The 72,089-nt window shown below is 39.0% G+C and overlaps 1 protein-coding gene across 10 annotated transcripts; it reads right to left on the bottom strand.

Annotated features, from left to right (window-relative positions):
• Positions 1-23,062: 23,062 nt before the first annotated feature.
• Positions 23,063-57,329, bottom strand: LOC117217785 (uncharacterized). Of its 10 annotated transcripts, none has more exons than XM_076527488.1 (15): positions 57,072-57,329; positions 36,217-36,414; positions 34,027-36,141; positions 33,090-33,588; positions 32,113-32,267; positions 31,837-32,025; positions 31,525-31,759; positions 30,261-30,703; positions 28,880-29,181; positions 27,110-27,404; positions 26,826-27,025; positions 26,321-26,477; positions 25,230-25,574; positions 24,209-24,509; positions 23,063-23,495 (listed from the first exon to the last, which is right to left on the bottom strand). In XM_076527488.1, the coding sequence occupies exons 3-15, from the start codon at positions 35,850-35,852 to the stop codon at positions 23,364-23,366; spliced, it is 5,079 nt and encodes a 1,692-aa protein (XP_076383603.1). In that variant the 5' UTR covers positions 35,853-36,141; positions 36,217-36,414; positions 57,072-57,329; the 3' UTR covers positions 23,063-23,363. The 10 variants fall into 10 exon arrangements, with proteins under 10 accessions (XP_076383603.1, XP_076383607.1, XP_076383605.1 ...); XM_076527492.1 differs by having other exon boundaries at positions 36,217-36,344; XM_076527490.1 differs by lacking the exon at positions 57,072-57,329 and adding an exon at positions 36,671-36,991 and having other exon boundaries at positions 36,217-36,344.
• Between the last annotated feature and the right edge of the window lie 14,760 nt (positions 57,330-72,089).

Genomic DNA, 72,089 nt, shown 5'->3' with positions numbered 1-72,089 from the left:
GTACAACGAGGGTGGCGCGAGGCGGGGAGACAGAGAGATTGCCGCCGGAGACTTTAAACCGCCCTTACTTACTGACTGGTGTCTGTGATTAGAACCAGAAATATGCTAAGCGGGCTTCCAATTATCGAAGATTCCTGCCCGCGGATTTACGGCGTCGATCGGAGGGGCCGGGGGGTGAGGGTGCTTCTCCGCACGCTCGAATTACTATCATTGCTCTGCCACACGACTTCAGGTAGGCCCCGCGCCGTGTCGTAATCGTCGACACGTCGACTTCGTTCGGAGCAAAGTGGCCGTAAACTGTGCTTCTCGGAAACGACGTCGCGTGCGAACGTACTTTAGAAATTGTCATTATTAAATTGGCAGTTCGCGCCGCGGTGTTCTGAAAATAATAATATGCCCGGCGTTTATTTTTTCTTTTTCTTTTTCTTTTTTAGTGTCGTCTCTCTATACATATACAGGGTGGGGTATTTTAAACAGGTCACCTGAATAACTCGCTTGTTTTTGAAGATAGGAGACCAAACTTACTTGGTATCGGGTGGCTTATATATATATATATATATATGATCTGGCATTACCAATTTTTCTGTAAGTGGAGGCGTCAAGGAGATATGAAGGTGAATTCTGTTTTTCTAAATGGAACAGTAAGTTTTTTTACTTACAATCTGATAGAGTGTTTCGAGGCGAATGCAATGAACTATTATGAAGGTCATTCAAGGTCACCCAAAGTCAACTGCAAGAGAAAATAAATTGTCTCAGAGTACTTTTCGAATACTTGTGTATCACGTGTGTGTATCACGTGACACGGGTCACAAAAGATAAACAAACATTCAATCACATTGTACGATTATCTGTATCCTCAAACATTATTGGTAATTTTAAATTATCTGTTTTAGAAAATAATTTCAAGAAAAATTCAGAGATTTATGTATTTCAGCGAAGGATTAGAAATGTCGTAAATATTTCTGGACTTTTCGTACTAAATGTCATATGGTCATAGTGTTGTGGTCGTTGCATTGGACTTGATCTTAGCTTTTACGTTATGACGATAAAAATTGCACACAAGTAAATAGATGACATTATTTTTTGATTAGATTTATAAACAAATTCGTGCGATTATTTGACATTTTACTGTATTTTAGCTTTGCTTTTCTGTATCACTTTGGGTGCCGTTGAATGACCTTCATAATAGTTTATTGTATTCGCCTCGAAACACTCTATCAGAATGTAAGTAAAAAAACTTACTGCTCTATTTAAAAAAACAGAATTGACCTTCATATCTCCTTGACGCCTCCACCTACAGAAAAATTGGTAATACCAGATAATATGAACCCCCCGATACCAAGTAAGTTTGGTCTAATGCATTTTCTCCTATCTTCAAAAACAAGCGAGTTATTCAGGTGACCTGTTTAAAATGCCCCACCCTGTATACTCGGGCTCGGTTTCGAGCAAGCTTTTTGCGGCGCGCCGTTCGTAAATCATTTGCAAACGTGTTCTCTCGTGGTTGTTCCGTTGAACATGATTTATCAGACACTTTTCGTGCGTGTTTTTAAATGATCGTGTTAGGTTAGAAAAGAGTTCGGAAATATTACAGTACGTGACGATCTTAAGGGATGTTTTTTTTTATGGAAAAAAATGATTATCTTGGATTTTTTAAATCGAATGTGACCTCGTGCTAAAAGTCGAGAAAGACTTTAATAAATTGATTGTTCGTCACGTAATGCAATTGTCATGAAACTGCATCCTCATCTTGCAAATTGCGTTTAAATCTGGTCTGAAAGTTCTTTTTACAAATATATATTCTTAGCAGTAATTATTATATTTTTAGCTAAAATATAATTTATTATATTTATTATATATTATATTGTAATATATTATAGATATTAATCATACTATAATATATTATAATGTATCATATTATAATATAGTAGTTATAATATATTATATTTTTAACTATAATATAATAATTATAATATATTATATTTATATCTACAATACAATAATTATTATATTTTATATTTCTTAACTATAACATTATAATTTCACGAAAAATATTGTTTATTTTGTTCGTAGTTTGCTTAATGCAATAATAAATTCTGAAAAACCATAGTAATACAATTCTTTTTTGAAAAAGTCGAACTCTCTAAAATTTACTTGATTGCTTAAATATTGATGACAAGAGATCAGAATTTTATCCCAATCTCAAAGGACAGGATAACAATCAATCCTCAATTAGTTATCATCAGAAATTTTTACGAGGCGTCGGTCTCGTCAAAAAATACGGCAAAGGATTAACCACGAGCAAGAAAAAAACCCCCCCCGAAAATCTTCAACATTATCACATTTCGTCTCCAGGACGAATCCCGGCGACAAAACGGTCGTCGAAAAATCCGTGCGTCGTCGCGCCGCGTCGTCGACGGTACCGCAAACACGAAGAAATGAAGTGCGCCCGATTCGTCCCGCGACTCGGCTATTCGATTAAAAGTTGCCGGCCAATAGAGTAGCGTCGTAAAATCAGAACGCAGGAAAACTTCGGAATTGCAGCCGACGAGTTCTTCTAATCCGGACGTACGACGACGACGACGACGACGACGGTACAAAAACAGCACGGGAATTGAATCCGCTGCAGCCCGTTGAAGCGTCGAAGGAAGGGGCGGGGAGGGAAGGGAGGGAGGGCGGAAATTAATTCCGCGTCGGCGACAATAATTTCGGACGCGGCTCTTTCGCAGCGGACTGGCCCGCCGGAAGGTCCTCGGGGAGGGAAAGAAAGGATAGCGGAAAAATCGTACGGGAACATTGTCGTTAACTTTTACGAGGCCATTAACGGTGGCCGTCTTCCGCCGTCGCGATCGTCGACTGGACGCGGTGACGTCACCGGCCGAACGAAAACCAAAAAAGGGAGGAAGAAAGAGAGACGCGATTCGAAGAATTAGTGGCGGCCGCGAGAGGAAGCTTCTTTGCGAGATCTTTGACCCTTTCCGCCGGCGTTCCTTTCCAGCGGCGGCGGAGAGAACGCGGGGGCGGAAGGCCGACCTTGACAAATTTAACCTTGACAAAAGGCCCGATTTCCATGAGAAAAGGGAACCGCGGATTGCCGCCGTACAGTGGGCCGGATCGAATATTTTAGTGACTTTTTGACAAGAACCTAATTTTCTCATATCGATGTCCAGTCAATTTTTATCGCTTCTTAAATGTCCATTACCCTCGAAAGTGGAAATATTAATCAAAATGATCATAAGTTGTAACAGATACGACAAATTAAAGTTGAACATTTTAAACGCTACATTTGACGCCAAAAAATATGCTTCTTTTCCTCGCAATGTCCCGACGAACCTAATTAACTTTTTCCTTTGCTTTCTTTTTTAACATTAGGTGGCAATATTTCTCGTTGGGAAACAATAGCTTAAATTAAGATTATCGTAGCCTATATATGAAAAATATAATGTTTAATAAAATACAAGAAGTGTGAAAATTCTCTACATTCGACAAGGAATATCTTTTGACACTCGAGGAATCACGGTTTCGGACAAATGGTATATTTTCAGGATACTTTCCTCTACATAATTCTGTAAAAGTTACAAACAAGAACGAACCAGATTGCAAATTATTACGTTTTAAAGATATCAACGTTGCGTTACTTTGAGGTTAAAGATATCGAAGATAATCTGTCTGTGTTCCAGTCGATATTACAGAACGCTTCTTCGTCTGTAAATCGGCAGATATTTAAAATTTTTAATTATTCCATATAACATGAAAAATATAAGTAAACGAAACAAAGTTTGTAACATTACAATACTAACGTACCTGGAATTACTAGCGGGTCCTCGTAACCAGTGTGGGTGCAATAAAGTACGCGTCCCAGAAAAAGTTCTCTGTATGCATTGTATGTAGTTGGTAAATTTCAACAGTTCGAACTTTTGATAAAACGTAGAGTACGTTAATTAATCCTACCATTTTGTTATTATTTCGATAAATCTGCAGCTTCAGGATTTAGTGCATACAGAGATTCTTTTTTGGGACGCGCATTTTATTGCACCCTCCCTGGTTACGTGGACCCACTAGTAATTCCAGGTACGTTACTATTGCAATGTTAGAAATAGTTCGTAACATTATATTTAAACAATTCTTTTTTTCACAAAAAATGTCAATGAAAATTAATTAAAAATTATTGTTTAACAAATGCAAAAAAAAACTTAATTATCTATAGCTGAAAATAACTATTTTTTAAATATTTTTGGTGAAAATTTCATTGCAATATCTTTGATGGTTCAAAAGTTATAACAGAATATCACTGAATTTCTCGATCCAGCCCCACTGTGCGTCGTCAGCGCGTTTCGAGCTAATTCCGCGGGGGTCTTGATTAAATATTCAATTAAACGCGCCTGGGTCTGTTTTCTTTCTCGCGTTCGAGAGAACAGAAAACAGAAGTTCGAGAAAACAGGAAAAAATAGAAATAAAAAACGCGCGCGAAAGGCAGCTTGTCAAAGCGTGCACGGTGAAATAGGTTTTCGCCTGCGCACGGCAGCTCTGGATTTGCGGTTAGTCGGGAAAATTATTTTTAAAAAAGGGTTGCCGGTGACCAGTCTCTGGAAAGACGAACGGCGGACAAGGAAGAACGTGAGCGGAAAGGGCGGTGAGGGGGGCGGGAGGGGGAACGATCTCGCTTCGGGATTTGACACGCGTATCTAAAACACAGAGAACCGAGAGGCGGGTCACGTGTCGCGGCCAGTCACCCTTCCCCGACCGGTCACGTGACCGTGCGTGAAAGGGTTGAGATTTTTCCAGGACGGACTTTCCGCGGACCGACTTGACAGATCGGCCGACGCTAAGTCTGACTGATACTCGTCCGCCACGGGCTTCGCTTTAATTATGAGATATTATTCGAAGTTCGCGACCCCTTCTCGCGATCGGGTTTAATGCCTTTTTAAAAGGAGATCAGCACCCGGGGTCGCGTGAGCCCGGGATACTGTGTACCTCGAGCAGCGGCCCGACACCGGGGGACAATGCCGGCGCGGATTCAGAACGAAACAATTAGCCGGCTGGATGTACGCGGCGCCCCTAAAGGCGTGAAATGTCGTCGTGAAACTTGTCTCTGTCGAAGCGAGAGAAGATTGTCGTTTGGGTGTTTCGTTCGATCGAACGATTCGGCTGATTGTTTGGGCTCCGCCTTAGAAATATTGAATCTTGCCGTTGAATATCTTTGGTTATAGTGTAGAAATTTATGGTCTGCGGAGATTTTCGTAGTAATTTAAAAATAGTATTATATTATTATTATTATATCATAGTATTATAATAGTATAATATTATTATTATTATATCATAGTATTATAATAGTATAATATTAGTATATTAATATTAGTTATATTATAGTATTATATTATTATTATTATATTATTATTTTTATTATAATATTATAGTAATATAATAATATAATATTATGCTATTATAGTATTATATTATTATATTATACTAATATAGCATATATTAGTATATATAGTTATAGTAATGTAATAGTATAATATTAGTATATTAATATTAATTGTATTATAGTATCATATTATTGTTATATTATATAGTATTATTATTATTATTATTATTATTATTATTATATTATAGTAATAAAATAGTATAGTATTATATTATAGTAATATAATAGTATAATATTAGTATATTAATATTAATAATATTAATATTAGTTATATGATAGTATTATATTATTATTATTATTATTATTATTGTACATAGTATAATATACAGCATATACAGTGTATAGTATAATATTAGTATATTAATATTAATAATGTTAATATTAGTTATATTACATTATTATTATATTATATAGTATTATATTATTACTATTATTATTGCAATATTACAGTAATACTCAATTAATACTTAAATAATTCGCCTTCCGCAACGAAACAATTTCCTCGTTTCCTCGAGCCTTCTTCCTTCACATAAAAAGATGTCGAAACATCTGTTCGAACCTCGTAACAAGACAGAAACAAATCCCGACGAGTTTCCGGAATCGGTCGCCTATCATAGTTGCAAGGCATGAAAGCTCAGATCATGTAGCTAGATAAATCTGTACAGCGCGTTCGACGCGTGTCGCATACGTGACCGGCGCCTGTAATTGTCAGGTCGCGGTGAAACGACGACGACGACGACGACGACGCACGGAGAAAAGACAAAGGCGTCGGCGTCGGCGTCGGCGGATCGTGACGAGGGCCCGGCACCGTTCATAAATAGCAATATCTGTCGGTTATCAAAGAGAAGCTCGGCTCGGTAACGAGCCATCGGCGAGCCGAGGCCACATGGGTCCCGATAATCCGGGAAGGGGTTGGCCCTGGCCCCCGCGGAATGATTTGCGAAAATTTGAATCTCGCTGCTCCGCCTCTCTCTCTCTCTCTCTCTCTCACACACACACATACACACCTGTTCTTTCCCTTCCTCGCCGGTCCTCGTAACCTGGATATTATCCATTCGGGCGGCGCACCCTTGTTTCTACACCCGTCCGTTCACCCTATCCGTTTTCTCGTGACAAGCGAGAGCGGCCGTCGTTTCGTCCCGTCCCGTTCCGTTCCGTTTCGTTTCGTTTTCGGCTTCTCGAACGTCTCTCGCTCCCTTCTAAATGATTTTCCGAAGACGCGTCTCGCGCGCCGTTTGAACGGCACAATTTAAGCCGCGAGAGCGACGCGATGTTAATTAGAACAGCGTCTGGGAGCACCGAGAGCCGCAGCCCCTGACGGAGAGATAGAGAGAGCGATTGAGAGAGCGATCGAGAGAGAGAGAGAGAGAGAGAGCGAGAGAGAGAAAGCGTGCGTGAGGGGGGGAGGGAGAGACTTAGCGACTTGACTTGATTCCGAGGTTTTAGGCCAAATTTGAATTAGGGGCGGTTTCCTGCGGAGCCGCCCGAAGGCATCCACCGGCAAATCCCGCAGGAAGTTAGCATGGATTACAGGGCGCATCCATCACTCGCTTCTTTCCTGTTCTGGCATCCCGGCCAGACCGGAATAGTTTTGTCGCGCGACACCGAGTCTCCCACCCCCCGTGCTGTCTCGATTTTTCTTTGTCCCTCGAGACGCCTAATGAACAGATGTACTTGAGTGTGAACCGAATGCGATCTCCTTGACTCGGGGTTGTGTTTAATCTTTCTTCCGAACCTACCGAACGCCCTAAAAGTATTATAATTAACGCGCGTTGCATCGTTACGTTGAAAAAATATATATATATTATTTGTTATCTGTTGCTATATATATTTATTCTACTATTATTTTATTATCGTGTGTATTTTGAGCGGCGCGCGATATGTTCGGTGTTGACCCTTTGCCGTGTTGTTTTCTTTGCAGATACAATGATTAGAAGAATAATAATAATACTATATAATATAATACTATAATATAATATTATACTGTAACTAATATTAATATTATTAATATTAATATACTAATATTATACTATAACTATATATACTAATATATACTATAATAGTATAATATTATTAATATTAATATGCTAATATTATACTATTATATTACTATAATATAATATTATACTATAACTACATATACTATAATAGTATAATATCACACACACACACATACTAATATCATACTATTATTACAGTTTATAGTATAATATTAGTATAATATTATACTTACTTATTATACTTATAATAATATAATATTAGTATAATATTCTGCTATTACAGTATATGTAGTATAATATTATGCTATTATAGTACATATAGTATAATATTATATTATAGTAATATAAATAAATTTTCTTAACGCAATTGTTATATTCATATAAATTTTCTTAACGAAGATTGTTATATTTATATAAATGTTCTTAACGCAATAGTTACATTTATACGAATCTTCTTAACGCAAAATTGTTACATTGCAACTGGTAGAGCAAGCATTAGGGAACGCGTAGGTACAAGTCCCTGGACAAATGGCAACGTTCTCTGAAGTTACAACCCCTGATTTCTCAAGCAGATTCCGACTGGCGACCCTCTTAATGTCCCCAAATGCCCCGACCTTACTTATGTCCGGCTTAAGTCGATGAAATAGACGCCCGCGGGGGATCGTCGTCGCCGTCAAAGACATTCGTCACCTCATTGTCCGATGCGCAACTATGCGCGCATAGATTGAAGCAATTAGATTCAGAAATATACATACATATATATGTACATATACATATATATACATATAGTATCGAACCGGTACATCGCATGCGGTATTCGAGTTTAGCGAATCTTCGTTAAGGGATGACGCGGGGTGTGTGTGTGTGTACCGCCGTAATTGGAAATATTATTAGTTTAAGAGGATTATCTAGTTAGACGCTTGGCGATCGTTCGAAACGGTTTTCGAACTTGTCTAAGTTTTGGAACTAGCACGACGTTTGGAATGAAAGGGTTGTATAACTGATGATGGAGATATTCAGTGGTTGTTTGGTGTTAATTTTATTAATATTTTTCTTCGGATCGTGCTGGCATCGTTGGCCCATGTTAATGTCGAGGTTATTTCTGAAAATTAATATATATTATTAAGTAATATATATATATATATATATATATATATATATATATATATATATAAATAAATTAATATAATATAATAATATAGTAATATGATAATATAGTAAGATAATAATATGATAATATAGTAATATAATAATATGATAATATAGTAACATAATAATATAATAATATGATAATATAGCAATATAATAATATATAGTAATGCAATAACATAATTATATAGTAATATAATAATGTGAAAATATGCAATATAATTAATATATTCTGGAAATTAAACTCTCTTTAGATCGCATACATCTTTTTACATATTAAATTCATTCATCAGATTCGCCAGCTAGTAAATTAAAAAATGATTTTGCGGATTTTCGAAAATAAAATTAATTCTTTCACATAACGAAATTGTAGATTTGTTATCCAAATTTTAAATGCGATATGACTGTGCAATACTCACTCATGCAACAATACAAATTTCATTAGAAATAATTAACCAGCAATTGTTTATAAAATGTTATTCTATCTCTGCAATTTAAAGTGAATTTTATTACAAATAATTATATATATATAAATATATATACGAGTAAGTAAATCCAATTCGCAGGACAGTGAATTAGACGTGGAAAGGGTTAATTTTATTTTTAAAATACAAAGGGATTACAAAAGGATTAATTTGGGATAGGAGACCGGTATATACGACATCATAATATTTACAAAGTATCAAAACTAATTAGTAACAAGAGAGCAGGATAACGTAAAATATGCGCGGTAAAATAAAACATAAATCCAAAGTGTACACGTAATTAAAGGAGTATGTGGAAATATAGTTTTCCTATAATCAATTATCAAAGTGGCCCGAACTGGAAGTTCAATATGGCCGTTTTATGGCCCAAGCGGCACTCACTGTATTAACTCGTATGTCAGTAACCCGAAGTTTGTTTGGAATTCCGCTCCTAAAACTGTCGAGTTACATTTTTACGTGGTAAATAAATATGTATCTAGAAAGCTGTGAAAGATGTTCTGCGGTTTTCCGAACTTATTCGATCTAAAACAAATTTTAATTCTCAACTGCCGAGATAAAGTCTTCATAAAAACTTCACATAATCTTCCAAATTATTATAGTATCTGCTAATTTGGCCATATCGGTTATAAAGTGCTCATGACGTTACTTATTTGGTACTTATTGATTTCTGATAATCAATTAAAATTTCCACATGTTTCGTTAAAGCCTATAAAAAAAACGCGTGCAGAAGAAGCGTCACATTATATATTCATATATATTCATATATAATATATATAATATAATAATATATAATATAATATAATATAATATAATAATATAATAATATAGTAATGCAATAACATAATAATATAGTAATATAATAATATAAAAATATGCAATATAATTAATATATTCTGAAAATTAATCTCTTTTTAGATAGAATATAATACAATAATATAATATATAGAATATAATATAAATAATATAATAATATAATATATAGAATATTCATATATATATTCATTATATATTCGCGGTTATATGTATTTTAGTCAAAAAGGTCGCCTCCCAGACGCCGGAGTATATTTAAGGAACATTACGCTTCATCCCCGAAGTTGGAAATCACGAATGGTAATATCATTTCGAGCGTGTTATTAATTTGGACCGGCGACGATTGTCTAAGCAGAGTTTCAAAGCTCATTTCTCAACGAGCACTACCGATGTCCGGCTTAAGTCTGCAAAGCTCTCGCCCCGGGGGAGCCCCGGGGACGATGGACTAAGATATTTGTCACCTCATTGTTCACCGGTGCAACCGGGTCCAAGTTCGCGGACGGAGTTTAATGTCACGCAATTCCTGCGGCCCGAGAGCGCCGCAAGGATCATTCCTGTGGGCAGGATGTCCTACGATATATCTTGCGCAACCCGCCGACGAAACGAGCCCATTCGAAGCACAGACCGTTTCTCGGCGCGTTACCGCTTCTCGGTTCAGTCGAGCTGAAACCGAGGCGACGCGAGACGCCGCGAGAAGAGGCGCGGAGAGGCGAGGAGAGGTGAGACAACGCCAGGCGACGCGAGACAACGCGACGCAAGCTGACGCGAGCTGAGGCGAGCTGAGACAACGCGACGTGAGTCGACTCGAGTCGAGACAAGGCGACGCGAGCCGAGACAACGCGATGCGAGCCGACGCGAGCTGAGACAACGCGACGCGAGCCGAGACAACGCGATGCGAGCCGACGCGAGCCGAGACAACGCGACGCGAACCGACGCGAGCCGAGGCAACGCGACGCGAAAGCTAACAAAATATCGCATCACAGCGGAAACGACGTAAGTCTCAATTAGCACAGCTTCCGAACGACGGCCGCAAATAGCGTGGCGTCTACGAGCTCTGTCGAACGCAGCGAAATTGGTTCGCTCGAGTATAATATCGTTAATTAGTCCGCGCGGATCTATAACGCTCGGTTCGAACATTAGCGCTCGCAGCGCGCACGGTATCGTTCGCGGAATTAATATTGTTTGACCCGGTTTTATCACCGCGGCCGCTTAATGGGTTGTTTCGCCGCGAGAGAGAGAGCCATCTTCGTTATTACCGGGCCTTTTACTGCACGATAATAAACATTCGAAACAATGGCGGCGACGAAGACGCTAAAACGGAAACAGCTACGACTTCCTCTGTTTATTCGATTCAAACACCTAAACTGTCTGTGTACGGATTCTAACGCAGGTAGAATCTTCCTGGTTTATGCATTCAATTATTACTCGGACTAAAGTAACGGTAGTTATACAGGGTGTCCCAAAATTATGGTGTTGCCGGCAAATTAGGGGTTCCTGGGGTCATTTCAAGTAACTTTTTCCTTTACGAAAATGTTCTACGAGGCTTCGTTCACGAGTTATTAACGAAAAGATAGTGACCAGTTAGAGGCGAACTCGGCTGGCGCGAGGCGGCCGAGTCAATCAGCGGATCTGGGCGTCGACCGCACGTTGGCTCGGCCGCCTAGCGCCAGCCGAGCTCGCCTCTCTCATTGGTCACTGTCTTTTCGTTGATAACTCGTGAACGAAGCCTCGTAGAATATTTTCGTAAAGGAAAAAGTTGCTTTGAATGATCTCAGGAACCCTTTGTTTCTCGGAAATGTCATAATTTTAGGGCACTCTGTATAATCATTAGCTCTATCTCTCTATCTCTCTAGGAACTCTCTCTCTCTCTCTCTCTTTCTCTCTCTCGCAAATAAGGGTCGATGCAGGGCGTTTTTCTGATTTATTTTGTAGCAAATACTTGCACGAAAATATAAAATGCAATGAATTTAGTAGTACAGTTGACTCCGGTGCAACGCTGAAAATTATATTTATACGAGATCATACGTTATCAGAGCAATTTATGCAACTTCAAGCACACATAGTCTGAATGAACATTATTATTGGGTTGGCGAGAAAGTAATTTCGATTTGCATCAATATCTATTAAGATTTGAATTGATAAGCTCGGTCTTGTTATTCTTATAAAGCTGCAGTTTTTGCTGATAAAAAATTGACACATTATTTTTTAATTATTTAAATTGAAACATTATTGTATACATATTATTTATATTATATTATTATATACTATATATTATTATATATTATATATTATCTATATTATATTATTATATATTACCTATATTATATTATTATATATATTATATATTATCTGTATTATATATTATTATATATTATATATTATGTATATTATATTATCATATATTATGTATTATTTATATTATACATTACATTTATATCATTTATTTATTTATACGATCTAAAAGAACAAAAAGAGCCTGATCTCCGGAATTTTCATTTTACCAACTAAATCACTGTGATTTCTAAAGATTTGTTCAACCGTTGCCTCGGCAGTTAATAATAAAGAAACGCTGGAAAGTAAGAACCGTGATCTGAAAGCGCCGGTAACGGCCATTTAAATGTCCGATCACAACGTATAGCGAGCATAGAAAAAACAGTGAGATTATCTCATCGGAAAGAAGTTTTCCCAGAACGGTCTGATTAATTGATCCTTCGGCTCGCCGGTAGCGCGACCGCGTGGAGCAATAAAGTCGCGGCGCGGCGGAGACTTTATGCCGCGTGAATGCAAAATTACACGACGACGGCATACACCGGTGAATAATAATTCGCGCAACGACCGCGCAACGGGGTCAAGCTTTGTTGATATAATTACGCGACCTTACGTTTTCCATAAAACTAACTGCGCCGCGAGTTACCGAGTCGGTTTACGCACACCGCCGCGCGGCCCTGCAAAAGCCGGGCAGTCCCCCCCCCCCCCCCCCCCCCCACCGCCCTGTCGCCGCAATTCCAGGGGCCGGTAATAATCATGCGATATAATGACACGTTACCGTAACGCTAAAGCGACCGTCTGGAGCGGAGCAAGCGCGCTGCTTTCGTGACCGGATCATCGAGCAGACTTATCCGAAGCATACACGCTCTGGCCTCGTTTACAACCACCACTAACCGTGTCGCGGAATGTTAAACTATCGAAAACGATGTGTTTGTCAACAGAGAAACGAACTGGATCACGTAAAACGCGATCCCATGTAAATTACTCGATCGGATGTTGTAACCGAGTGTATATACTACTGTGTGTACATATGTACTTGTTTATATATTATATTTGTTTAGTTGTGCTCCCGTTAACGAGAGCGTTAAATTAACGATAATTTAATGTGGGCACTTCCGAATTTTTGGTATTATTTATTATTTGGTTGCTGCGTGTGAAACGACGGATTTTTATGTGAATACAGTGGAGTCTCAAAAATGTCTCGCAATTCGAAAGTGGCGGATTCCTCGGGTCATTCGAAGCATCTTTTTCCTTTACAAAATTTTTCTCCGAAGCACCGTTTAACGAGTTATTAACGAAAAACAGTGACCAATGAGAGGCGAGCTCGGCTGGCGCGAGCGACCGAGCCAATGCGCAGAACCGGGCTTCGCGCGCTGGTTGGCTGGGCCGCCTCGCGTCAGCCGTACTCGATTCTTATTGGTCGCTGTTTTTCGTTGATAACTCGTTAACAGTGCCTCGGAGAAAATTTTTGTGAAGGAAGAAGTTGCTTCAAATAATCCGAAAAATCCGCCATTTCCGGATTGCGAGACATTTTTGGGACACCCTGTATGTATCGTACTCGTTTCTCTTATTTTTTAGTTGTGCTCCCGTTAACGGGAGCGTTAAATTAACGTTAATTTAATGTGGGCGCTTCCGAATTTTATATATGTATGAAATTATAAATTAAATATCGTATGAAACGATTGGAATGTACACTGGAAAGTCGAAAAAATAGCAACCTCTAAAGAAAAGTCTAGTCCAAAATAGGGTTAGAATAATAATATAATATTAGAATATTAATATTATAATATTATATTAGAATATTAATATTATAATATTATACCAGAATATTAATATTAGAATATTATATTAGAATATTATATTAGAATATTAATATTAGAAAATTATATTAGAATATTATATTAGAATATTATATTAGAATATTATAGTAGAATATTAATAAAAGAATATTGTATGAGAATATTTATATTAGGATATTATATTATAATATTAATATTACAATATTATATAGAATATTAATATTACAATATTATATTAGAATATTAATATTACAACATTATATTAGAATATTATATTATAATGTTATATTAGAATATTAATATTACAATATATAAATTATAATATTATATATTATAATTATTATATTATAAGAATATTAAATAAAGAGAATCATACCAAATGAAAATACTGCAAGGTTGAAACAAATGTCTTTATTTTCAAATTAAAATAGTCTCGAGTGCAAAGGGTTAATCCTTCTATAATTATAGATTATAGAATTATAATATAAAGATAATATGGACATAATAAAAATATCTAAACGGAGATTATAGATTCTATCTAATACAGAAATTATAGATTCTATCTAACGCAGAGATTATAGATTCTATCTAATACAGAGATTATAAAATCGTTCTATATCTCGTAAGTCCCAGACCCGGACATTGTCGTCGCCGACGTCTTCAGTGCGATCATTACAGCGAACAACCCTCTTCATCGCCGTCCAAGATTTCGTACCATCGACGAACGCATCGTACGAATGTACATCGAGGGGCCGTTAATTTTCCACATTCGCAAGAACAGCGACGTCGGTCTGATTCACGTCGGTCACGGAAACGAATTATCTCTTACCCTATTTGTTTGCAGCCGTCGACGTCGAGGGGCCGGGGGCCGGAGGACGGGGGACGTTCCAGTATACGCGAAACCGTCGAAAAACAGAGGGAAATTGGGGTAGCCGGCCGGGCGGGTTCCCTAGGGGCCATCATCAGGGAAATTGGATTCGGCATTTTTCAAATCCCGTCCCCGAAAGACGCCGTCACGGACGTGTTTTGTCCGGGTCGCCTCGCCGGCAACGCATTTTTATCCGTGAAAGGTTTGCGCTCTCCGATCGAATTAGACCACCGTTTTTCGCGTCGATCGCCGGCCGCAGCAGAGAAATCGAGGGCGGCCGACAATATTATAATATTATATTAGAATGTTAATATTATTATTAATTAGTAAATAATTATAATATTAATATTAGAATATTAATATTAGAGTATTAATATTACAATATTATATTAGAATATTAATATTACAATACTAATATTAGAATACTAATATTAGAATATTTTATTAGAATATTAATATTAGAATATTAATATTACAATATTATATTAGAATATTAATATTAGAATATTGTATTACAATATTATATTACAATATTAATATTACACTATTGTATTAGAATATTATATTAGGATATTAATATTAGTATATTACAGTAGAATATTAATATTAGGATATTATATTAGAATATTAATATTACAATATTATATCAGAATATTACATTAGAATATTGATATTAGAATATTATAGTAGAATATTAATATTACAACATCATATTAGAATATTAATATTACAATATTGTATTAGAATATAATATTAGGATATTAATATTAGAATATTATATTAGAATATTAATATTAGAATATTATATTAGAATATTAATATTTCAATATTAATATTACAATATTAATATTACAATATTATATTAGAATATTAATATTATAATATTAATATTTCAATATTAATATAACAATATTATATTAAAATATTAATATTATTATTAATTATTATTAATTATTAAATAATTATGCTAAATCTTCGGCGAACTTTCAGAGAAGTAAAACCTTCGAATCAGCGGAACGACGAGAGACGAATCGTCGTCGAAGGACGAACGATGATCTTCCCCGGGAACGGAGAGCCTCGTCACCTTCAGATAATTCCTCATTTCGCGGTTCCGCCACGAGATTACGAATCTACCCCTTAAAGTTACATCTTGCAGAGCCGGCTCGGCGCTCTAACTCATCGCGCTCTCTGTCAGATAATGCCGGTGGATGTATTATTTATCCCCGGCTGTCGCCGTCGCAATTATTCACGCCGCTATCGCGCGCCGCGCCGTTTCCGCTGGGAATCGAAACGAATTCGTACTTATTATCGCAGTCAAAGGCGCGGAGCGTCGCATTGACATCTACCATTTTTTTTTCTTTCTCTCGCGGCCGCTCCCTTAACGACGTGCACACGATCTTGTCGGCCATGGGCGTGGCGTAACTCCTGTATCTTCGTTCAGGAGGAAACCGCGAGAAGAGGAAATCGAAAAATGAAATAATAGAGAGAGAGAGAGAGAGAGAGAGAGAGAGAGAGAGAGAGAAGTAACGCGGCGGCCTCGGCGAGAGACTAATAAACGCAGCGAACCGAATAAAAGTTCCTCGCGAGCGTTCGATTCGGCGATGAATGTTGCTGCACGCAGATGTTTGCGAAAGTGCTCTCGCACACACGGATGATAATTCGAGGTTAACCCTTTGCACCCGATGCCATTTTAATTGTAAATTTAAAATAATTTTTCTGACCTACGCTCTCTCTCTCTCTCTCTCTCTCTCTCTCTCTCTCTATTTTATGTGACAGAGCGCATTTTATGCGTATGAAATTGGGTCTTGTGATTTATACAACAGTTTAGACTTTTAACAATTTTTCAAATCTAAATTTTGTTGATATAAGAATTATTTTGGAATGCGATACAAACATTTTTTAGTGGTGCCTCAGAGTCACCACTCGAGCGCAAAGGATTAATTTCAGCAGGGAATTTCAGCAGAATTTCCAGAAATGTTCCAGAAGTTCCAGAATTTCCAGAAATTATTAATGTATAATTTTAATATAATAATATGTAATTATAATCTATTATAATATAATATAATAATCTATAATAATACAATAGATTATATTATTATATTATATTATAATAGATTATTATTACATATTATTATATATATAATATATATAATTATATATAATAATATATACATATTATTATTAATAATATAATAACAACAATATAATCTATTATATTACTTGAACATTGAAGCAAAAGTTGCACGTGCAATAAATATAAATAATCTATCTCGCGTAGCCACGAAAAAAAAAATCGCAGCGTAAACAATTAAACTCCCGTTTCACTCTGAACACATATTGATCTTTTCTTACTTTAAAAAAAAAAAGAAGAAGGAGAAAAAAACGCAATTAGCATAACGTCAGCTGCATTTAAAACAAATTACTGTCGCTCGGATCGGCGAGTTTGTTGTAACGAAAGCCGAAATTGAAGCACGTCCGTTTAAAGCGTATCGGGTCGCGTTGCCGACGCAGCGGCAGAAGGAGAGGTGGGTGGGGGGGGGGAGCCTCGGCCACAAATTTCGTTTTCACTGTTGCAATTTGCCAGGGCTCAAGCCCCGCTCGTTCTTCGAGGACTTTCAATTTAGCATTTTACGATTGTTGATAATAAGGGCGGGGAGGACCCAGGTGGTGGATTTCGCAGACGAACCCGCGGCTCCGTGTCCCGAGCGACGATTTGGTGCGCGACGCGGTATCGAAGCGCCCTTTGTAAACAGCCCTAATGCCTGGTTACGACTTGGCTGGCTCGTCGCGGCGGCCGCCTCTCGCTCGGCCTTCTTTATGATATTGCTGGATTAGACTGAAATATTTCACACTTGGAAATATCTTCTGTGCTTACGTTTTATGACAATGCTCGGGCAAGCCTCTCCTGCCCCGCGTCGCGGCCTCTCGCACCGCCGCCGCTGTTCCTCCCGCGAACTGTCGTAAACGAACTAACTAGATGCGCTCTCGTTTCACGGAATTCTGCCTTTCGAAGTGGCTCGCCGGCCACGCTAATCTCTCTCTCCCTCTCTCTCTCTCTCTCTCTCTCTCTCTCTCTCTCTCTCTCTCTCTCTCTCTCCGCCGGCAATTACATTTCCATCCAACGACCGCCGCGAGTTCGAGGATTCGCGTGCAGCCAACGGTCGCTGAAGAATTCTGTCGCGCGTTTATCGGGCACCTTCGATCTTTTGGCATGCGAATTATGGAATTCTTGTGCACTATGAATTATTGTAGAACGCTGCGGGAAATGGGAGCGCTTTGGTCCTCGATATTTCGCTCGGTAGCAACGGTGTAGTAATGCCTCTCTAATTGTCCTTCTGATTGTCCCCAAAAATGGAGAATTTCGGAAGATACACAGATACGATTATTCGGGCCTTGCGATTCGTTTTTATAATTGTTGAGAATTTGTGACTATAAAAACAAACCGCAAGGCTCGAATAATCGTATCTCCTGTGTTCAAATTGTCTACAGTAATGTCTTCCTAATTGACGCCCAGATTATCCGCAAAAAGGGACAATTTGGGAAGAGGAGATACGATTAATTTGAGTCTTTGCGGCTCATTTTTATAATTATCGATTCTCAACAATTATAAAAGCGAACCGCGAGGCTCGAATAATCGTATCTTCTCTTCCCAAATTGTCCATTTTTGTGAGCGTCTGTTAGGGAGACAATCTGGGCGTCAGTTAGGGAGACATTACTGTAAAGTAAATTAGTAGAAGAAGTTTTTTTAGTTATTGGCAATAAGTAACTATAAAATCGAGCCACAAGCCTCGAATAATCGTATAATAATCTTCCCAAATTGTTCATTTTTGTTTCCAAACTGAGCGTCAATTAGAGAGACATTACTGTACTTGCGAATCGATTTCATTGGTGAAACGAGAATTAACCTTAATTAACGAAGATGGAGAATCGAGGACATTGTCAATATTAAGTAATGAAGATAGTTCGTGCGAATTAATAGAGATAATTTTATACAACATTTATGCTCTTTTATAATATATAAGTTTCGCTGTTTTCGCGCACGGTTATGTCAAAGTTAATGATGTACGTATTATAATGAACGAACTTAATGGCTAAGCTTTTTGAGAGTATATTATATAATACAATAAAATGCAATATATGTATATACATATATGTGTGTGTGTGTGTGTGTGTGTGTGTGTGTGTGTGTGTGTGTGTGTGTGTGTGTGTGTGTGAATTGTATATATTATACAATTATATATTATAATATAATATAATTGAGTATATATATTATATGTTATAATATAATATATAATTGTATAATATATACAATTCACATAATATAAATAATAAAGAGATAATAAAATAAATAAGAAAAAATGAATAAAATACAATTGCACCAGAAATATGACAACAAGTCTCCAAGAAATCTTCAACAAACCCGCAGAAACAGTTTCAACATCCCACCGCAATCCGGATCGAATAATTGTCAAGGAATGACCGCTCGAAATGGGAGCGCATACCGAGATAGGGCGAGTTCACCGAATTCAATCTGTCCAAAGTGACAAGACAAATGTCTCTCGGCGCGCTTCTTCTGTCGTCCTCCGAGAGACTCGATCGAGTCTCTCTTGGAGCCGAGAGGACGACAGGGCAACGGGTCAATTAGCGAAAAAATTGGGCCGTCGGAGCACCGCGAATGCCGAGAAAAAGTAATTCGATTGAAAGGGAGAGCAGCAAGCCATAGAGATAAGTGAGAGAAGATGCCAGTCATCCCCCGGTAATTAGTCAAGGGTCGCTCGAGTGCTGCTCGGAATTCCGAATCTGGCATCATCCCTGCCCGTGAGCGAATCAGCGGGGGAGGGGGGAGGGGGGTTCTTCTTCCAGGTCCCGGGGGCTAAGCCGTAGGATCGGCCGCGCTGATATCGCAGAAAACTTTCGCGTCTCCTGGCCGGATTTGATTGATTAGCCGGCCGCGGAATGGAGTGTCGCGATTGTTAGCGATAGAAGCCACGGGAAATGATCCGGAAGATTGATGAAAAAGCGTCGATAGAAACGTTCCGACTTCTCCGCGGGTATCCGCGGACGGTGAAACAAATTCCGGCCGGCAAAAAATCATCGCGCGACCGATTCATTTAGCCGGACGAACCGCATAATCCCCCCGGGAATCTCTGCTTTTTTTTCTGCCGCCCCCGAAATTTCTGTTAAGCCGGGCTTTGCGTCGCGTCAAAGCGGACGATGATCCGCTCTTCGGACACCGAACGGACAACGGAACGTACAGGGTGTCCCAAAAATGTCTCGCAATACGAAAGCGGCGGATTCCTCGGGTCATTCGAAGCAACTTTTCCCTTTACGAAAATTTTCTCCGAGGCACCATTAACAAGTTATTAACGAGAAACAGTGACCAATGAGAGGCGAGCTCGGCTGGCGCGAGGCGACCGAGCCAATGAGCGGAACTGGGCTTCGCGCGCTGGCTGGCTGGGCCGCCTCGCGTCAGCCGTGCTCGATTCTTATTGGTCGCTGTTTTTCGTTGATAACTCGTTAACGGTGCCTCGGAGAATATTTTTGTAAAGAAAGAAGTTGCGTCAAATGATCCAAGGAACCCGCCGTTTCCGGATTGCGAGGCATTATTGGGACACCCTGTAACTCGATGGTCGTTGTTACCGTCGATTACGCGTCATCGGAAGAAACGTAACATTTTCAGCCCTCCCGGAACGAAGAAGAAGAGGAAGAGGAAGAGAGGATCGGTCGCGAAATGTCAGCCGAACGGCGAGCGACGGGCTCGCTGCTCTCTGCGTCATTGGAAGATAGCTACGTGACATTTCGCGGCGTTATCCGTGACCGGTGGAACCTCGAATTACTATCATGCAGCACGCGCGTACGAGCACGCGGCGTGTATCGAAGGGAGGAGGGTGGGGGGAGGGGGGAATGTTACGTAGGTGCTTCGAGGACACTATGGACTGTCCGCCAGTCCAGTGGGTGTACGTATTGGACTCTGGACAGCGGTCATCTGTCACTGTCAACCATCCCTTCCCACCCTGCTCCTCCTCCTCCTCCTCCGCTTCTGTACGGCCGGGTGGCGTCACCCAGGAGGTGGACGACGAAGGGAGGATCGAACCTGAACCCCCCCGTACCCCCTGGCAGCACGTGCCGATGCCCTATGTCCTTATACGCGCCTATACGTGTCGTGCTACATATGTATCTCCCTGTGTACGCATGACCGTGAACGTATCGCGGGCTACACATAATATATAGGGAGTATAAATAAAGCGCCATACTGCGTTAATTACAATCGACTGTCCCGTTCGACGTGACATTGTCTCGAAATAATTGAAGGGCTTGGTAGGACCGCAGAAGCAGCAGCAGCAACAGCAGCAGCAGCGTAGGTGTGCTGCCGAAACGTAAGTGACCGGTGAAAGTGATACGTCACCGATGGTGTCTGTCGACGGTGACGAACTATGACTGCACAGATCACAGAATTTTACGTTGTGGTTTGTTGGAGACGGTTGTAGGTTGTTGTAGTCGGTTATGGTCGATTGTAGTTGGTTGCAGATGGTTATAGATGGTTATAGATAGTTATAGTCAGTTGTAGTCGGTTAAGGTCAGTTGTAGTTAGATATTGTTGGTTATAGTTAGATGTAGTTAATGATAGTCAATTATTATTAGTTATAGCTAGTTACAGTCGGTTATAGTTAGTTATAGCTAGTTATAGTCAGTTATAGTTAGTTATAGTCGGTTAAGGTCTGTTATAGTTAGGTATCGTTACTTATTGTTAGATATAGTTAATGACAGTTATAATTAGTTATAATTAGATACAATTAGTTATAGCTAGAGTTACAATCAGTTATAGTAAGTGAAATATAGTAAGTTTAAAATAGAGTAAGTAGTAACAGACAGCTATAGTTAGTTACAGTCAGTAATTACAGTTAATTATAGCTAGTTGTAGTCAGTTGTAGTGTGTTATAGTTAGTCATAGACAGTTATAGTTAGTTACAGTCAGTTAAGGTCAGTTATAGTTAGATATCGTTAGTTAGATGTAGTTAATGACAGTCAGTTATAATTAGTTATAGCTAGTTACAGTCAGTTATAGATAGTTATAGCTAGTAATAGACAGTTATAGTTAATTACAGTCAGTTAAGGTCAGTTATAGTTTGATATCGTTAGTTAGATGTAGTTAATTACAGTCGGTTATAATTAACTATAGCTACTTACAGCCAGTTATAGTTAGTTATGGTTAGTAGTAGACAATTATGGTTAGTAATAGACAGTTATAGTTAGTTACAATTAATTAAGGTCGGTTTTAGTTAGATATCGTTAGTTAGATATAGTTAATTACAGTTAGTTACAATTAATTATAGCTAGTTACAATCAGTTATAGTTAGTTATAGTTAGTAATAGACAGTTATAGTTAGCTACAGTCAGTTAAGATCAGTTATAGTTAAATGTAGTCAACTACAGTCAGTTATAATTAGTTATAGCTAGTTACAGTCAGTTATAGTTAGTTATAGTCAGTGATAGACAGTTATTACAGTCAGTTAAAGTCAGTTATAGTTATAGTTAGTTCTAGTTAGTCATAGTTACTTACAGTCGGTTATAGTTACTTATAATTAGTCACAGTCAATTGTAGCTACTTATAATCAGTTATAGTTAGTCACAGATAGTTATAGACATTTATAGTTAAATATAGTCAGTTAAAATCAGTCACGGTTACATTATACTTCCCGAAACTTACCGTACTTTCGTCGTCTCGACACCATTGCGTACAACGTCTCCGCCGAAGATTAATGGTTGTCGTATACTTAATAGCATAGCATCGGACCAACAGTGCACACACAGTTGCCGCTGCGTTGATAATACTGGTTGCCGGACACTTAACGTATCGACGTCATCAGAACGTTGCCAATGTGTCTGCATTGGTTTCTAAAAGGAAGTGAAACGGAACTTCTCTTCTAGAGTAATGTAATCATTAATTACAGCAGAAATAAACATAGAGCACTATAATATATAGAGCAATGTATATGTATATATATATATATATATATAGAGAGAGAGAGAGCAATATATATCGAGCACTATATATATATGTAATATGCATAAAATGCGAAGTTGCAAAATTTTGTAATATTAAACATAGTCTTCTGCAGTATATAAGATATGATGGATCACATCCAATTGCACATGTTCACTCAAGCACACTGTGTTGGTCTTCTCCTCTCTTTAAAACAGCCTTCACTTTTCAACCAGTTCTTCAGGAATTCAGGAAACAAATAATCACAGAAATATATCTCTCTAATGAATCTTTATTTCATTGCTGAGGATTATCACATTTCTCTTATCTTTCCTACACATCTGGGAAAGTCTATCCAGACCACTTGTGATTGTTGAATCGCTTTCAATAACATTTTTCATTTTAATAGAACAAGTCGCGTTCCGTTACATTATACAGACGATTATTACTTCGCGAACAAAACTTTTAATTTACGTACGGAGATGTAACATAGAAAGGAAAGGAAGAACAAAAATGAAAATTGTGCAATGCCCGCGCGGACACGATGGACACAACGTCGTGAAAAAGATCTAGTTCTAGTAACTATACATCGATGATTGTTTGAACAGTAACGCGAACTTATCGCTGATCATTGGATTTTCTGCTTTCTCCTTTTCGTAATCTAGCCAGGCTTGCTTTCTTTCTTGCTCGTTCAATTCTTCCTCGGACTAAAAAAGATACAAAACTGTAAAAAGATAAAAATATAAAAAAAATAAAGAAATAAAAATATACAAAAATAAAAATAAAAATGAAGAGTTTGAATAACTATTGGGTTGGCAACTAAGTAATTGCCGATTTCAGTTATAGATGTTTCTCACTCTCATTTTTATGGTATCCGTAAATATTATATTATAAAATTATTATTATTATTATTATTATGTTATTTTTTATTATCCGTGAATGTTAGCAACTGGACAAATTGAATGCAGCGGTCAAGAAAAAGCGACCAGAATTGGTCAATCGTAAAGGTGTCATTTTCCAGCAGGACAATGCTAGGCCGCACACGTCTTTGTCCACTCGGCAAAAATTGATGGATATTGGTTGGAAATTGATGTTACACCCACCATACAGCCCTAATCTCGCACCATCGGATTACCACTTATTTCGATCCTTGGACAACTCCCTTCGTGGTAAATCTTTTAATGATGATGACGCGCGCTGTAAAATCTCACTTAACTCAGTTTTTGGCCGAAAAGGATCAGACTTTCTACGAGCGTGGAATTTTCAAGTTGTCACGGAGACGGCAAAAGGTCATCGAACAAAATAGAAAATACATTACAGATTAAACTTCGTTCCAAGTAAAAAAGAATTTCTTATTTCATTGAACAAATCGGCAATTACTTAGTTGCCAACCCAATATTTGATTTTGTTTCTGAGTTACCTTATTCTCCAAAAGGGAGTCGTGTTCGTGATAGTTCTCCACGTAATCTTTATACTTCAAAAATATTTCCGCCAGCAATCTATCTTTTGGCAGATTCAACGTTGCCCTTCCCCCACCCTTGTTCGGCCTAAAAGTGTACAACTCGACTAAATCATGATTTCTGTAATGCCGTTCTATTTGTTGTTCGTCGAGGACTCTGCAGGAGAGCGACAATTTCGTCACTTGCCGATTGTAAATTTTCTCCTCCATCGTTCCGGCCGCCAGAAATCGGTAAACGTAACACGGCTTTTTCTGACCAAACCTAAGTTTACATATTACAATAATGTCTCTCTAATTGACGCTCAGATTGTCCACAAGAATGGACAATTTGGGAAGTGGAAATACGATTATTCGAGCCTTGCTGCTCTTTATAATTATTTACAATCGATAACTATACAAACTAACAATTAAAAACGAACCGCAAGGCTCGGAATAATCGTATCTCCTACTCCCGAAATTGTCCACTTTTGTGCGCGATCCGAGCGTCAATTAGGGAGACATCACTGTAGCTGATGCAACATTACCGAAAAACAATTTTAATATTATCATAAATATTTATATTTCGTGTTGTCTGGCTATTGAAAAAATGCGCAATATTCATACATTATCGCTCGCACGAATAATTTATTTAGCATCGATGCATGCTAACGCATGCGCTAATGCATCCCGAATTAATTAGGCGCCGTCGCGCACGCAATGTCTCCCTAACTGACGCTAAGATTGTCCACGAAAATGGACAATTTGGGAAGAGGAGATACGATTATTCGAGTCTTGCGGCACGGTTTTACAGTCGTCGATTGTTAACAATTTGTAATCGTATTCTCCTCTTTCCAAATTGTCCATTTTCGTGGAAAATAATTTCGGTTTGCACCAATTGATAGCGTTATGATAGCGTTGTTATTACTGTAATTGGATCGTCGAAGCGGTTACATTATTATTACTATTATTATTATTGTTATTATAGTATTTTGATTCAATTTACCTATACACACGAAATATACTCTGCACATCGGGCGAGGGATTCCAACTCGCATCGAATAGAATCACCCGATTAGCGGCAGTCAAATTAATACCTAAACCGCCGGCGTGCGTCGATATCAAGAACAGCATCGCCCTTGTATTCGTCGGACTATTAAACGCTTCGCAACATCGAAATCTTTCCTTCGGCGACGTTTTTCCATCAAATCGATAATAATCCAAGCCCAACAACCAACTGCTTCTGTGCCCCGTGCACTCTGAATTCTCACTTTTCTGCGTCTCCTTGTCGATGTTTACCAAAAAATGCTCGATCAAGTTCAACGAATGCAATGACTGCGAGAACACCACTCTAAAATAAGTATATTATTTATAATATACTTTAGTATATTATAGTATATTATTTATACTAATATATACAGGGTGTCCCAAAAATGTCTCGCAATCCGAAAGTGGCGGGTTCCTCGGGTCATTCGAAGCAACTTTTTCCTTTACAAAAATGTTCTCCGAGGCACCGTTAACGAGTTATTAACGAAAAACAGTGACCAGTGAGAGGCGAGCTCAGCTGGCGCGAGGCGACCGAGCCAATGAGCGGAACTGGGCTTCGCGCGCTGGTTGGCTGGGCCGCTTCGCGTCAGCCGTACTCGATTTTTATTGGTCACTGTTTTTCGTTAATAACTCGTTAACAGTGCCTCAGAGAACATTTTTGTAAAGGAAGAAGTTGCTTCAAATGATTCGAGGAACCCGCCGTTTCCGGATTGCGAAGCATTATTGGGACACCCTGTATATTTATATATGTATATCTTTTAAAATATATATGTAAAAATAAATAATATAAAGAAATAATATAAAGAAATAATATAAAGAAATAATGTGAATAATATAAATATAAATAATATAAAGAAATAATGTGGATAATATAAATATAAATAATATAAAGAAATAATGTGAATAATATAAATATAAATAATATAAATAAATAATATAAATAAATAATATAAATAAATAATAAAAATATATATTTAAAATAATGTATATTTTAAAATAAGTATAATTATACGCTGCTACAGAAAAATCGAGAAGCCTCGGAATTCGTACAGTTTGTCGCCGATTAGCTCGCATTTTTTCAAAATGCCGAACAACAGCATTAATTTCGAGGAGATGCTTATATCGTTCAAGTGATCGGACTCGATGAATTGCGTCCACCAATGCGTCCTCTCGATTTCTTCGGGCCTGACAATCTCAGTCTCGACATCTGAACACAATTAGTTTAAGATTGCAAAACGCGACCAAGAACGAACGAAGCAATAACAATTGACATCGACGATCGTGTTAATACCCTTTGCACTCGAGTGGCGACTCTGAGACAACGTTAAAAAATTTACGATGTCACGTTCTAAAATAACGTTTACATTAGCAAAGTTTAGATTTTTAAAAAATTGTTTAGAGCGTAACCGTTGTTGCGAGTCACAAGAGTCAATTTCATGTGCATAAAATGCACTTTGTCACGTAAAATAAAAATACCATGAGTCGGAACAATTATTTTAGATTTACAGTTGAAACAGCTTCGAGTGCAAAGGGTTAAGATCAACAATTCCTGTACTTCTCGATGACTTTGGAGCATCATTCGATCCTTCGCTGTCGGTGCTTTCAGTCTCGTCGCTGATAAAATCGAACTCCGAGCTCTTCTCGTTGGTTCTCCGTATTGTTTCCGACTTCCAACGCATCGTTACAGGATGCGTCCATATCCTCTGCAGCGTCTGATAATCTTGGAAAAGGGAGCCTCTCGTGGAATACTGGCATCTACGGAAAGCGTGCAATAAATTAAAAAAAAAAAACAAAGAAAACGAACCCAAAGAAAATTTTGCTCGTTCATTTTTCCCGTACCGAGCCAGGTTGTTTACATAATATCGGTACATTTTGATCTGCACGTCGGACAGTCTCACGAAAATAACGTATTCCTGCTTGGGCGGCAACAGCGGCGTCAGCACCGAATAATTCAATCTCTGCACGCAGCTCTCCAACATTTTGTGCAGAACGTACGCTCGTTGCTTCATTAATCTCACGTCGTTTTTCGTTGAATTGTCGTATTGGCCGTTGTTTATCGGATTGCCGAATCTGTTCAAAAATTTATTCTTGGTTTCCAGGAGATTCGGCTTCACAAATTGCATCATGCAATGATCTGCGCGCGGCGGGAATTCAATTTTTTTGCAATTTATCATCGATGACATATTTTTAAAAAGCTATAGTTATTAACCTTTTAGGCACGACGCGCCACTATAGTGGCTTCCGCGGATGTCATCTTTCAGAACGACGCGCCACTATAGCGGCTTTCGCGGATGTTATCTCTCTGGACGACGCGCCACTATAGTGGCTTGCTCTAGTAGTTCACTCGCTCATCGTTTGAACCAAATAATCGTCTTCGTATGTATTGTTTCACACTTCTTTTGTCTTCGCATCGATTTACAACAGTCTACAGGGTGTCCCAAAAATGTCTCGCAATCCGGAAATGGCGGGTTCCTCGGATCATTTGAAGCAACTTCTTCCTTTATATAATATATAATACTATATAATACTATAATACTATAATAATATAAAATATATATACATATATAACAATACTATGATACTATAAATACTATAAAATACTATAATATACTATATAATACTATATATAAGTATATATAGTATATTATATAAGTTATATGTAATACTAATATAATACTTAAGTTATATATAATATTAAATATAAGTTATACTATAGTATTATATACCATATAATACTATAAATACTATAAAATACTATAAAATACTATAATATACAGCATATACTATATATATACTATAATATATACACTATAATATAAAATACTATAAAATACTATAATATTATGAATACTATAAATACTATAAAATACTGTAATACTATAAATACTAGAAAATACTATAATATTATAAACACTATAAATACTATAATACTATAAATACTATATTACTATAAAATACTATAATACTATAAATACTGTAATACTATAAACTACTATAATATATATACTATAATATTGTGAATACTATAAATACTATAAAATACTATAATACTATAAATACTATAAAATACTATAATATTATAAGTACTATAAAATACTATAATATTATAAATACTAGAATACTATAAAATACTGTAATATTATAAATACTATAAAATACTATAATATTATAAATACTATAAATACTATGAAATACTATAATACTATGAATTAATCCGAAGGCACCCCGTTAACGAGTTATCAACGAAAAACAGCGACCAAGAAGAATCGAGTACGGCCGACGCGAGGCGGCCCAGCCAACCAGCGCGTGTAGCCCAGTTCCGCACATTGGCTCGATCGCCACACGCCAGCCGAGCTCGCCTCTCATTGGTCACTGTTTTTCGTTAATAACTCGTTAACGGTGCCTCGAAGAACATTTTTGTAAAGGAAAAAGTTGCTTCGAATGGCCTGAGGAACCCGCCACTTTCGGATTGCGAGACATTTTTGGGACACCCTGTATATACAGTATCAGACTCTGTACAGGACACATCAGACTCTGCCGTCCAGAGAAATAGCCTCGCGCAGAATTCAGTCGTACCTAAAAGGTTAATCGTGTGTAATTAATGCTCACATTCGATCAAGTTATTTTGCAGGGGCGTGCCGGTCAGCGCTATTCTGCGCAACGTTTTGATCCGTCTCATCGATCTGCTGAGAGCGGTGTCCTCGTTTTTCAGCAAATGACCCTCGTCGCAGACCACTAAATCGGGCCCAGGATCTATCAGATAGCGTAGCATCTCCTTCTTCCACAACTCCGGCATTTTACTTTTGTCCGCGCAGGTCAATTTTCGGAACATGGCGTAGCTGATCAGAAGAACGCCGCCGCTCCTGTGCCAAGACTCTAATTGCCATTTCTTCTGCTCATTATTCCTTGATCTTTAATCAATGTTTCACGGATTATGTCAGTTCTGTTCGAGACATTTGATTCGATATAATTCGCTGTACAGTAATGTCTCCCTTACTGACGCTCGGATTGTCTCCCTAACTGACGCATGGATCGCCCACAAAAATGGACAATTCGGGAAAAGGAGATACGATTGTTCGAGCCTTGCTGCTCCTTTTTATAGTTATAAATTGTCAACAATTATAAAAGCGATCCGCAAGGCTCGGATAATCGTATCTATTCTTCCCAAATTGTCCATTTTTGTGGACAATCTGAGCGTCAGTAAGGGAGACATTACTGTACATGTACAGATATAACCCTTTGCATTCGAAGCCATTTTAACTGTAAACCTAAAAGAATTTCTGACTTATAGTAGTTCCATTTTATACGACAAAGTGCATTTTATAATAATATTTTTTTAATAATTTCCTTTATCACCTTTTTCTGTAACATAATAATCTTTTAAGTCTAAACTTTGTTATAAAATGCACTTTGTCGTATAAAATGAAAATACTGTAAGTCAGAGAAATTATTTATAATTATTTTATTTAGATTTTTCTATCAACAATCTTTTTCTAATAATTTCTTCTATCACCTTTTTCTATAACATAATAATCTTTTAAATCTAAACTTTGTCGATAGAAAAATGATCCTGAAACGTGATACAGTAATGTCTCCCTAACTGACGCTCAAATTGTGCACAATAATGGACAATTTGGGAAGAGGAGACACGATTAATTAATAATCATTCGAACCTTGCAGCTCGTTTTTATAATTGTTGACAATTCGTAACTATAAAAATGAACCGCAATGATCAAATAAATCCTATCTCTTCCATTTTTGTGGACAATTTGGGAAGAGGTGACACGATTAATTAATAATCATTCGAACCTTGCAGTTCACTTTTATAGTTGTTGACAATTCGTAACTATAAAAATGAACCGCAATGATCAAATAAATCGTATCTCTTCTTCTTAAATTGTCCATTTTTGTGGACAATCTGAGCGTCAATTAGAGAGACATTATAGAGTCTCCACTCGAGTGCAAAGGGTTAATAACCCGGCTGACTTACTTCGTTAATTCGTAAACCTTGACACTGGTGCCTTCGATGTCCCGCAACCACAAGTTAAATTCCTTGTTCCAATTGAGTATCGTATTCATAGGGCAGACGATCGCGATCGCTTTGACGCCAGTTTCTTCGTGATTCAACAATGTGTGCAACAATGCGATTACTTGGAGGCTTTTACCGAGGCCCATGCAATGCGCGATTATGCATCCGGAACCCGATGACGATCTAATCCTTTCGAGAGACTCGAAACAAACGTCCCACATGAATTTGATTCCCTTGACCTGATGAGGTTTCAAGCATTTCACTATGTCCGAGTGAACGGTCACGAGCTCCTCTTTCGTTTCAGTATTAAAATCTAATACCAGTTTTTGCAGCGCCTCTTCGTTAGGCGATTTCCCTTTCAACATTTCGTCGTACTGTTTCGGAAATCCATAATATAAAGTTCTCTGTATATTTATAAGCGAATTATGAGAAAAATATGCATACAGAGTGTCAAGAAAGTACATCTTGGAAGGAGTTATGGTTGTTAAAAAAATGTTCCCATCAAAATTGTTCGCCAGGACGGAATTAATAGTGCATTATGCGGTATTAATTTCTTATTGAATAATTAATAATAATATAACATAATTATTAATTTATAATAATATTATTAATATTAATATATTATAATATTAATTTCTGATATTATATTAATATTATTAATACTATTATAAATTTAATAAATATTATAATAATTATATAATATATATTATATATATATATTTATTTATTTTACATATTATATTATATTATATATATTATTATAATATAGATTATAATAATTAATATTATATTAAAAATATTATATTAATTAAATTCATAATAATATTATAATATTATATTAATATCAATCATATAATATTATAAATTTAATTAATATAATATTATAATATGATAATATTAATATTAATATACTATCAGAAATTAATAATTTCTTATTTATCTTTATCGATATAATAACGTATAGCACCTCTTTGGATTCCTCTCAGTGCCAGCAGTAAGTTTCTGAAGGAAAAAGTATAGTGTTCCGTTTAAGAAAATTAGGTCAACCTTCGTAACTCCTAAACTACTTCACCTACGATAAAACAATTAATACTACAAGACATAGTCCATCTTGTCGAACTACATTTGTACGAACCCATTTTTAGTAACTATAACTCCCGCCGAGATATTCTGCTGCGTTTAAACGAGACCACCCTGTACATAACGAAGCGACTTAAATATATACTAATTTTTGCCGGTGAGCAATCCGTTCAAGCCTCTCCGCCTCTTCTTTCGCGACTCGTCTCGTCGCCAGAGCGACCTGCTCGTCTTCCATCACTTTTCGTATATTCTTGCGACCTCCTCTTTTAACGGGCTTTCCTTGAAAATTCTTGGCTACGTAATCAGGATCACTGTCATCGTCGCTGTCGGTATTACTCGCCGTTTCTTTTCGCACGTTTTTCCACCTCCCTGTTCTCGATCTGTGATTATCAATTAGCATAGAAACATATTAGAAGATTATTCGACTCGCGTACGTGACGGTCTCTTTGATAAGTACTCGCGTGAGAGGAACATTTCCTCGCCGATCCACGAATCCGTGTTGGAAAATCTCATTCCGAACGTCGAATCGGAATTCAACAATTGCACGTCCGAATTGGAATCCGCTAATTCTATGATCGGTACAGTGCCTTGAATTGTTTTGTAATCGGTCATCCTCTCTTGTTTGACGGCCGTATCCGGATCTTCTCTATTGTGGAAACATTCGAATAATATAATCTCGTTTGTTTTTTTTTGTTCAATCGAAAGTTTAAGAGACGAACTAAAGAGAACCCACATCCGATCTTCTGTCACCTTTCCCTTCGATCGCACCAGCTCCTGATTCTGCTCGATTATTTCGTCTTCGGAGGCGGACAACGAAAATTTCCTGTTCAATAATCTATTCCATTTCCAGGCGCTTTTTCGTTTGCTCTCACGTTTTTTCTCGGGCTCCTGATTCAATTCGAGTAGCTGATTATTTTGAATTACTTCGTTTAAAATAATAGTAATGATTAAAATAATACGAAATAATAGTCATAATTGAAATGTAAAATAATAATATTAAGAATTATCTTAATACTATTATTATTATTTTATATATATACACTTTAATATATTTATTTATTATCCTAATATTATTATTTTTATTATTATTATATTATATTATATTATATTGTTTTGTATTGTATTGTATTGTATTGTATTGTATTGTATTGTATTCTATTCTATTGTATTGTATTATATCGTATTATATTATATTATATTATATTATATTATATTATATTATATTATATTATATTATGTTATATTATATTATATTATATTATATTATATTATATTATATTATATTATATTATATTATATTATATTATATTATATTATATTATATTATATTATATTATATTATATTATATTATATTATATTATATTATATTATTGTGTATTGTATTGTATTGTATTGTGTTGCGTTGCGTTGCGTTGTGTTGTGTTGTATTGTATTGTATTGTATTGTATTGTATTGTATTGTATTGTATTCTATTGTATTATATCGTATGATATTATATTATATTATATTATATTATATATACACATTTTAATATATTTATTTATTATCTTAATATTATTATTTGTATTATTATTGTTATTATATTATCATTATTATTATTTTACATATATTATAAATGCTGCTAAATACATCATCTGGTTTAAAGCATTAATAAATAAATAAATAAATAAATTATAAATGCTTCGCCAGATTAAATATTTTCTGTTCACCTCATCGCTGGCAACACGTTTCTTCCCTGATTTTTGCGCCGACATCGTTGCGTTGTTTTCTAATTTGGTTTCCTCTCGTTTTTCTTCATCGTTACTGCCATAAAGCGAAGTCACGTTCTGACACGCTGAAAGTAAGGACGACTTCGGTTCTACTTCAATTGTTCGTAACTTCTGTTCGAAAGAAAACGTCGGCGATGTCGAATCCGAGTCATCGGAATTTAAGAGCATGCTCTTCGCAATCCTGTCAGCTTCCATCATCAACTCTTCGTTACTCTGAATATCGTACGTTATACTCGTCGGCTTATTTTCACAGTCCGTAACGGCGTCTTTTTCCTCCTCGATGCTTTCGGTTAACTCGCAATTTTCTACTCTCTTCAAATGATCCAGGAGCGTGTCTTCCGGCTCCGCAGTTGCTCTATTAGGCTTCTTAAACACGGAAATCGGCGACCAACCGCTCGCTTTCCTTCTGTCGCGTCCAAGTGCATTCAAATCGATTAGCCTAAAGGAGAAATACGAACGCGTTACGGACGAACGACGAGAAGAAAATATGCAGGGTGTCGCAAAATTATGAATTGCTAATCATTCCGAGAAATGAGGGATTTGAAGGGATCCTGAGGTGATTTAAAGCAACTTTTTCCTTTACAGAAATTTTCTACGAGGCTTCGTTTACGAGTTATTAACGAAAAACGCTGACCAATTAGAGACGAGCTCAGCTGGCGGATGAGCGGATGAGCGGAACCGAGCTCCGCGCGCTCATCGGCCACTAATGTTTCGTTAATAACTCGTAAACGAAGCCTCGTAGAAAATTTTCGCAAAGGAAAAAGTTGCTTCGAATCACCTCAGGAATATCTCATTTCCCGCAAGTACCATAACTTTGGTACCATAATTCAAGATACCATAATGTTGACACTCTATATAGTAGAAACAATTCAGTAACCTTTTAATTTCTTCGTAGTCCAAACGTTCGCGTGATTTTTCCAAAGCACCTGCGTGCTTTTCGAGAACTTCTTCCGACAACCTTTCGAGGACAACGGAAGCTCCCATTCCCAGCTTTTCGTCAGATTCGCCGTTTAATTCGCGCGGCTTTATCTTCGCTCTCTCGACCAGCCTGGAATTACAAGGAAATTCTTCGAGAATCTCGTCATCCGAATCTCGTCTCTCCAATTCGTCCTCAGCTCTCCGATTCTTCACAGTCGCAAATTGTACGCTGTCTTCGCTGCTCCAGCTTTCGCTGCTCGTCGAAAACAGCAGCGAGGCCTTCGCTCGTTCGTTTCTTCTGCTGTCGTCGGACTCGCAGGCTCCTCGATATATCACCATCGTCGACAACGAATCCATCGAATCGGCCGATTTTGTATCGACAGAGCCAATGTCGATGCTGCCATTTCGCGATAAATTGTTCTTAATCACGTTTCCGTCTCTCGGTCTGTTTAAATCGACGGTGTCCGTGTCGGACCTTTCGGAAACGGACTCGCCGTTTCGGATGGTTTCCACGTTAGAAGGGCTTCTGAAACGGAACCCGGCAGCGTCCGCTTGCATTCTGTCGTCGTCCAGGTTCATTTTGAGCCTAATCGTCGCGGTCGACGAAGAATCGTTGGTTCTCGAGGACGCGTTCTCGTCGGAAAGAACCGATTTCAGCGCAAGCATTTTCAGGAGGAACTCGTTGTTATTCATTTCCGCGGTAGATTCACTCCCTTCCGACGGCTTATCGGATTTATCGAGCTCGCTCTTGGCACCGATTTCCTCGTTGTTCGCTCCCGATAAGAATATCTCCGGTTTCTCGAGCTCCGATCGCTCTATATTCAACGCGTTTTTATTGTCATTCTCAATCGCAGCCTCTTCGAACAGATTCTTCGAAGGATTTTCTTGGAATTTATTAGAAATTTCTGTAGATTTGTGAATTATTTGCGGTTTTTTCATCGCGCTTCTGTTCTTGTGCCTGCTGCCCAAGATGGGAGACGTAGCTTTATCGTTTGAGAACCGTGCAATATTTTTCTTGTTGTCGCTTTCTCCTTCTTCTAGGATTTTTCTTCTCTTAGGCGACGATGTTTCATCTCTTTTATTCCTGTCGATTGAGATTTCGGTGATTTCGTTCCGCCCATCTTCGCCCAAAAGTATCGTTTTCTGCGACGAATCCGACGTGCTCTGTGTTTCTATGATCTCCAATGTTTCTCTATCGCTCGAGAAACGATCCTCGCGACGTATTTTTCGCGCGCAGAGCTCCGAGGCCCAGTTTTTAGGGATATTCGTCAATTTATTCTGCTGATCGTCCAGCTGGATTTTCAGCTTCTCGATCAGGCTCTTCGATTTTTCTATCACGTTCTCCAACGATCCTTGGTACGCTAATTCGTTTTTGAAATGGTCCGTTCTTAATTCGCACTCCGAGCAAATCTCCTTCAATTTGTTCAATATCATAATCACGACGGACTTCATATAAAAAGTTCGATTCTCGCTGATCGAAGTTTCGCGGTTCAATTGTTTTTCGGTAGTCGAAGAACGATTTTCATTGGCAGAGGAAAATGTTCCCGTGAATTTATCATCGTCGATGGTTTCTGATTTCGGAAATTCCCGGCTGGAACTCGACGCTGAACTTTCGATGCGTATTTCAGGCACTTTAAACTTCAAATTACTGCAATATTTCGACTTCTCGTTTTTAGCTTCGTTTTGTTTTACTTCGTTGCGCGCCGCCTCGTCGTTTGCGCCGGTTTCACGCTTCTCAGAGCCGAAAATCCTGTTCACGGATGCTTCGTGTTTTTCACTAGACATTGTTCTTTCGTTATGCAAATCTCGTGTTTATGGTTTAAAGATCAATTTTGAACCCTGCCGAGCTGTCTTCGGTATCTTCATTGTGCATTCGGTTTCTTCGTGCTTTTTATGTGTTTTTTGACATTCTTTCAGGCGAATCTTTCAATAAAAGGCCTCCCGCGAGTTTAATTGGCCGCTTTCTTCGCCGGAGCTAGAATTATATCATTAATTCTTTGATTTTTATGATTTCTTCTGAAACGTGGTTCTTTAGATTAACTGTGGGAATAGTTTTTCCTATTATTTTCTCCCACTGTAAATTTGAATTATACACTTGAATAGATCGTCTATAGAAATTAGCATAATATAATATAATTTTTAAAACTACCTGGCAGTTCCAAAAATCGCGGTAGAAAACGTGGCGGCGGCACTTTGTTATTAACGTTTCACTGTTTTTTCATTAATCGTGGAGCACTTTTAAAGCACTTTTAGGCTTCGAAAACGAATCGCAATGTCCTTGGAAGAAACGTACGACCATCAAACCGACAGAAATGAAAATCAAAATGTAGCAGAGTTTCTGAGAAAACTAAAAAAGAGCGCAGTAAATTCTCTCGAATTGTCCCACAGCTTGGAAACGAAATTGGAGAACTTGGGAAGAGGAGAAACGATTATTCGAGAGCCTCGTGCCTGGTGATTATAGTCGCCAAAATGATCGAATTAGTATGAAAATCACTAAATCATTCCCGTCGAAAACTCTGAAAACGAGCCGCGAGTTTCGAGCTTCTCGAAATTGTCCACTTTCGTTTCCAAGCCGAGGGACAATTTGGGAGAATTTACTGTACTGCGAACTTTGTTGAAACGAGGCTGGAGAAACGCTTTGCCCGAGAAGATGGTCTTCGATCATTCGAGATTGATATTCGGTTTCGATTCAGGTTCGTTCACCAGTCCAGATTCTCGTGTTTATAATACAGAACAGACGCGTTTCATTGCGCGCATTCACCGACGTCGGGAAATACACACGACTTAATTGAAGCGATGCGCGACGTATTGTTTGAGGACATTCCCGGTACACTTGGCATAATATTTGCGCGCGTCGACGGTTCGCTAACTGATCCTTAATTCAAAATCAACAGCTGAGAGCGACAAGACAGGAAACGCTCTTCCTCGTTGCTCGAACGTGTGTCTCTCGATTGTTTTTATTATCAGCCACAACTTCCTACAGTGCTACCGTGGCACGCACGCGTGCTTATGCAATCGGCATACATTACACACCGCGCGGCGCGGCGCATTAGATAATGGATTGCTGCTATCGATACGCCCAACTTGGACGGAAGACGCGATGTCTGCGAATTATGAATCGATATTCCGGCAGATACCTCTCTCTCCGCTATGTTTATGTACTTCCTTGTCGATGTTGTATACACTTCCTTCTCTCTGTTATATTAGGTCTACCGGAAAGTTCTGTCCGTTTTTGAATTGAAATATAACACAATTTTCATACAATTAATAATATTTTTATTGTAGAATATACTTTCCATCGTTACTTACGACTTCTTGCCAGCGTGATGGCAACTTGTAAATGCTACTTTTAAAAAATGATTTATTTTTAGAGGCGAAGAACTCAACTAATGGTTGACATCAGCTTCAGTTTCGAATTTTTTTTCCTGTAAAAAGTTTTGCAAAGAGAAAAACAAGTGATAATCGGAGGATGCTAGGTCTGAGGAGTATGGTGGATGTGACGGAATTTCCCAGCCTATCTCTGTGATTCCCCGACGAGTCACCAAAGCAGCATGTGGTCTGGCATTATCATCGGTAGCCATGTTTTCACGATCGCGTCTCACTTAATAATGACATGAGACATCTTTGTTTCAATTTATTTAGGAGAGTACATGTGTGTAAATGCAATGATAAAGAGAGATAGTCATATATGTCTCAAATCAACATGTGCATATGGATTGAAACTTGAAGTGACACTATCGGACAGAACTTTCCGGTAGACCTAATATATACTTCCTTCTCTCTCTCTCTCTCTCTATCTCGCTCTCACTCTCTCTCTCTCTCTCTTCCATCGTCCCTCTCTCTCTCTTTCACTCTCTCTCTCTCACTCTCTCACCCTCTCTCACACTCTCACTCTCTTTCGCTCTCTCTCTCTCTCTCTCTCACTCTCTCACCCTCTCTTTCACTCTCTATAAATCTCTCTCTCACTCTCTCTCCCTGACTCTGTCTCTCCCTCCGTCTCTCTCTCACTCTTTCGCTCTCTCTTCTCTCCCTCTCCCTCTTCCTCTTCTTCCCTCTCATTTTCACTCTATTGCTCTCTCTTTCTAACTCTCTCTTTCTCTCATTCTCTCTTGCTCTCTCTTCCACGATCTCTTTCTTTCTCTCTCGCTCTCTTTGTCTCTCAAGCTCTCTCTCTCTCTCTCTCTCACCCCCGCCTCTCTCCCACTCTCTGTCACTGTCGCGCTCTCTCTCTTTCCCTCCGTCTCCCTCACTCTCTCTCTCTCACTCTCCTTCTCACTCTCTCTCTCTCCCTCCGTTTCTCTCCCATTTCCTCTCTATTGATCTCTCTTTCCAACACCCGCTTTCTATCTCTTTCGCTCTCTTCCATTCTCCCTTTTTTTCTCGCTCTCTTTCATTATCTCTCGCTCTCTCTCTCTTTCTCCCTCACTCTCTCTTGTCCCACACTCTCTCTCGCGCGCTCTCTTTCTCTCTCCCTCTTTCTTCGTCTCTCTTTCTGTCTCTCTTTCCGACTCTCTTTCTGTGTCTCTCTTGCTCTCTGTCTTTTTTCTCTCTTCCTTGCTCTCTCCTCCTCGCTCTCTTTCTCTCTCTCTCTTCACTTCCTCTTTATCCCTCTCCCTCTCCCTCCCTTTCCATCTTTCTCTCTCTCTCTCTCTCTCTTTCCGTCTCTCTTCGTGTCTCTAAATTTCGACACTCTTTTTGTCTCTTTCTCACTCGCTTTTTATCTCCCTCTTTCTCCCTCATTCTCACTCTCTTTCTCTCTCTCTCAATCTCTATTCTCTCTCTTTCTCTCTCCCTCGCTCTCTGTTCTCTCTCTTTATTTCTCTTCTCTCCCTCTTTATCTCTCTCTTCTCACTCTCTCTTTCTCTCTCTCCCTCGCTTTCTCTATCTCTCTTTTCCTCTCTCACTTTTTCTCTCTCTTTCTCTCTATTTCGCGCTCTACCTTTCTCTTTCCCTCTCTCTTTCTCTCGCTCTCTGTATTTCTCTCCTTCTATCTCTTTTTCTGTCTCTTTCTTGCTCTCTTTCACTCTATCTTTCTCTCTCTCCTACTCTCTCTTTCTTTCTCTCTTGCTCACTCTTTCACGATCTCTCTTTTTCTCTCTTTTACTCTCTCTTCTCTCTTTCTCTCTGTTTCTCTCTCACGCGCACTCTCTTTCTCTCTCTTTCTTTTTCTCTCTTCTCCCCGCTCTCTTTCTCTTTCTCTCTTTCTTCTTCGCTCTCTCTTTCATGCTCTATCTTTTTCACCTCCTCTCTTTCTTTCTCACTCTCTCTTTCTCTCTGTATCTCTCTTTCTCTCTCTTTTTCTCCCTCTCTTTTTTTCTCTATTTATTTCGTTCTCTCGTTTTTCTCCCCCTTCCTCGCTCTCTCTCTCTGTCTCTCTCCCTGCGTCTCTCACTCTCTCTCTCTCTCTCTCTCTCTCTCTTCCTCCGTTTCTCTCATTCTTTTTCCTCTCTCTCTCCCTCTCTCTCTCTCTCTCTCTCTCTCTCGTCTTCTCCCGCAGTAAACATATCCGTTAGTTTCTCATGCAGCAACGTTCGACACGACTCGGTACAATGATTAATACCTGGCCGTTCGCGTCGCATTACTCATCAATTTTGCACGTAGACTTCCGCCAGACGTTACTTACGACTAAGCCTGTGGTTTCGGAACCGACGACGATCAACGACACTACTCTGTCCACCTTTTCCTGTCCCGCCGCCGCCGCCTCAAACAGACACGAATACACACCGTGTCGCCGATAGGTCGTTCTTTACCCGCGATCAGACACCTTACCGATCGCAACTCCTCGCGCATCCTCGCCGCAAAGGACAGATAAATACTCGCCAACCCTTGCCTCGTAACGCGAGCGACGCACCGCAAGATGCAGACGGCCGACGCCGACGTATTTGATGCGTGAAATACTGCGAGCTGTAAAACACGTTAATGCCACGAAACGCAATCTCGCCGAACTGGCCGCGGTGCGTTCTGCTTCGTGTAATACGAGTCAATTTCTCTATGTGCAACGCTCGAACCATTTCCAGCGACGTCGTCGCATTTTACGATTCGCGTACTGGTTACAAATTCGCCGCAACAAATCCTTAAGACGTTGCCTTACTTGCGTACGTTGCCTGTTCTCCTCGGAGGAGAGTCTCCTTTCGAGACCTTTCGCGAAAAATCGTGCTACACATTTCGTTCCCGGGGAGTTCCTTGACCACCGAAGGATCTGAGAAGGTGCAAGAAGGTTACCGAAACCTTCTGGGACCTTTTAAACCGTTATGGATCATGTTAGACGATGTATAGTGTAAATTCTCTCTAATTGACGCTCAGATTGGGCACAGAAATGGAGAATTTTGGAAGAGGAGATACGATTATCCGAGGCTCGCGGTTCGTTTGTTATAGTTACAAATTGTCAACGACTATAAAAACGAGCCACAAGGAGGCTCGAATAATCGTATCCCCTCTTCTCAAATTGTCCATTTTTCTGCAGAATCTGAGCGTCGGTTAGGGTGACATTACTGTACTCGAAACGGATTCAAAAGGCTTCGACTAGTTTTAAATGTTCCAATCGATGTATCTACGATCGTTGCAAATTATTTCGACGCTGTCCCACGTTAAGCTGCTTCTTTTTTAATTCCCAGTACTAGGTTCCGATCGATGTTTCGTTAAAATCATGTACCAAAGTTTAACGTTAATCTCACCGTTCGGCATCTTATCCGAGTCGGATTCGTCGCAGACATTTCAAGTTATTCGTTAGTCCGTTAAGTATAAACGTCGTTTCTTTCTTTTTCAAGCGTCGGAATAAAATTCCGTTCTCCCGTTATTAATACACAAGCGTCCGAGCAGAGAATAAATACAAATTTTCTTTTTCTTCTAAGAAACGATTACAATCGAATCCAGTCGTTGCAACGGTAAAGAAAATTTGCCAGCAAAGTGTTACCGTAAATACAGTAAGTTCTCTCTAATCGACGCTCATTTTGGAAACAAAAATGAACAATTCGGGAGGAGGAGGTTACGATTATTCCAGTCTCGCGGCTCATTTTTAAAGTTGTCGACAATAAAAACGAGCTGCGAGGCTCGAACAATCGTATTTCCTCTTCCAAAATTGTCCATTTATACGTACGAGCCGAGCGTCGATTAGGGAGAATTTACTGTATTATAATACTGGTAGTTACGGCAAAGTCTCCCTAATTGACGCTCAGCTTGTACACGAAAACAAACAATTTGGGAAAAGGAGATGCGATTATTCGGCTCGTTTTTACAGTTACCGATTGTCAACGATTATAAAAGCAAGATGCAAAGCCGGAATAATCGTGTCTCCTCTTCCCAAATTATCCACTTTTGTGCACAATCTAAGCGTCAGTTAGGAAGACATTTCTGTAAATATCGGACTGTGGACGTTTATGCGAAATAAAATGCATCTCCATCGATTTTAACAAACGTAAGAATCCAATAGAAACTTCTTTCGTTAAGAATTTCAATGAATCGAAAGTCTCTCTAATTGACGCTCAGACTGTCTCCCTAACTGGCCCTCAAATTGTCCACAAAACTGGACAATTTGAGAAAAGGAGATACGATTATTATATATTTTACTATATACTTTCTTTATTATACTATTATACTACTATATACTATTATATTATACTATAATATATTATATACTATTATACTACTATATACTATTACATTATACTATTATATACTATATATTTATAATTATTGACAATTCGTGACTATAAAAACGAATCGCAAGGCTCGAATAATCGTGTCTCCTCTTCCCAAATTCTCCATATTTCGTGGACAATCTGAGCGTCAATTAGAGAGACATTACTGTATACACGACGCGTAATGAATTTCGTAAGGTAGTCTTTAATTGCTAATAGGTCCGCCGAGTACAGTAATGTCTCCCATACTGACGCTCAAATTACTGTAATGTCACCCTTACTGACGCGCAAATTACTTAATGTCTCCCTTACTGACGCTCAAATTACAGTAATGTCTCTCTTACTGGCGCACAAATTACAGTAATGTCTCCCTTACTGACGCTCAGATTGTCCACAAAAATCGACAATTTGGGAAGAGGCGATACGATTGTCTGAGCCTTGCAGCTCATTTTTATAATTCTTGACAATTGGTAACTCTACCTAAATTGTTCATTTTTGTAGAGCGTCAATTAGGGAGATATTACTGTAGCTGATGCAACGTTACCGAAAAACAATTTTACTATTATCATAAATATTTATATTTCGTGTTATCTGGCTATTGAAAAAATCCGCAATATTCACACATTATCGCTCGCGCGAATAATTTATTTGGCATCGATGCTTGCTAACACATGCGCTAATGCAACCCGAATTAATTAGGCGCCGTCGCGTACGCAAATGTCTCCCTAACTGACGCTAAGATTGTCCACAAAAATGGACAATTTGGGAAGAGAAGATACGGTTATTCGAGTCTTGCGGCACGGTTTTTACAGTCGCCGATTGTGAACGATTATAAAAACGAGCCGCGAGACTCGAACAATCGTATTCTCCTCTTCCCGGATTGTCCACTTTCGGAGACAATCTGAGCGTCAATTGGAGAGACATTACCGTGAAGTGAACTCGCGCGAGCGAAGCAGTATCTCGATAGCATCTCGATCGCTCGTTCGCATCGAGAAAAAACGAATCATCGGTCTCCGCGCGTCGCGATTACTTCGCATAACCGATTCTCGAGTAAACCGTTCCCTCTATCCGACGCGAGATGGTCGGCGTTTCGGATCGTCGCAACAATATTTTACAATCTAACGGACTTTACGAGCAATTCCCAGCGGGCCCGCAGCTCTTCAATCTTCCTCAACGCGCCTATGAATATAAATACGAAGGCGGCAGTGATTTATGCTTGCCAGGAGAATGAGCGAAAGGAGAGAGAGAGAGAGAGAGAGAGAGAGAGAGAGAGAGTGAGAGAGAAAAAAAGAACGCCGTAAGGACGATTCAATAGTTCGAGTCCCGTTTTATGTCGCGGTCAGTGTTTATGCCCCAGATTTTAGCACCTCCCCGAGGCCGTACGAGGCTCCTCCCTGTTGTTGAGAGCTCACCAATTTTTACGACTTTGCTCCTTCTTTCTTGTTCTTAACCACGGTTCACCTCGACACCGCCTTTCGGCTCGCACGTAAACAAAGTCTTTAGTTTAGTGGTTCGACGACGCGAATTGGACGCGCGCGACCGTGGCCCGCGACGAATCGGGCCCCGAAAAGGGCCCCGGAAAGATTTCTTCTTGGCCCGGAAAGACGACGAAAAAAGGAAAAGAAAAAGAAAAATGCGAGAAACAGTTTGCAAACTATTGCAAACGCACAAGCGCGCGTAAAACTAGCTATTACAACGCGGCCGCTTTTACAACGCTTAACCCTTTGCTCTCGAGTGGTGACTCTAAGGCACCGCTAAAATTTGTTATAGCACGTTTCAAGATAATTTTTATATTAACAAAGTTTAGTATTTAAAAGATTGCTGAGAGTGCGATTATTGCGCAGAGTTGCCAAGAGTCAATTTCATGCGCATAAAATGCATTTTGACATATAAAATAGAAATATTATAAGTTAGAAAAATAATTTTACATTTACAGTTAAAATAGCTTCGAGTGCAAAGGGTTAATATGTTAACCGTGCGCAGAGCTGGATCGGTTATCATAGTTGATGACAATTCGTGACTATAAAAATGAACAGCAAGGATCGAGTGCAAGGTCGCACTCGAGTGGCGACTCCGAGGCGCCGCTAAAAATTGCTATACTATTTTTCAAAATAACTGTAACAGTATCGGACACATTTACATCCAAAAGACTGTTAAAATTACAAGTTTTGTACTTGCCGATAAGCTTCCATACGCATAAATCGCGATAAATCATATAAAATATGTTTAAAATATAATTAAAATAGCTTCGAGTACAAAGGGTTAATATCCCCTCTTCCTAAATTGTCCGTTTTTGTGGACAATCCGAGCGTCAATTGGAGAGACATTACTGCATTTAGTTCTTCTTTCGGCGTCGCTTTCGAACATCGGTTCTTGAAACGTGGTTAACCCCGTTAACTAACCTAAATTATAGTTCAGAAAGAATTTTGATTACAAATGAATTATAGTTCTAACCCTTTGCGGGTTAAATATCTGATATCGCGGGTTCGATATTTTAAGCACCAAGAATATTTTCCTCGGCGAATTAGATCGCGTACAAAAAATTTAAATAATAGAGAACATTGACGATATATCCTCATCTTTGGTCAGTTGATCGGTTGGTTTTGGCGTGCACAACCAAATTGTACGTTTGCATCTTCTGGAACAAGATGTCATAGTTCTGGTGGCGTCGATATGTTGACATTCGTCCTCGAACCCGCACGAACGCGAATTAAATACGAAACTGTGTTTAATTTTCCAAAGAGTTTGGAAAAGCTTCGCGAGAGCTTCTGTCGCAAGGGAATCGAGCGACGTCAATTTTCTTTCGACAATCGAGTGAAATCGAGTTTTAAAGTTGACTCAGAGTTCCGTGACGGCGCCATATACAGTAAACTCTCCCGAATTTTCCTTCAGTTTTTAAGCGAAAAAAGGACAATTTTCGAAGAGAAGATGCGATCGTTCGAGCCTCGCGTCTCGTTTTTATAGTTGCCGATTGTCAACAATTACAAAAACGCGGAGCAAGCCTCGAATAATCGTACTTTCTCTCCCTCCCCTCCTCTTCTCTCTATGAAGACATTTCTTAAATTTTCGTCACAGGCTCAGATAGAAAAACTTAAAAATCGAGGCTTTTTAATTCCTTCTTCCCATTCCAAGTAATAGTAAAATTAAAGAAAAAAAGTATCTCTATCATCGTCTAGTAGGCTAGTCCCTCTATCATCTAAAAAAAGTTCAATATTATAGTATATACAGGATGTCCCAAAAATGTCTCGTAATCCGGAAATGGCGGGTTCCTCGGATCATTTGAAGCAACTTCTTCCTTTACGAAAATTTTCTCCGAGGCACCGTTAACGAATTATTAACGAAAAACAGTGAGCAATAAGAAGTTCCGTGACGGCGAAAAGGGCCCCGGAAAGATTTCTTCTTGGCCCGGAAAGACGACGAAAAAAGAAAAAGAGAAAGAAAAAGAAAAACGCGAGAAACAGTTCGCAAACCGTTGTTGCCCGCTCGAAACATTTTCAACTCTGTTTTTCGAGCGATCGGCCGAAAACTAGAAAAAAAGGGGGGAAATGCGAAAAATGCGAAAAAGCCGAGAAAGGAATGAAAAAACTGTACACGCGAAACAATCGCGGCTCGACAAAAGCGGCGCGCGTCGAAACTTTTTCGACGGCGAGGCGGCGCTCATTGTGCGCGCAGCGCGGCGAAAAATTGAGCGGCCGCGGCTTACTAAAAAACGCCGGGCCATTGTTTTCCGTGTACAAAGGCGTCGTCGATGGCGATGGTATTCCTAAATTTGAGTTGCGGAGCCGAAATCCGGCGTCGAGTCGTTATTAAGTCTTGATCCGGCGCGTCGGTGCGCGCGATCCCCCATTGTTCCAGACAAATCTGACGTTACGAGTGCGATCATCGATCGGACTCCCTCTTTTCTTTGATCGACAGGTAATGACAGTTTAAATCGTTTGATCGGCGACCGCGGTGCCGATGTCGCGGCCCGTTTAGATTTTCCGTGCGGAACCGCGTCAATAATTTTCCCGCCCGTTCCGTAATCCTTTCCGCATGCAGCGCGTGTAAGCTCCGCGCGTATGTACCGCCCCGCGGCCTCCGTCCGCAATACGCGTAATGCATTTGATCCGCGCTAAAACGCATTTGGATGCATCCCGCTCCGACGTTTCATGCGCTTACGGAACCTCGCCGCCTCGAAAACTCCGCAAACCGCGCCGCGTCCTGGGGGAAGGAAGATCCTCGTCGAAGAATGCACGATCGAGTGGCGTAAACGCGCGCGCGCTGCTACGTCCCTCGATCGCCCTGCGACTCCGCGTCGCACACTTCGATCGCAATTGTTGCTCTTACGCCAATGCGACGCGCGACAACGTCGTGCGGTGTTGCATCCGACGGATGGAACGTTGATATTTCGCGTGGCGAAATCGCGCAGGCGAAACGCAAAATCTGTTCGATTCAACGGCAAGTGACGCTGCGCGATACAGTAATGTCTCCCTAATTGACGCTGAGATTGTACAGAAAAATGGAGAATTTGGGAACAGGAGATACGATTGTTCGAGCCTTGCGGTTCATTTTTATAGTCGGGAATTGTCAAGAACTATAAAAACGAGCCGCGAGGCTCGAACAATCGTACCTCCTCTTCCCAAATTGTCCAGTTTTGTGCGCAATCCGAGTGTGGATTAGGGAGACGTGTCTCTGTTCAATTTAACAGCGAGCCGTGGTGCTCCGAAATACAGAAAACGTGGCCGAGACGACAAAGACGACGCGGATTTAATTGAAAATTTGTGCTCGAAGATTTTCATGCTCGCCGATTCGCGGATCTGACCTTAGAATTTTCGTAAACGTAATTGCTCGAACGGGAGTATAACGTTTATATTGTTCTTCGTTCGTTCGCCGCGCGAAACTCTTCGAGACTCGTGTAAAACCCTTTCGGGTATCGTTCGTAGAAAGCGACGGTAATATGCGAATATCAAATTATATAAGCAAATTTTTGCAATCACTGCGAGATAAAAATATCAACTGAAAGTCCTGATAAAAATTTTGACCGAATATCGAAGTACGATACAACTTTTTCTCCGCGTCTTTACAATTTATGCGTAGCACGAAAACGAGGACAGCCCGAAAAATTCCATGTCAGAGTTCATCGATTACAAAGATCAGAATTTCTTCGAGACAGGCATCGATGCGTTCGAATCTCGTTGGGAAAAGCGCGTCGAAGCGAACGGAGCGTATTTCGATCAAACAAACAGCTTCTTCCCTTATTCGCATCTTTTCGAAGAAAGATACGCAGTTTCATACTGGGTGTCCCAAAATTATGGTATTTCCGAGAAACGAAGGGTTCCTGAGATCATTCAAAGCAACTTTTTCCTTTACGAAAATATTCTACGAGGCTTCGTTCACCAGTTATCAACGAAAAGACAGTGACCAATGAGAGAGGCGAGCTCGGCTGGCGCTAGGCGGCCGAGCCAACGAGCGGTCGACGCCCAGATCCGCTGATTAGCTCGGCTGCCTCGCGCCAACCGAGCTCGTCTTTGATTGGTCAGTGTTTTTCGTTGATAATTCGCGAACGAAGCCTCGTAGAATATTTTCGCTGAGGAGAAAGTTGCTACAAATGACCCCAGGAACCCCTCATTTCTCGGAAATACCATAATTTTGGGACGCCCTGTATATTCGCTTAAAAATCCGACGTTTCATATACACCAACCTAAATACTTATTTTCTTGCACAGCATCGATTTCACAGAATTTAATCAAACGTTCACCGAGCGACAGTTAGAGAAACATTACCGTACATAACATGAAATCAAGACTCGACTCTTTTCCATACAAGAAATGAGCTTTAATCGTTCAAATATTGTCCATTCTGTTCGACGACCTTTCGCCGTCTTTCTGGTGCGTGTCGCTCGGCCGTTAACTCGGCCAGGTTTATGGATCATTTCTCATTGAAGGCGCATTAGGGGGACGGAAATATGCGGGCTCCTTAAGAAATTACCAGCATTATTAGTCAGCGTTCCATTAGAATGCAAGGCACGAATAGGATAATAACTGCAGCTAATATGGAACCACGCGTAATATAAAACATCGTTAAAATCTCGGTTTAAGAGATTTAGCTCTGCGCGCAGCAGTTTTCAGAAAGTATTAAATTCTCGTACCAATAATAATTAGGCGTTAATATTCGAGCGTACTGTGGCAAGAATTTCCGAAACGTTTCGGAATTCAAACGAGTTTCTGAATTGAAAAATAATAAAATAGTCGCGGGTGAGCGATGCATCGCTGCGTTGTGAAAAGTAACTGTTAAAGAGTAGTTTATTATATAATAATATTATTTATTATGGTAAAATAAAGATATAGTAATTATAGTAAAAATGTATAAAATATATAGTAAAGTAGTTTTCTATAGTATATACAGTAAAGTGTAGTTAAAATATATAAAATAAATATGTAATAAAATAAAAATATTGTAATTATAGTAAAAATATATAAAATAAATATATAGTAAAATAAAAATATATAAATTATATAGAAAAGTAGTTTTCTATAGTATATATAATAAAGTATAGTTAAAATACGTAAAATAAATATATAGTAAAATAAAAATATAGTAATCATAGTAAAAATATATAAAATATATAGTAAAGTAGCTTTCTACAGTATATACAGTAAAGTATAGTCAAAATATATGACATAAATATATAGTAAAATAAAAATATAGTAATTATAGTAAAAATATATAAAATATATAGTGAAGTAGTTCTCTGTAGTATATATAGTAAAGTATAGTTAAAATATATAAAATAAATATATAGTAAAATAGAAATATAGTAATTATAGTAAAAATATATAAAATATATAGTAAAGTAGTTTTCTGTAGTCTATATAGTAAAGTATAGTTAAAATACGTAAAATAAATATATAGTAAAATAAAAATATAGTAATCATAGTAAAAATATATAAAATATATAGTAAAGTAGCTTTCTACAGTATATACAGTAAAGTATAGTCAAAATATATAAAACAAATATATAGTATAATATAAATACGGCATAATAGATATAAAATAAATATAGTAAAACTCGTTCGTCATTAACCCTAGATTTACGGAACCCGACAAAATGGCGGGTCACCGATGCAAAAATGAACATTTCGCATGTTTTATCATCATAAAAGCAAGAAAACGGTCCAGTCTCGCAAATAAATATGCGAAGTTTATGTCGTCGATCGCTTAAAAGAAAACGCGCGCGTCGGAATTGCTTCGACAAATTTCATTCCGAAAATTTTTCACCGAAAGACGAGCAACGTCCCGGTCGACGTTCCGAAGTCGCCGACGACAAAATCGAAGCCACAATGGAATCGAATCGTCGTATAACTATACAAGAGATCGCAAAAAGGTTAAACGCATCGCACGCGACAATTAAAAATCGCCTAAGTTGTCTTTGGACTCGTTAAGAAGCTTGACGTTCGGATTCCACGCAAATCGAAAGAAATTCGCTGGACGCAATGAATCGGTATTCGCGACGCGCGTTTCGAACGCAACGCGATCGACCCTTTTTCGAAACGAATTATCACCGGCGATGAAAAAACGGATCGTTTGCAATAACATTAATCGAAAAAGGCGACGGTCCAAGCGCGACGAACCAACGCGAACCATACCGAAAGCGGAATCGCATCGGAAAAAGATCATGCTGTCGATTTGTCGGGACTATAAAGGTGTCGCGTATTTCGAGCTGCTTTCAAGCAACCGAACGATCAACTCGGACGTTCCCTGGCAACAACTTACGAAATTGTAGGAAGCGATCGGAGCGAAAATACCGGAATCGGCGAATCGCGAAGGGATCGCGTTTCAGCGCGACGATGCGCGGCCTCGCGCATCTTTAGCAACGCGTACGAAATTATTGGAGCTTGATCGGGACACGCTGTCGCATTCTGCGTATAGCCCCGACCTTGCAGCATCGGATTATCATTTATTCCGGTCAGTGGAGCCTGGCGAAAGAGGTTAAATTCGGCTCCGACGAGAGTCGCGTCGCACGTTGACCGATCGTTGGAACGTAAAAAATGAGAAAAATGCGGAAGGTCGCCGGGATTATGAGATACATCGGCCTAAATGAGAGAGAATGGAGGAGTGAAACTGGGGAAAATGTGACCCTCGTAATTTCCATTTGCTTGGCGTATCGCCCCGGGAAGATCGATCGCCGTGGCTGAAATTCCGAGCACGGCAGACAGAAGACGAGCCGCGCGCGGCTTCGAACGACGGCGATGGAATGATGATGTCTCTCGCGGAAGATCCGTGAGATCTTCTACGATGTCACTGTTCCCGTGTATCGATACACCGGATCAATTCTTCAGAAGAACAGAGAGAGAGAGAGAGAGAGAGAGAGAGAGAGAGAGAGAGAGCCGCGTAATACAAATTGCAACGCGAACGCGGCGCGCACGTCGCGTCGGCAGAGTGAAAGGAGAGAAGAAACGGGTGGCATCGAGTTTGATAAATGACGCGGACTCGATTTCTGCTTGCGGGGGCGTTCGTACGCGCCCGACGTAATCAACCGTTGTATTATATAACGGGGTGACTTCCAAGTTTAGAAGGGTCAGCGCGCCGGCTTCGCGACTTCGCGATACGGTAATGTCTCTCTAATTGACGCACGGATTGTCCACGAAAATAGACAGTTAGGAAAGAGGAGATACGAATCATTCGAGTCTCGTAGTTCGTTTCTGTAATTGTTCACAATTAAATTAACAATTAAATTGACAATAAAAACAATAATATAGATGAAACAAAAGACAATAATAATCGTATCTCCGCTTCCCAAATTGTCCATTTCTGTGGACAATCAATGAGCGTCAATTAGAGAGACATTCGAATTCTCTTGTGCGACGAATTCTAGTTCGTTGGAATAAAAATTCTATCTGTTTGCCGTCGATATTCAAGCGTGCTGGCAAAATTAATTAGCAAAATAATTTCTTCCAAGAAATGATTCGAATCGAAAGAGCTGGTAGCATTGTACAAGTAATGTCTCTCTAATTGACGCTCGGATTGTCCACGAAAATAGACAGTTAGGGAAGAGTAAATATGATTATTCGAGTCTCGTAGCTCGCTTTTTAATAGTCGTTGACAATTCGTAACTATAAAAACGAGCCTCAATGCTCGGAATAATCGTATCTCCGCTTCCCAAATTGTCCATTTTCGTGCACAATCTTAGCGTCAATTAAGGAGACATTACTGTATTTGACAGAGCATAACTTTCGAACTCCCTCAGTCTCTATGTTCTAATAAAACCGAATATTTTCTATGAAGCTTCCTTTAAATAACTGCGAAAAGATCGCGTCCCTATAGAAACCAGTTTGAAAGTTATAATTGTCCAAAGATTGTCCATTTTCGTGTACAATCTCAGCGTCAATTAGAGAGACATTACTGTACTATCATCACCGACCGAACATCTACGAGGAAAAAACTGTCTATATTCTGAAAAAAATTGTCTGTTATCTACGAAACCGCGCGTATGTTTCGAAATACAGAGGAGAAAGCGAACAGACCGCGATGCCGAAGCGCGCACTTTCGATTCCATATCGCGTTGAAGAAAGGCAACGTGATTTGCCATGATTTAACGCGGCTCGCAGGCACGCGCACGTGTGCCACTTACGCTTAGGCGAGAATTTCCATACTTCTAGGAAACGGCGTGCATCTACAGAGCGCAGCGTTGCGGCCTGTTGCACTATGGAAGCATGTGCAAGCATGTGCAAGCGTGTGCAAGCGAGTCGCGAGCAAGCGCGAGCACTTATTGAAAAGACGACTAACAACGTCGAGACTTAATTGTCACGTTGCGCGGGACCCGGCGCACGATTACCTGTGCACTTTTTTTCTAACTACCCGTTAATGACGCAACAAGTCGCAACACAGACGGCGGGGCGCACAAGAGCGCGTAAAACCAGCTATTACAACGCGGCCGCTTTTACAACGCTTAAAACCTTTGCTCTCGAGTGGTGACTCTAAGGCACAGCTAAAATTTGTTATATCACGTTTCAAGATAATTTTTATATTAACGAAGTTTCGATTTAAAGGATTGCCGAGAGTGCGATTATTGCGCAGAGTTGCCAAGAGTCAATTTCATGCGCATAAAATGCATTTTGTCATATAAAATAGAAATATTATAAGTTAGAAAAATGATTTTACATTTACAGTTAAAATAGCTTCGAGTGCAAAGGGTTAATATGTCAACCGTACGCAGAGCTGGATCGGTTATCATAGTTGTTGACAATTCGTAACTATAACAATGAACCACAAGGATCGAATGATCTTATTATATCTCTATACATTAACCCTTTGCACTCGAGTAGCGACTCCGAGGCGCCACTAAAAATTGCTATACTATTTTCAAAATAACTGTAACAGTATCAGACTCGTTTATATCTAAAGGGCTGTTAAAATTACAAGTTTTGTACTTGCCGATAAGCTTCCATACGCATAAATCGCGATAAATCATATAAAATATGTTTAAAATATAATTAAAATAGCTTCGAGTACAAAGGGTTAATATCCCCTCTTCCTAAATTGTCCGTTTTTGTGGACAATCCGAGCGTCAATTGGAGAGACATTACCGCATTTAGTTCCTCTTACGACGTCGCTTTCGAACATCGGTTCTTGAAACGTAGTTAACCCCGTTAACTAACCTAAATTATAGTTCAGAAAAAATTTTGATTACAAATAAATTATAGTTCCACTCCTTTGATATTTTAAGCACCAAGAATATTTTCCTCGGCGAATTAGATCGCGTGCGAAAAATTTAAATAATAGAGAACATTGACGATATATCCCCATCTTTGATCAGTTGGTCTGTTGGTTTTGGCGTGCACAACCAAATTGTACGTTTGCATCTTCTGGAACAAGATGTCATAGTTCTGGTGGCGTCGATATGTTGACATTCGTCCTCGAACCCGCACGAACACGAATTAAATACGAAACTGTGTTTAATTTTCCAAAGAGCTTGGAAAAGCTTCGCGAGAGCTTCTGTCGCAAGGGAATCGAGCGGCGTCAATTTTCTTTCGACAATCGAGTGAAATCGAGTTTTAAAGTTGACTCAGAGTTCCATGACGGCGCCATATACAGTAAACTCTCCCGAATTTTCCTTCAGTTTTTAAGCAACAAAAGGATAATTTTCGAAGAGAAGATGCGATCGTTCGAGCCTCGCGGCTCGTTTTTATAGTCGCCGATTGTCAACAATTACAAAAACGAGGAGCAAGCCTCGAATAATCGTACCAACCTCTCCCCCCCTCCTCTTCTCTTTATTAAGACACTTTTTAAATTTTCGTTACAGGCTCAGATGGAAAAACTTAAAAATCGAGGATTTTTAGTTCCTTCTTCTCATTCCAAGTAATAGTAAAATTAAAGAAAAAAAGTATCTTAATCATCGTCTAGTAGGCTAGTCCCTCTATCATCTAAAAAAAAGTTCAAATCATTTGGTTCAGTATTATAGTATATACAGAGTGTCCCAAAAATGTCTCGCAATCCGGAAATGGCGGGTTCCTCGGATCATTTGAAGCAACTTCTTCCGTTACAAAAATTTTCTCCGAGGCACCGTTAACTAGTTTTTAACGAAAAACAGTGACCAATAAGAATCGAGTACGGCTGACGCGAGGCGGCCCAGCCAACCAGCGCGCAAAGCTCAGTTCCGCTCATTGGCTTGGTCGCCTCGCACAAGCCGAGCTCGCCTCTCATTGGTCACTGTTTTTCGTTAATAACTCGTTAACGGTGCCTCGGAGAAAATTTTTGTAAAGGAAAAGGTTGCTTCAAATGACCCGAGGAACCCGCCACTTTCGGATTGGGAGACATTTTTGGTACACCCTGTATATATTCGCGCATATTAGATGATAACCAACTCCGCGGCCGGCCGATAAAAGGCCAATTATTCGTATCAATTATTCGTGATTGAATAAAATTATTTACTATAATAAACAGCTCGCGATTGATAAAGGCGAACGCGTCTCGTCCTTATCGATCTCGTTATCGGGATAAGATGTAAATCGCTCCGGTTCCAGCGTAATCGGAATCTCTCCGGGAAACAATGGCGGCCGTCGGCATTAAGGGACACCGTTCTCCCGGTGTCCGAGATTAGAACGGAGAAAAGTTAATCTTAATAAACGAGGGCAATCAGGAGGACCTCGGCGGAGGTAGTTGTCGCCACAAATGCCCGGCCCATGCAAATGCAGCCCCCAAAGCCAACTCTCCGTCCGCCGGAGGCTAACCCTAAGAATTTACATACTACCGGTGGCCTCTCTCTCCCTCTCTCTAGCTTGTTCCTGGCCGTCCTCCCACGTCCCTCTCTCCCGTCCTCTTGCTCAATCCGGAGCCTTTTGTCCGGCGCGGAATGTCCATCAACTTTTTGTCCGTCGGGCACGAGTAAATAGAAGAGTCAAATGACCAGGCGAGGGCTTTAAGGGCGGCGAAATGGGGCTACAGGCCCTTTTATTTGCTGATTCCGTGCGGATTGTTTCGTGATTTAGCATAAATGTTTGATTAGATTCTCGAGCGGATAGAGGCTGCCGGCCGGACGGACCGACGGACGGACGGTGCCGGCGGGGATCGAGGGGACAGAGGGCTGTTTGCACGAAGAATCTTCAATGACCGGCTCCAATCGAGTGTGCGTAATTATTTAACCGGCCTACGGTCCTGCCGTCGCAATCGATGCGCCGTGGAATCTCGAATTTCACGCGGAACTCCAATCTTTTTTCTTTTTTTCATTTTATCGAAACTGTGAGATATTTGTTGTCCGAGGTCGAGTCGAATGTCTGAATTATCGTGCTGAAAAATCGGTCATTCTGTCTCAAACTATTGATCATTAATCATCGAATCATAAATTATTAATCAGGATCATTCGCGTTGAATTTTTTCTCATCGGCAAAAATAGCTTCTTTTTTTTCATGCAATGGATATGTTCGCAAGCGAATTTTAATCGCGCTGCTCCGCGATTCTCAGTTAAAGAATTGGCGTTGCTTTAATCTTTTGCTAATATAATTGCTTTTTGCAAAAATCGACGTAGAGTTCTTGACAATAGATTTACGGGACCCGTCGAAATGACTGATTTTTTAAATCACCGATTTTTTAATTGACGATTATTTATATCGTAAAGACACATTTGTGAGTTATTCGTTCTGTTTATACGTTACTTGCACAATTTACAACTTGTTAAAAATCAGAATGAATGTCTTATTGTTACTTTTACAAGCTAATCTTACCAAACTAATCTCTCTAACGCCCTCCCCCCCTCCTCCCAAAATTTGAAGCTCTTGGCCCAATTACAAAAAAGTTATTCCGTTTTAAAAGATGTACGAATACTTTCTATACACCTACTGTACATACAATATTATATTCACAGTTATATGTTTATTATAATTAATAATTATAATTTAACTTTTTTTGATGTCATTTTAGTTTAAATTTTGCTTCGCGAATAGTTCATATTTACAAGGAAGTTTTATTTATTATATATTAATATATTTATTATTTATTAATGTCAAAGTTATGGGAGTTTAAAGATTGACAATAATACAATAATCAACAGTAGTTAATTCTCGTCAAATCGATAAATATTAATCAATTTTACTTCGCACCGGGAAAAACAAAATTAGACAACAATGTATCGTCCGAATTTTTATCTGTCATAACAACAGATGTTACGTAATTAGTAGTAATTAACACTAGATTCACGGAACCCATCAAAACGGCGGGTCACTGATTTTTTAATTGACGATTGTTCGTATCGCAAAGCTTCGTTTATGAATTATTTATGAGTTATTTATTCACTTATTAATATATTATATTACTGTATTATGTTACTATATTATGTTACTTATAGCAAATGTTACAATAACGCTTGCTAAAAATCAAAATAAATGCCTTGTTGTCACTTTTATAATAATATGCTTTTATAATATATATCAGCTGTCTTTTATGCTCCATAAATCCAGCGTTAAAAATTATTCCAATGATCGAAAATATTCGAAATCTTTCGAAGACTCATCATTTGTTTATAAATCTTCCAATAATAAGGCGAACGAAATATGATAATAATCCAATAATAAACCACGAAATATAATAATAATTTCAATAATAATGCCAACGAAATATAATAATAATCCAATAATAATCCACGAAATATAATAATGCTTCCAATAATAATGCCAACGAAATATAATAATAATCTAATAATAATCCACGAAATATAATAATAATTCAATAATAATCCACGAAACAATGCGAATATTCAGAGACACGTGTTTCGCATATTTCGTAATCGAAAATTTCGCACAAAGTTTATAGATCGTAATAACGATCGATAGATCGCGTTCTAAATTTCCCGAATCGTAAAATCAATCGTGTCAACGTTCTCGCGCGCGCGACGACGCGACATTCATTCCGCGTGTGTCTCGTTAATTGCAAGAGATCTTTGAACCGCAAGTTATCTAACGGTTGCCGAGTCTTACAAGTCTCGTTGAACTTGAAACAACCCCGACGAACAGAGATTAATTCAGTTTATCCAATAGCTTCGGGACGTTAATTGGCCGAGCAAATAAATAGCAATTTCCGACACGCCGCGCCGGAAAGGCGGTGTCGCGTTAGCGACACTAATTTTTAGCGGATACAAAAATTCATTTTTCAAATATATATCATTCATACATATATATATAGTACAATATATAATTATGTAATATATAATATAGTATAAAAAATACAATATATAATAATCGTATTATAATTGTACCAGTACTAATTATATACATATATATAGTACAATATATAGCAATATAATATATATAATAAAATGTATAATAATGTAACATATAATATAATATACATAGTACAATATATAATAATTGTACTATAATTGTACAAGTACTAATTATATATATATACTACAATATATAGCAATATATAATAATGTTATATATAATATATAATACAATATATAATAATTGTACTATAATTGTACCAGTACTAATTATATATACATATAGTACAATATATAGCAATATAATATATATAGTATAATATATAATAATGTAATATATAATATGATATATAATACAACATATAGTAATATAAAATATAATATATACTATATATATGGTGAAATATATAATAATTGTACTATAATTGTACTATATATATATATAGTACAATATATAATAATATAATATGTAATATAATATATATATATATAGTACAATTATAGTACTATATGTAATATATATATATAAAATGAATTTTAGTATCCCAGTAAAAATTAGTGTCACTAATGCGACATTTTATATACTTTCGAACGAACAGAACGTAACCAGAATTTTTCGAACGCTAAGACAAGGCTAAATCAACAGATATACAATTACGAAAAATCGTTAATTACCTAATTGCATAAATTCGGTGGCCGATCGTGTGCGAATATTCGTGCGATATAATATCAATATGAGTTAAAAAACGCGAGTTAAAAATAAATTTCCAGTAAATTCGTTGCACTTCGTTCCGAGACCCACTTTGCTTAACAATATTAACGTGTAACTGTTATTAAATAAAATAAATTCCGACGGACGGCCGGTCGGTTCGAAACGCGGCGGCGCGCGGCGTTTCGACACACACCGCCGAAACAAGAAGTAAAACGCGACTGACACAGGACCGATACAAATCCGGCTGTCTCGCGTGTCGCGCGTCGCGGCTTGTTGGGGCCTCGGCGTATGACACAAAAAGCATTTTTTCGCGGCGTTTTCATTGTCCGTTCGCACTGTAAACAGTGTTTAGCGGTCGCGCGCGGCCTTCGTCACTATTTGAAGAATCTCGCGTGGCCTTCGCGCCCATCGGCGCGCGATGAATTACAACATTGCTAATTTATATCATCGTTAACCGGCCGTACTATCGGCGGTGGCGGCGGCGATGAATTTATTACTAGCCGGCGTCCGCGTTAAATGTTATTACTTCATCGCGCCACCGCTTCAACGGGCGCCGTAGACGGAGCGAGACCTTTTTCGAATGAAAACATTGTCGCGCCGTTGTTCGTCTTCGTGATCACCGTCTGACGAGGACGGCGACGAGATTGTGACGGGCGATTTAATTCGAGGCGAGTCTTTAAGCAATTTTAAACAATTTATATAGAATACGTCGCGTTGTGATTCCTGGAAACGTGTTTTAATTAATTTGAAAATGTAAGTGAATTTTCTCGTGGAACATTTTATAGTAGAATATATAGCAATATAATATATATAGTAGAATGTATATATAATAATGTAATATATAAAATAATATATAATACAATATATAATAATATAATATATAATATAATATAACATATATATGGTGCAATATATAATAATTGTACTATAATTGTACTATATGTATATAATACAATATTGTATAATATAATATATATAGCAATATAATATATAATATAATATATATAGTACAATATATAATAATATAATATGTAATGGTCGCTTTATCCGTTATTTATGATAGTTCGACGATGATTATTTTCATACTAACGATCTTCGTACTAACGATTTTCATACTAACTCACTTTCATGCTAACACTTGTCGCGACAGCGAGCGCAAGCATGACTTTTTTTAACCCTTTGCACTCTCGAATGGCGACTCCAGGGCGCCGTTAAAAATTGTTGCAGCGTTTTTGAAAGTAATTTGTAACAATATCAGATTCGTTTATACTTAAGAAACTGTTTAAATTTCAATTATAGTACTTGCGAACGGGCATAATTTTGTACATGTTTCGGATTTCGAATTAAAATAGCTCGGACCGCAAAGGCTTAATACGGAGCTTATACAAATTACGTTTGGAGAATGTTTGATTAGATTCTGTGAAATCGATGCTGCGTAAGAAAATAAGTATTTAGGTTGGTGCGTATGAAACGTCAGATTTTTAAGCGAATATAAAGGCTGTCCCAAAATTATGGTATTTCCGGGAAATGAGGGGTTCCTGGGGTCATTTGTAGCAACTTTTTCCTTAGCGAAAATGTTCTACGAGGCTTCGTTCGCGAGTTATTAACGAAAAACACTGACCAATCAAAGACGAGCTCGGTTGGCGCGAGGCAGCCGAGACAATCAGCGGATCTGGGCGTCGACCGCTCGTTGGCTCGGCCGCCTCGCACCGATCGAGCTCGTCTCTCATTGGTCGCTGTTTTTCGTTGATAACTCGTGAACGAAGCATCGTAGAATGTTTTCGCTGAGGAAAAAGTTGCTTCGAATGATCTCAGGAACCCTTCGTTTCTCGGAAATACCATAATTTTGGGACACCCAGTATGAAACTGCGTATCTTTTTTCGAAAAGATGCGAATAAGGGAAGAAGCTGTTTGTTTGATCGAAATACGCTCCGTTCGCTTCGACGCGCTTTTCCCAACGAGATTCGAACGCATCGATGCCTGTCTCGAAGAAATTCTGATCTTTGGAATCGACGAACTCTGACGTGGAATTTTTCAGGCTGTCCTCGTTTTCGTGCTACGAAAACGTGACTATAAAAATGAACCGCAAGGCTCGAACAATCGTATCTCCTCTTCCCAAATTCTCCATTTTTCTGTACAATCTCAGCGTCAATTAGGGAGACATTACTGTATCGCGCAGCGCGCAGACTTAACGTGCACCATGTCGAAGGCCTCGTCGTCTCAAGGAGCTCTACGCAAGCGAAACAGAGCCTCGGTGTATCCAATCGGTCAAGATGGCTCTTCGTGTCGACGCTTCGGGCGGATTCAGTTAGCGGGCCGCGCCAGTTGGATTGGACCATCAGTTTAGACAATGGGAGCTGCTCGCGCGTTTAAGGTAATCCCTCGTGAATGGTGTCCCTCTGGTACTTAATACATTGTCCGCCCTTGATGCCCGTCCTTTACAATCCCGTCACAGGGTGCGCGGCACTCACTCGTCGAGAGAACCTCGCCCCTGACAAAGATTTTGCGTGGCTCGCATTAACACCTATTTACCGTAACGTTGCCAAACAACCCCCTCGCTCATTCGATATTGTCCCGTCGAGTGGACCGAAAAATTCGTCGGTTCGCCCGCGTGTTGTCCTTCCTGCATACGAAATTCGACGATGACAGAGAGGCCTGCCTCTATAAGCCGCGGGATTAGTCGGTGGCTTAGAAACGTCGATTTGAAAGAACGGAATTAAGCGGTGTTGTTTAGACTACTGTTCTTTTCTGGGTTCTCACTGGACACTGGATTTTCATTGCCTTGTGTTGCCAGTGTTTTTTTACGTGTGCTCGAACGGTTCTGTTTCTTTTTTCTTCTATGGAAAGAATAATAATAGCATCAGGTGGGTAGCATCGAGTATCTCGCGAACAGGTTTGAACTTTGATCGGTTGAACTTAGAACTGTTTCACGAGTATATTTACATTTACATTTACATTTACATTTACATTTACATTTACATTTACATTTACATTTACATTTACATTTACATTTACATTTACATTTACATTTACATTTACATTTACATTTACATTTACATTTACATTTACATTTACATTTACATTTACATTTACATTTACATTTATATTTATATTTATATTTATATTTATATTTATATTTATATTTATATTTATATTTATATTTATATTTATATTTATATTTATATTTATATTTATATTTATATTTATATTTATATTTATATTTATATTTATATTTATATTTATATTTATATTTATATTTATATTTATATTTATATTTATATTTATATTTATATTTATATTTATATTTATATTTATATTTATATTTATATTTATATTTATATTTATATTTATATTTATATTTATATTTATATTTATATTTATATTTATATTTATATTTATATTTATATTTATATTTATATTTATATTTATATTTTTTAAGTACTGCAAATTCTCTCAAATTGTCCTTCGGTTTGTTAGCGAAGAGTGGATAATTTGGGAAGAGGGGATACGATTATATTAATAATCGACGATAATATGTAATACAGGGGTAATGTATAACACACGGCATATACTCAAAATTACGGTACTTCCTGGAAATGAGGGGTTCCTGAGGTGATTTGGAGCAACTTTTTCCTCAGCGAAATTGCAATTCGCGGCTTCGTTCACGAGTTATTAACGAAAAACAGTGACCAATGAGAGGCGAGCTCGGCTGACGCGAGGCGGCCGAGTCAACGAGCGTACGGAGCTCGGTTCCGCTCATTGGCCCGGTCGCCTAGCGCCGAGCGAACTCGCCCGTCATTGGTCAGTGTTTTTTATGAATAATTCGTTAACGATGCCACGGAGAAAATTATTGTATAGGAAAAAGTTGCTTCAATTCATCTCAGGAATCCCTCATTTCTCGGAAATACCATAATTTTGGGACACTCTGTATACTCTGCTTTAATATACCGTAAAGTATATTACTAATAAATAAAAAAATATATTACTAATATACATCGTAGAAAGTCAAAATTATACTAGTGTTCGAATAATTTTATTATGTATATGTCTCGATAGACTCCAAAGAGTTAAGAACCTAGTGACAACAGACTAGCATTATCTTTTCAACTAGAAGCGTAAATTTTGTTTGAACCTAAAGCAGAATATATAATATAAAATATATAAAATTAATCTGCTGTAATATATTATATTATATTATATTACAGAATATTTTAAGATTAATTTTATATATTTTATATTATATATATAAAATATAATGTATTCTTAATAATATATATATATATATATATATAATTTTTGTTTCTTCTATATTCTATTATATATTTATTCTATTTCCATCTTGCAAGAAACAAAAAATAAATCGGAACGCGTCACCTTAATTATCCAATAAACAATCAAATATTTGTTAATAGCAATATCAAGAAAATATACCCGAAAACAGCATCGAAGAATCAAGAAAAACACATCGAAGAATACTTGAGACAGGATCGTCAGAAGTTACCGGTTAACGATATATATAAATATCGATAACAATATAATATTGTAATAAAATACTAATTTACAATAATCATAATAATTATAACAATATAATATAATAATAATAATAATAATAACAATAATAATACAATAACATATTAACGATAAATCGATAACAATTTGGGTCGCGAACGGCACGTTAATCGCTCTCGACGCAGCAGGAAGCATAATTATTTTCCTTAATGATCGTAACGATCGAACGAGAGACGCACAATGTATAGCGAGCCGGGCAGAGCATAAATTTCGTCCGAACGACGAAGTATGTACGTATCAACGCGCCGCGTACTGTGAATGGGCACGTCTGTCCCCGAACAGCGTTAGAACGTCGTCGAAGTGTCGACGCGACGAGATGCGACGCGACTGAAATTCCCTTTCTCATTTGTGTACATTAATAGGCCCGTAAAGACGGCGTGTTGTATATTCTTAAGAAGTTTATGGTTCGTCAAACGCGGTAGATTTAAAGTCATAAACGCGCGGCGGCGAGGTCGTTCGTTCTCCGCGTTCGGCTTTTATTCTCCCCGGAGCGACGTCGACGTCGACGTCGACGAGAATGTCGTCCTCGACGACGACGCCGCTGTCACAGGACCGTATCAGATCTTGAAGAAGTGACATATGCTCCTTTATACTCTTCTACCGTACAGACGAATTCACCGATTCGTATGAAGAAGGTTAAGTTCGAATAATCGCGAAAACTTAGAATTATTACTTGAAGTTCACGAAAGATCTTGTCTGAACGAAAGTAATCAAGTATTTCCGTAGAAAATACCAAAAGTAACGCTTAGAACACGGAGCGAATAATAAAGGTTTCATGAGACGAACGAGATGTGGCTTGGTTGGAATCGATTAATTTTCATTGACATTTTTTGTGAAAAAAAGAATTGTTTAAATATAATGTTACGAACGTACCTGGAATTACTAGCGGGTCCTCGTAACCAGTGTGGGTGCAATAAAGTACGCGTCCCAGAAAAAGTTCCCTGTATGCATTGTATGTAGCTGGTAAATTTCAACAGTTCGAACTTTTGATAAAACGTAGAGTACGTTAATTAATCTTACCATTTTGTTATTGTTTCGATAAATCTGCAGCTTCAGGAATTAATGCATACAGGGACCCTTTTTTGGGACGCGCACTTTATTGCACCCTCCCTGGTTACGTGGACCCACTAGTAATTCCAGGTACGTTACTATTGCAATGTTAGAAATAGTTCGTAACATTATATTTAAACAATTCTTTTTTTCACAAAAAATGTCAATGAAAATTAATTAAAAATTATTGTTTAACAAATGCGAAAAAATTTAATTATCTATAGCTGAAAATAACTATTTTTTAAATATTTTTGGTGGAAATTTCATTGCAATATCTTTGATGGTTCAAAAGTTATAACAGAATGTCACTGAATTTCTCGATCCAGCCCACTGTGCGTCGGTGCACGTACGGGACAGGTCGCTTGAAAATGCATCTGACATCCAGTACAAGGCAGCCAGGGTCCAGGAGATCCTTCGGTCGGTCCCTCGGGTGCGATAAGGTTCGGACAAATGACCGGTCAGCCAGGACAGAAAACTGCTGGCGGGAAAATCAGCCCTCTAAGTAAATTCGTATCAACCCCCGGAGAGGACGAGAAAAGACGAGGACGAGGAGAACGGCGATCCGTCATGCGAGATTGCCGAAGTAAATAACAGGATCTCCGGCCCGGATGAAAAGGAGACGGAACGAAGGCAGAGTCCGTATCGCGTGTAACCAAATTTCGGGATAATTCGTGGAACATTCCGTTCCGTTCTCGTGGATCAATCGTTCGATCATTCACGGTTCCGCGCGCTTTCGGCCATCGTTCGCGCGCCGTCGGCCATCACGGCGGCTGCTTAATGTCCGTTGCATTTTTTACGCGATCGTACGAAAACAGAGAAAAAGCCGGACGGGGGGAATTCTCTCTCTCTCCCCTTCGATCACCGTGGCGACCCAATTTCACGGGAAAACTTCGCGCCGTTTACGGGACGAACGGAACACCACGGGAAAAAAACTTCTTCCGCCCCGTGAGCCGGCTGAAGGATTAGATAGATTATCGGTTGTAGTGCCGTGGGGTCAGGAAGTCGATAAGGTGGATCCGTAGGAGAGCGTCTTTTTTTATTTTGTCGAGGGGGGAGGGAGAGAGCGTGGACAGCGGACTCAACGAATTTAATCAACGGTGTCTTTCGCAAAAAATAAAGAAAAGAAAACGATCGATTAATTTATAGAATAGAACGTTACATTTTTTTTAGTATCGTGACAGGGGCATTCTCACTGCTAAAATGGGTAAAATGTATGTTCTTACAAATGGTATATCAAGTATAAAATAAGTATATCAAGTATATCAAGTATATCAAGAATAAATAAGTATATTAAGTTTTGCGTAGGTTCTTAACGAAAGCTCAATTTCTAGCTTCTCGCGACAGCGTGCTAAACGTTGCTTGGACGTTTCTCTATTCATCCGACAAGTTGGACGATTTTTGTTAGTTGCAAGTTCAATTTGATTTGATTTCGAAGACGTCGTTCGGTGCAGTATTGGAAACACGGGAGATAATGGAGAAGAAAGCCTCGAGTCGGAAGAATCTCTAGCTGTAAAAACGACGAAGTGCTCGTAGAATTTAGACGCAATCGACCCACCACGCGGAACGTACGGGTCGCCTCGCTCGACCGGGTGATCCGAATTTGTTGGCCTTGTGCGCGAGATGCGATTTTGAACCGTTTCGGCGCCGAACGACGATACATCGTTGTTCGCGACGCTTGCGAAAAGCGCCGACGACGATGCATCGTTGCATATTCGACGGCGCCCAACTGTTCGGGACGCATCGGCGTATGCGTTAGCGAGCGTCGATGCTGAATAAATTATTCGTGCGAGTGATAACGAGTAAATGTTACACATTTTCTCAATAGCCAGACAACGCGGAATATAAATATTTATAATAATACTGAAATTGTTTTCCGGTAACGTTGTATCGGCTGCTCCAATTCGCTTGTTTCGTAGCGGATCCTTCCGACGCTCGCCGCGCATCGCGGCGTTATCCTTTGGCTTTGCGATCCGGTATCAGTTATTTTGTTACAAGCGACCGAAAGTGCGATATCTGTACTTCGTACCGGGTGATCCACATAAAGCTACGATCAAACGATGATTCTTCTTACGCGCAAATACCGTTTCTAAAAAGAGAATTGATTTTACTCTTTTTCATACCGTTTCGTATTTATGTTACTCGTATGATTTTCGACAAGTTCGTCGACTTGTATTTAAGTACAGTTGTCATTGCTTTGTTCTCTCTTTATTTCGTAATATGCTCCTTTTCGAATTTTCTAAATATCATTCTTACTGCGGTTTTTACGAGCTTTTTCCCCAAACCTTAGCAAATTCGACAAATTGATCCGGTTATTGCTCGCATAGGTACGATACTTTTGCTCGGCACCAAAAGGGTTAAGAGAAAGATCTATTATTGTATCTTTTATTTAATCTTGACACTAATATAGCATTTATTTCTGCAAACGTATATTTTGATTGTAGATTCGATTAAAACGATGTTCACCATTATTTCGCCTGCTATCGTCACTTCGTGGTGAAGAAATCGATTTAAAAAAGGGTTACATATTAATTCAAGTTCTTGTTAATAATAAAATATTGTATAAAATTCTTTTTTGCAATCAATGGTCTTGCGATAGCCGTTCGACAACGCACGGTAATTTTGTGATAAAAGTTTGTGATATTTTCCCAAAGATATACAGTAATGTCTCCCTAATTGACGCTCAAATTCAGCAGAAAAATGGACAATTTGGGAAGAGTAGATACGATTATTCGAGCCTTGCGGCTCATTTTTATAGTCACCGACTGTGAACAATTACAAAAACGTGCCGCAAAGTTCGAATAATCGCATCCCCTCTTTCATCCAAATTGTCCATCTTTGTGTACAATCCAAGCGTCAATTATAGAGTATTTACTATAATTCGTTTCTATATGTTTCCCTGAATACACCATGATTTCTTAACAAAACTCGATAAATAAAAATTGAAAACAGAAAATCATTTAAGAGTTAAATCGGTATCCTTTGTTGCCGCGTCGGCGCGTTGTCCGGGTTTTTGTTTTCATCGCCATTGGAAGAATAATCGGAAGCCAGATAAATGACCAGGGTGGACGCGTTAATAGCACAATCGGACCACGGGGTGCGTGCATGGGTGAATCGAAACGAGACGCCGCCGCATCGCCACGCATATCTCGGTGATGGTTAAACCCGTTCGCCAGCCAGGTAATAAGCACTAATATCAAAAAATATTTCACGTCAATCCGTGGACACGGAATATTGATTCACCTTTATGAAAGAGCCAAACACCACCCCGCCCCTCCCTCCTCCCCTCTCCCACTGTTTGCAGCTGCCAATATACATTCATACTGAAATTCCACGTACAGCGCCGCGCTCGTTTCTACACACCGTGAGGTGGATTAATTAATCAATCCGCTCCATCCACCCCTCCCCTCCCCCCCTTCGCCCAGGGATTCGGAAAACTATCCGCGATCGGTCGGCCAGCGCCAATGAGCAATCGCGAAACCACCGGAAAATGATCGGCCTCCGTTTTTAAACGACATTATCCGGCCGTGATTCGATGCGTTAATAAAGGATAATATTCGCTGCAGGTATAATCGGTTCGACGAATATTTCACCCGCGCGCCCCACTCCCTCTCCATCCCCGACATTTCCTAACTGCGATGCCGCATTATAAATTAAAACCGTATTATAAATTCTCCGAATTTTGCCACGGCGGCCGAATTTATTGTTAAATGCGCACATAGAGCAAACGATTTGTCGCTGTAAATTATACAGCGAATTATTACAACGAGTTCTCCCTAATTGACGCTCAAATTGTATCCCACTCCCCCTGAAAAAAAAATGGAGAATTTGAGAAGAGGAGACACGATTATTCGAGCGGCTTATTTTTATATTTATAGTTAATGTTATAGTTATCGAAGCGCAAGGGTTGAATAATCGTATCTCCTCTCCACAAATTGTCCATTTTTCGCGCGCAATCTAAGCACGAATTACAGAGAATTAGCTATATTTCGCGCGACCCTAACACGATCGAGCGTATTTTCTCGCTCAACATTTTTAATTTCACATTTTCCGGCTCGCTTTTATAGTCGTTGACAATTCGTAAATATAACAAACGAATCGCAAGGCTCGAATAATCGTATCTCCTCTCCCCAAAGTGTCCATTTTCGCGCGCAATCTAAGCACGAATTACGGAGAATTATCTGCACTTCGCGCGATCCTAACTCGATCGAGCATATTTTATCGCTCAGCAATTTTAATTTAACATTTTCCAGCTCGTTTTTATAGTTATCGAAGCACAAGGCTCGAATAATCGTATCTTCTCTCCCCAAAGTGTCCATTTTCGCGCGCAATCTAAGCGCGAATTACGGAGAATTATCTGCACTTCGCGCGATCCTAACTCGATCGAGCATATTTTATCGCTCAGCATTTTTAATTTAACATTTTCCGGCTCGTTTTTATAGTTATCGAAGCGTAAGGGTTGAACAATCGTATCTCCTCTCCCCAAAGTGTCCATTTTCGCGCGCAATCTAAGCGCGAATTGCAGAGAATTACAGAGAATTATCTGCACTTCGCGCGTTCCTAACGCGATCAAACATATCCCTCGCTTCGCATTTTTTTCAATCAACATTCTCCTCGCCGCTTGAACAAAGACCCGAGGCAACCAGCGCCGAAATTTCCGTGCGTCATTGTCATCGATCTGAACAGCGTTCCACATGCCAGTTCGTCGACTTAAACGTTTCCATTGTGCCTGCACACACGAAATGACGTATGTCGTCTTCGAGCCGGCTTCCATTAGGGCCGACATCTTCGGACAATAATTTATTTATCCGCGCGTATGACAATCGAAAGACTGATCGAGGAGCGATCCTCTCTCTCGGCGGAGAGAGGTCGCGCGTTGGGGCCAATCAGCTACCAAAACGAACTTCTGACTCTCTTTACGGCGGGCGTTCATAAGCATTTGAATGGGCCAATCAATCACGCGGCTCTCTCTCTCTCTCTCTCTCTCTCTCTCTCTCTCTCTCTTTCTCGCCCCCGCAGCTCCCCCGCTGCCGCTCCTTCTCGCTCCGGCGGCCCGGTGACGTCACGCAACAGTCATCCCCTATTAGTGGGGTGTTGTAGCAACCAGCCCGAGCTGCGGGTCGCGGCGAAAGAAGAACGAGGAAAACGGAGGCTGACGGTTCCACGAGGAACCGAGGGGTGGTCGGTTAATTATATATTCTAAGGGTGTCTCGCCGATCAGTCAATGTTTCCGCTGCAGCTCTCCGACAATGGAGGAAAGATAGAAAAAGCTTATCTGTCACTGCGCGAGATACTTCCTTAGGGGAGCGGGCTACGAAGACTTTTAATTCGCGCTGCGATTACCGGTTCTCGACGATGGAAAAATAAAAGAATCGATCGCTCAACTGAGGAGGGGGGGGGGGTGAATTCGTTAGCGACTCGCTGCCAAACGGAAATGTTCCGAGTGTTCTACGGAGTGTTGTGAACTCGCGTCGCTGGCGTAGATACGTTTTTTTTTCTTTTTATGGGACAAACGTTGTTTCGAAGGCTGATCGGTTCTTAAATTCAGCGTCGTCGAGCGTGACAATTTAACCCTTTGCGCTCGAACGGCGATTCCGAGGCAACTCTAAAAAATGTTTCGCATTTCAAAATGATTCTTACATCGAGAAAATTTAGATTTGAAATATTGTTGAAAGTGTAACTGTTGTATAAGTCACAAGACTCAATTTAATATAATAATAATATACTCTATTATATTATTATAGATTATTATTATATTATATTGTATTATATATTTATTATATTATATTTATTTATATTATAATAAATTACATTATTATTATATATTATTATGTTAATTTTATATATTAATGTAATAATAATATAATAGATTATATTAATAGATTTACTACAATGTTATTAATTCAATAATATAATCTATTATATTATTATAATATATTAATATAATTGATTATGTAATCGATTATATTAATAGATATACTTCAATGTTCAAATAATAATAGAATCATTTGTGCTCGAACGGCGACTCCGAGGCACCGCTAAAAAATGTTTTGCATTTCAAAATGATTCTTACATCGAGAAAATTTAGATTTGAAACATTGTTGAAAGTATAACTGTTGTATAAGTCACAAGACTCAATTTCGCACGCATAAAATGCACATTGTCATATAAAATGAAAATACTATAAGTCAGAAGAATCATTTTAGATTTTTGCAGTTAAAATGGCCTCGAGTGCAAAGGGTTATGTGCGTCAGTGGCCTTTCGTTCTTCCGTTGGCTTGTTATTTTATGCATAATGTATGCATCGATGAAAACAAATTTAACCCTCTCGTGGGACCTTAAAGTTTATTAGTGATTACGGGGAATTGAGTTATTTCAGCGCAACTTTTTCAGACATGCATGTTTTCCTGAAGTTTTCTCTTGAAATGGCACGAGAAATCAAATCAAAATATAGTAAAATTACTAAGATATGTACAAGAAATGTCAGCGGGTTTTGACGAGAACGTGAGAGGCGTGCTCACGACGGTCCGAGCACTTCAAAGAGCACTTGAAAAGAGCGATAAGGCAAGTTTGTAGAAGAAAAGTCGGTATGCGAACACAGCACGCACTGTATGGCGAGATTTATAATAATAAAATCTGGAGGAAAAGATTTTCAAAGCTGAACTCGGTCTGGTTTGAAGCGTCGAGCGGTATAGATAGATCTAACGAGTGAGAAAATTGGGAAAGTGATTCTTCTCTTGGTAAATAAATTGTTTGGTAAAAATTTTTTTGGTAAATATCATCTTGCGAGTTAGTAATAACAATTAGAAATTTTCAACCTATGTATTTATTCGTATTTTTTATAAGAAAAATGGCAAAACGTTCGAACACGAATGAGTCTCATGACACAGGTAGCAGCGAAGATGAGCTCCAGATAGACGTTTAGATAGATATGTTAGAAAGACTAACTGTAGAAGGTTTTTTTCTACAGTTAGTCTATCGTTTTGATAGCAGTGACAGTGATATCGTCCAAGCAACAAGGCGATGAGAGAAAGAGTTCGCATAGATAGCGATTACAACAACAAAACAAAATTATAAAACAAACAATAACAAAATTATAAAAAATAAAATATTGATTTTTTTGCAAATTTCTCGATTTCAGCCAACTCATATAAGTCCAATATCATTATAATATGTTAGTTAGTTCCAAAACCATACTAAATAATACGAGGGTATGTAAATGCCCGTTTCTGTCGAAAAGTGGCGCTGAGTAGCTGCTAGCCAACGTCCAAAATGGTTCGGAGTGCTAAGGATTAAGTTTTGAACAGAATTTTTACGATAAAGTCCCTTTTAATCACACGCATCTTGCATCTTTACACATATCACGACTTTTGTGGCGACTCGCGAGTGCCGCCCACTGCGGCGGCATCGACTGCAAAGGGTTAAAATTGCCGGCAATCGAACGAAGATGCAGCCGAAACGAAGACGGCTTCCTACCATTCTGTTCATTGTTTTCTTAGCCGGCGTCACGATGTTTTCTTGAGACCTTTGAAAATCCTAAAATCCTCTATAATGATTCCGTATAATGAGAAACACGCCAGGCGGCGCGCGAGTTTCGACCAAATATGAGAACTCGATCGCCATGGAAGGCTCGCGCGACGGCTGAATCGATTCGGCTATTCGGTATTTACTCCTTCCAGACGACCGGCCGTTCCGAGACTGACCGAGGGGTCCGGATGGCATGCTATTATCATGCGTGACTATTGTCGGAGCGGAGAGAGTTAGCTCTCGGTCCTTTGAGCTCGGCCCGATATGAGCATATTTGTACTCACGCGCGCGGTTTCTCCTGCTGGCCAGGGAACGACGCGGCCGTGCCCCGGCATTCTGCCTACCAAGGTGTTTGAATTTAATCAACCCGCTCATGCGACCCAGATGCATTCGTCGCACTGGCTCGCGCGCTCAAAGCCCGATTAACATCAAATACCATTGTACGATGCTACTCCTGTCATGGATCACCGATCGAGAAGTCGTCGAGCGTGACTCGATACTTAAGGTTCGTCGAATTCGTTCCTCGATTGAGATTCGTTATAAAAATAGTTTCAACGTTTTTAATTGATACTTAATCGCTTAAATTTGTACACTTCTAGGAACGATCTGTCGAGTGTGAATGTCGCGACGTTCTTTTCGGTTCGAATAAAGAGAATGGAAATTCTCTTGTCGACGATATTTTGCATTTCGCAGGCGGACGGTCCATATAAATTTCTCTTTTTTATATAAGGAATTATTAGAATTAATAAGAAATTAGTTGTTAGAATTGATAAGAATTAATTTAGTAATTATTAGAATTTCTCTTTTTTGTGTAAGGAATTATTAGAATTTAGAAGAAATTAGTTATTAGAATTGATAAGAATTAATTGAGAAATTATTAGAATTTCTCTTTTTCGCATAAGGAATTATTAGAATTAATAAGAAATTTTTTTCATGTAAGGAATTATTAGAATGAATGAGAAATTAATTATTAGAATCGATAAGAATTAATTGAGAAATTATTAGAATTTTTCTTTTTCATATAAGGAATTATCTCTCTCTCTCTCTCTCTCTCTCTCTGTCTCTCTCTCTCTCTCTCTCTCGATAGTTCTCTCTCTCTCTTTCTCTCGATCGCTCTCTCTCTCTCTCTTTCTCTCTCTCTCGTTCGTTCGCTCTCAGTCTCTCCATCGATCCGAATATCCAGTGACGCCATACAATTCGGCCACGTGTCGATTACATTCGACAGCGGTGATGCACGCGAATTACACGGCCGTTCCGCGTGTATCAATTTAATAATTCGCGCAACGGGGGACAGGTGTAAAAGCCGAATATTCGACCGGGTTACCAAGCGCCGCGCTCTCTCTCCTCCCTCTGTGTAACGCCCGTTATCGGGTTATCGCGACGCGTTAATGTAACGGATACATACAACTTTCCCCGTGATATTTGAGCCGAATCACCTATAAATCGGATTAACGCGCGACCATTGGCTTTTACGATTGAAAACGGAGCACCGATTGAGCGCGCGAAGGATAAATTCTTTTTCGTAGAGACATTCACAGTTTGTGTCTGAAATATGTTATCGAATGATGCACCGGAAATATCGATCGTAAACCCTTTGAAGTCGGTGTCGCCGATACGGCATTGCATATGGATATTAAACGGCACAAAATTAACCTCTTGACATACCATTTCCTTCGCAGTTACTGCGATTAGAAATTTTTCGATTGCATTTATTTCTTAGAAGGAAAAGGAAATTCATGCTTATTGCGTGCCTAAATATAGTTGAATATATAATATATAATAAATAGAGAGAGCGATCGAGAGAGAGAGAGCTATCGAAAGAGAGAGAGAGAGCGATCG

The sequence above is a fragment of the Megalopta genalis genome, unplaced genomic scaffold, assembly GCF_051020955.1.
Source record: "Megalopta genalis isolate 19385.01 unplaced genomic scaffold, iyMegGena1_principal scaffold0023, whole genome shotgun sequence".
NCBI lineage: Eukaryota > Metazoa > Arthropoda > Insecta > Hymenoptera > Halictidae > Megalopta > Megalopta genalis.
The sequence above is the reverse complement of the archived record's forward strand: the minus strand, read 5'-3'. Positions and strand labels throughout refer to the sequence as shown.

What these genes read in the sequence shown, in the direction of transcription:
- LOC117217785 (XM_076527488.1), bottom strand. Translation starts at nt 35,852, where the DNA reads ATGTCTAGTGAAAAACACGAAGCATCCGTGAACAGGATTTTCGGCTCT. An exon ending in TTGCTCACCGGCAAAAATTA is followed by an intron (nt 30,704 to 31,524) that starts GTATATATTTAA and finishes ATAAATATACAG; the next exon opens with AGAACTTTATATTATGGATT. An exon ending in ACTCCCTTTTGGAGAATAAG is followed by an intron (nt 23,496 to 24,208) that starts GTAACTCAGAAA and finishes TATCTTTTTTAG; the next exon opens with TCCGAGGAAGAATTGAACGA.